Below are 58499 nucleotides of genomic sequence, written 5' to 3'. Positions count from 1 at the left end.
ACTGGTTAGGTGATCAAGTATTCTGGTAAATACTGATACAGATCTTTGTGTTAATGTGACTGATTGGGTGATCTAGCATTCCAGTAATTATTGATACAAAAATTTTTCTTAATGTGACTTGTTGGTGATAAAGTATTGTAGTAAGTACTGATACAGAGCTTTCTGTTAATGTCACTAGTTGAATGATCTAATATTTTTAGTAAAAACTGATGCAGATCTTTATGTTAATATCACTGGTGGGGTGATCTACTATTCTAGTATATACTAATACAGATCATTCTGTTAATGTCACTGGTTGGGTGATCTAGTATTCTAGGAAATATTGAGAGAGATCTTTTTGTTAATGTCACTGGTTGGGTTTATTTAGTATTCTAGTAAATACTGATACAGATTTTTCTGTTAATGCGAGTTGTTGGGTGATGTAGTATTCTAGAAAGTACTGATAGAGGTCTTTCTGTTAATGTGACTGGGTGGGCGATCTGGTATTCAAATAAATAATGTTACAGATATTTCTGTTAATATCACTGATTGGGTGTTTTAGTACTATAGTAAATACTGATATAGATATTTCTATCAACGTAACTGGTGGGTTTATCTAGAATTCTGCTAAGTACTGATAGAGATCTTTCTGTTAATATGATTGGTTGAGTGATCTTGTGTTCTACTAAGTACTGATACAGTTCTTTCTGTTATTGTCACTAGTTGGGTGATCTTGAATTGTGGTAAGTGCTGATAGAGACCTTTCTGTTAATGCAACTGGTTGGGTGATCTAGTATACTAGTAAATACTGATAGAGATCTTTCTATTAATGTCACTGATTGGTTGATACAGATCATTATATTAATGTTTCAGATTGGGTGATCTACTATTCTAGTAAGTACTGGTACAGATATTTCTCTTAATGTGACTTGTTGGATGATCCAGTATTCTAGTAAATGCTGATACAGATTTTTCTCTTAGTGTTACTGGTTGGGTGATCTGGTATTCTAGTAAGTACTAATATATATATTTCTTTTTAATATCAATGGTTGGGTGAGTCTAGTATTCTGGTAAATACGGATACAGATCTTTCTCTTAATAGGACTGGTTGCGTGATCTATTATTCTAGTAAGTACTGATAGAGATCTTTCTGTTAATATCACTGGTTGGGTGATGAAGTACTCTAGTAAGTACTGATGGAGATCTTTCTGTTAATATAACTTGTTGGGTGATCTAGTATTCTAATAAGTAACGATTCAGATTTTTCTGTTTATGTGACTTGTTCGGTCATCTATAATTTTAGTATATTTATAATTATAATTTTAAGTATTGATAGAGGTTTTATTCTTAATTTCACTTATTAGTTAAACTATTATATTAGTAAATACTGATTCAGTTCTTTCTGTTAATGTCACTGGTTTTGGTGATTTATCATTCTAATAAATACTGATATGCATCATTATGTTAATGTGAATAATTGGGTGATCTAGTATTTTAGTAAATAGTGATACAGATTTTCTGTTAATGTGGCTGGTTGGATGATCTAGTATTGTAGTAAGTACTGATAGATATCCTGATGTTAATACGACTTGTTAGGTGATATAGTATTCTAGTAAGTACTGATACAGATCTTTCTATTAATATGACTAGTTGGGTGATTTAGTATTCTAGTAAGTACTGATAGAGATCTTTCTGTTAATATCACTTTGTGGCGGATGTAGTATTCTCGTAACTACTAATAGATATCCTGATATTAATGCCACTTTTTGGGTGATCGAGTATTCTAGTAAATACTGATACAGATCTTTCTGTTAATGTGACTTATTGGGTGATTTAGTATTCTAGTAAGTACTGATAGAGATCTTTCTCTTAATGTGGCAGGTTGGGTGATCTAATATTCTAATAAGTGCTGACAGATATATTTCTGTTAATATCACTAGTTGGGTGATCTAGTGTTCTGGTAAATATGGGTACAGATATTTCTGTTAGTGTGACTCACTGGGTGATCTAGTATTCTAGTAACTACTAATACAGATCTTTCTGTTAATGTGACTGGTTGGGTGATCATGTCATTTAGTAAGTACTGATAGAGATCTTTCTCTTAATATCACTGGTTGGGTGATCCATTATTCTTGTAAGTACTGGAAGTGATCTTCCTGCTATTATTCCTGATTAGGTGATATATTATTGTAGTAAGTAGTAATAGTAATCTTTCTGTTAAATTCACTGGTTGGAGGATCTAGTGTTCTAGTAAATCCCGATACAGATCTTTCTGTTGATATGACTGGTTGGGTGATCTAGTATTTTAGTAAGTACTGATACAGACCTTTCTGTTAATGCAACTGGTTGGGTGATCTAGTATTCTAGTAACTACTGATACAGATATTTCTGTTAATGCGACTGGTTGTGTGATCTAGTATTCTAGTAAGTACTGATAGATATATTTCTGTTAATATTTCTGCTTGGGTGATCTGTTAATAGGACTGATTGGTTGATCACCTATTCTAGTAATTACTGAAAGAGATTTTTCTGCTCATGTGACTGGTTGGGTGATCTAGTGTTCTAGTAAGTACTGATACAGGTTTTTCTTTTAATGTCACTAGTTGAATGTTCTTATTGTTTAGTAAATAGTGATGCAGTTCTTTCTTTTAATGTGACTGGTTTTGTGATAAAGTATTTTAGTAAGTACTGATGGAGATCTTTATGTTAATGTCACTAGGTGGGTGATCTGGTATTCCAATAAATACTGACACAGATATTTCTGTTAATATCACTGGTTGGATGATCTAGTATTCTGGTAAATACTGATATAGATCTTTCTGTTAATGTTATTGGTTGGGTGATCAAGAATTCTAGTAAGTACTGATACAGTTCTTTCTGTTATTGTCACTAATTGGGTGATATAATATTCTAGTAAGTACTGATACAGATCTTTCTAGTAATGTCACATGTTGAGTGATCTAGTATTCTAGTAAATAACGATACAGATCATTATGTTAATGCGACTGAGTGATCTAGTATTCTAGTAAGTACTGATAGCTATATTTCTCTTAATATCACAGGTCTGGTGATGTAGTATTCCAGTAAATACGAATATAGATCTTTCTGTTAATAGGACCAGTTGGGTGATCGTGTCATCTAGTAAGTACTGATAGAGATCTTTCTCTTAATATCACTGGTTGGGTGATCCATTATTCTTTTAAGTACTGGAAGTGATCTTCCTGCTATTATACCTGATTAGGTGATCTGTTATTGTAGTAAGTAGTGATAGGGATCTTTCTGTTAAATTCACTGGTTGGAGGATCTAGTGTTCTAGTAAATCCTGATACATATCTTTCTGTTAATACAACTGGTTGGGTGATCTAGTATTCTAGTAAGTAGTGGTACAGATCTTTCTCTTACTGTGACTGGTTGAGTGGTCTAGTATTCTAGTAAGTACTGACATGTATATTTCTTTTAATATCACTTGTTGGGTGATTCATTATTCTAGTGAGTTCTGATAGAGATCTTCCTTTTATTATCACTAATTGGTTGATCTAGTATTCTAGTGAATTTCTTTTATGTGTGTTAGAAGTTACCCACCATGGTGACAGTGAACTCCGTTTTTGATCCAGCATGAATAACATACTTTTCTTGCCAGGTATTTGGTGAGGTTTCTGGTGGTTGGATCGTTAATATAGCATTTTTGCCATCAACGAACTCCGAGTCATCAAGGTAAAAGACGATGTTTAGTTCTGGATAATTACGAAGTGAGGAAAAACCTTCATTAAAAACAACAATGAAAATGCATTGAAAATGCACAAAGCTTTCATTAACTTTATAAAATATATTTTGTGTTGTTTTTTAGAATGTTTTAATTTTTGTTTTACAAACGTAAGAGAAAGGTATTGTTTCGTGAGAACTTTCTTGCAATCATACATTTATTACATACCAAAGCATTAGCGTGAGAGAATGGAAACATTTTGGTAAATAGATGCCTTAACTTTAATCGATAAGTTATATAAAATTGGTTACTATTCTTTCCTCTTTAATACCAACATTTTACCAATTTCAAAAGCATGGTAAAGAAGGGAGTTACGAGAGGGAAATTATGTAAATTATTAAATAATTATTTACAAAATCAAATGGAGAGAACCTCCCTTTTTGAATATAAATAGGACGTGAATAATTAAGCACTTATAATAGTCATCAACCAATAGAATTGCCCTGATAGGAAAGAGGTAAATTTACAGTTTTTCAACGCTAGCATAAGTGGGAATAGCAAACAGGTCAATATGGCTTTTTCTCTAAACCAAACCCTAGGAGCTGATTTCCTGTTACACTTTCGTATATTTTCCTATATTGTTTGCCATCAAGCTATGCATCAAGTAATATACTTTGGTACACATACAGTAATTAGTTTCACCTGCAGAATAATTGAATTATACTTTGGTATATAGACAGAAAGTAGCTTTACCTTCAGAATAATTTTGTATTACACTTTAGTATATATACAGCAATTAGTTTTACATATAAAATAATTTTGTATTACACTTTAGTATCCATACAATACTTAGTTCCCGTACAGAATAATTTTCTACTATACATTAGTATATATACAGTAATTAGTTTCCCTACAGAATAATTTTGTATTACACTTTAGTATATATGGAGTAATTACTTCCCTAGAAAACAATTTTGTATCATACTTTAGTATATATACAGTAATTAGTTTCCCTACACAATAATTGTATTATAATTTAATATATATATAGTAATTATTTTTACCTACAGAAAAAAATTTGTATTACACTTTAGTATATATACAGTCATTAGTTTCACTACAGAATAATTTTATACTATATGTTAGTAAATATAAAGTAATTAGTTTTTACCTACAGAATAACTTCGTATTATACTATAGTATATGTATACAGTAATTAGTTTTCCCACAAAATAATTTTGTATCATACTTTAGTATATATACAGTAATTAGTGTCCCTCCAAAATAATTGCGTTATACTTTAATATATATATATATATATACAGCAATTAGTTTTACCTACAGAATAATTTTGTATTACACTTTACTATATATACAGTAATTAGTTTCTCTACAGAATAATTTTGTATTACACTTTAGTATATATGGAGTAAATAGTTCCCTACACATAATTTTTGTATCATACTTTGGTATATATACAGTAATTAGATTTCCTACAGAATACTTGTGTCATATTTTAATATATATACAGTGATTAGTTTTACCTACAGAATAATTTTGTATCATACTTTAGTATACATACAGTAAATAGATTTCCTATAGAATAACTGTGTTATATTTATATATATATATGTAGTAATTAGTTTTACCTACAAAATAATTTTGTATTACACTTTAGTATACAGAGAGTAGTTAGTGTCCCTACAGAATACTTTTGCACTATATTTGAGTGAATATATATACATACAGTGATTAGTTTCACTACAGAATAATTTTGTATTACACTTTAGTATATATTGAGTAATTAGTTTCCCTACAGAAAAATTTTGTATTACACTTTAATATATATTGAGTAATTAGTTTCCCTATACAATTACTTTGTATCATACTTTAGTATATATACACTAATTAGTTTTACCTACAGAATAATTTTGTGTCATACTTTAGAATATATACAGTAATTAATTTAACCTGCAGAATAATTTTGTTTCGTACTTTAGTACATATAGAGTAATGACTTTTCCCTGCAGAATAATTTTGAGTTATACTGTTGTATTTATACAGTGATTAATTTCCATACAGAATAATTTGTATTATACTTTAGTTTATATACAGTGATAACTTTACCTACAGAATAATTTTGTATTATTCTTTAATACATATATACAGTAATTAGTTTCCCTACAGAATAATTTTGAATCACTCTTTAGTTTATATACTGTCATTAGATTTCCTACAGAATAATTGTGTTATATTTTAATATATATTTACAGTAATTAGTTTTACCTACAGAATGATATTGTATTACACTTGAGTTTATGTAGAGTAGTTACTTTCTGTACTAAATAATTTTGTACTATATTTTAGTATATATATATATATATATATATACAGTAATTAGTTTACCTACAGAATAATTTTGTATCACACTTTAATATATATACAGTAATTAGTTTCTCAAGGGAATTATTGTATTATACTTTATTATATACACTGCTGGCGAAAATCTTAAGGCCGTTGTACTTAGAAAAAACATATTCATTTTGCGTTATTAGACTCAACCACTTATTTGAGTAGAGCTTCGAAAGATGAAAATCAGTGAAGGGAAAATAAAAATAAAAACGTTTTTAGCATTTAATAGGGAAAATGTGAACACTATAAAATTAACCAGATACTAGCTGGTCAAAAATTTAAGACCACATCAAAAAGAAGTCCTAAACAGGGTAGGAAATGTCCAACAAGATGTCTAGTGAGTGAGTTAACGGCCGTCATTGCGAATAACTTCAAACATTCGCTTTGGCATGTTTCGTACAAGAGTTTGCAAATGACTGGCTGAAATGTTATTCGAAGTGGTTAAGCTGGCTTCACGAAGATCATGCACTGTTTTGAATTGACGTACATTTCTATAGACTTCTTTTGACATCCACTCCCAAATATTCTCAATGGGTTTCAGTTCGGGCGAACACGCTGGATGGTCCAAAAGAATCAAGTTATTCGCCATGAAAAAGTTCTTTGTCATGCGAGCATTGTGGATTGCAGCATTGTCCTGCTGAAAGATCCACTCATTTCCACCCAAGCGAGGGCCTTCAGTCAATAAGAATGCTCTCTCCAATATGCCAATGTAGCCAGCTGCTTTTTGACACCCCTGTATAACCTGAAACTCCATTGTTTTATTGAAGTGGAAAGCACTCCAGATTATAGTGGAACCTCCACCACTATGTCATGTGGACAATGTCTCTGGTGGGATATCCTTATCGTGCTTATTATCGTTGGAAGCCATCTGGACCATCCAGGTTTTTCTCATTAGAGCACAAAACCTTCGTCCACTTTTGTACGTCCCATGTTTGGTGCTTCTCAGCAAAGTTTAACCGAGCTGTTTCGTGGTGTGCAAGGAGGCGTGGCCTTTAAAGATGTTTACGGTTTTAAAGCCTTTCTCTCGTAGATGCCGTCTTATTGTTGATCTGAATTCTGCGTCCATTAGGGCCTTAGTCTAGTTTGACGATCGGCTTGTGACTTGCGGACAACCCGTCGAATCCTCTTGCTCAACGTCGGCGAAATTTTCTTGGGCCGACCACTTGAAATTCTCGTTACGTATCCCTCAGGGTCTTTTAAGAAATTTGCAACAGTAGTTTTCCTACTCCCAATCTCACCAGCGATGGCACGTTAAGAGAGACCTTGTTTTTGTAGCTCGACAATTCTGCTACATTGAAACTCTATCAAAGTTTTAGCCTTTGCCATGTTGTTTACCCAATGTGACCCAGGAGATGTCAGTTGGAGATGTTGACAACGCTAATGCTTGAAACACAAATGACTAAATTTCGTTACGTGTTTACCGATTAACGCTTTGTTTCAGTATGGTCTTAAACTTTTGACCAGCTGGTATTTAGGCTGATTTCATTGTGTTCACAATTTCCCCTTTTAAATGCTAAAAAAGTTGTTTATTTTTATTTTCCCTTTTCTTATTTTCATCTTTCGAAGCTCTACTCAAATAAGTGGTTGAGTCTAACAACACAAAATACATATTTTTTCTTTATGTTCATTGGACTTAAAATTTTGGCCAGCAGTGTATAGAGTAATTCAGTTTCCCTACTGAATTATTTTGTATTATACTTTAGTTTACACACAGTAATTTGTTTCTCTACAGAAAAATTTTGTCATACTTTTGTATATATACAGTAATTAGTTTTATCTACTGAATAATTTTATGCCACATTTTAGTATATATACAGTAATTAATTTCCCTACAGAATAATATTGTGTTATACTTTAGCATATTTACAGTAATTTGTTCTCCCTACAGAATAATTTTGTACTATACCTTAATATATAAATACAGTAATTAGTTTTTTCTACAGAATGATTTTGAATCAGACTTTAATTTTTACAAGTATTGGCTTTATCATCATAGTTGCCAAAATGATTCTGTGTTATTGTTTTGCATTTACAGTAATTTGTTTTGTCTACAAAATCCTATACAATGCTACACGATAAGTTATCTGTATTATTCTAAATCGGGCCTCGAAACCAGATTTTTTATTATTCTAAGCCCTCAGACTTATCGTTGAAGTGTGGTAGAGCTGCCTTAAAGAGAGTTATTGATGGAAGAAAAGCGTTTAACAGCTTCGTAGCTAACAACAACAAGAGAAGTTACGCACTCTTCTTATTACATGTAACATGAATTGTTTGATTTGATGAACACTTTGGGGTGACATGCTACCAAGCAAGAAGCAAAAGGCAATATAACAATGTGTGAAAATTAAAATTAATTATTTATAATTAAAATGTTTTGCTTATATCCTTACCTCTTTAACTTAGCATCTCTGGAATTATAGCTCGAGTTTGTTTTATTCCTGTAATTCGTAGATATTGGCACCTTTTAAAACCACTCTAAACACTGATGCATCAACAGTCATACGTACCCCTGAATGAAGCACTATACAATTACCTCTGAACAAAACTACCATAAAACTTCAGTATGTAATTACCTTTGAACAAAACTACCATAAAACATTAGTACGTAATTATCCCTAAAGGTAGCAATAAAATGAAACACATGTTTACGTGGAAATGTTCAGTTTCCAAATACAACAGACGTAGTTGCTTATGATTTGAGATAGAATATGTAGAAGTAAATAAAGCGAATTTATTAAACAACCAGTTTGCTTACGACGGCTTCGAATATCACTCATTCCTTCTGAGAAAGCTTTAAGAGGCTCAGTACGTTGGTTTCTCCACTTAGCATTTACCGTGTAGCAGTTGCCAAACATGTTGTCATAGAAATGGTTCCAAGGCCTAAAAAAAACCCTCAAAATTCATTGTATGTGCTGTAAAACACCCATTTCTCTTTTTTTAAATTCTGGACTTAATGACAAATTTACAAAGTATTTTATTGTTGTTATTATTAAAGTTTTTTACACAATAAAAAAAACACTTCACGCGACACTAAATTGCCCAGTTGTCTTTAATAACATAAACAACATCATCCAATACCAGATTTCCCTTTTTTTTTTTAACGTTTCGTTGATTCAAATTAATATTATGTATTCATTTTAATTTGTTTTCCCTACTTCATAATTATACTAATATGCTGTTTCGGAACCCAACACGTTTTGGATTGGATTTGTTTTGGGCTGTGCAGATTGTTGAAAGAAATTAAAACAAATTATTATGACTATAGTTTATCTGTTAGAAATTGTATAGGTTTTACAGGTTCCAGAATAACTATTCAACAGAAGATGTTATTATCTATTTAATTTACATAATTCGTGTATTCAACATATTTAGATCAGTTTACAACCTCCTCTTAAATTATCTAATAAATATCCCAACCTACCTGCAGTTATTGGTGCCCCATAAACTACAGTATGCGATAAGGTCTTGAAGTTGAAAGCCACTGTCCACCATTTCGGTATAGTTCCTCGAATTCTGCACTTGTTGTCGGAAGCTGTACAGACTTCTGTAGATTTCCTGTTAACACCAACAACGTGGACACTAAATAAAACTTTGCCCGGCATGGCCAAGCGCGTAAGGCGCGCGACACGTAATCCGAGGGTCGGAGGTTCGCGCCCGCGTCGCGCCAAACATGCTCGCCCTCCCAGCCGTGGGGGCGTTATAATGGTACGGTCAATCCCACTTTTCGTTGGTACAAGAGTAGCCCAAGAGTTGGCGGTGGGTGGTGATGACTAGCTGCCTTCCCTCTAGTCTTACACTGTTAAATTAGGGACAGCTAGCACAGATAGCCCTCGAGTAGCTTTGTGCGAAATTCCAAAAAACCAAAACCAACCAACCAACTAAATAAAACCCTTCGAGAAAAATACCCTGAATTTTTAGAAGGTCGTCTCACCAAACACTGCTAGTACAAGGGGTCATTTATTTAAAAATGTGATATATCTCTGTCCTTAATTCAAGCCCGACATGGCCAGGTGGTTAAGGCGCTCGACTCGTAATCAGTGGGTTCGAATCCCCGTCACACCAAACATGCTCGCCCTTTCAGCCGTGGGGGCATTATAATGTTAAGATTAATTTCACTATTCGTTGATAAAAGAGTAGCCCAACAGTTGGCGGTGGGTGGTGATGACTAGCTGCCTTACCTCTAGTCATACACTGCTAGCGCAGATAGCCCTCGTGTAGCTTTGCGCGAAATTTAAAATTAAACTGTCCTTAATTCAGTTAGAATGAAGTAACGCCCAGTATCTATTCCCTTTACTTTAATAAGAATTTTGTAATATTCATAGTTTCGTATATGACCTATAGAGTGTTAATATTTTTATGTTAATTTGATCCCAATTTTGCAACATATAATTCTCTATCATTAATTTAAATAATAGTTTGGTGAATAAACTACATTATAGCATTCCCAGAACGAGACACTGGGTTCATAATTATTGGAATTTAGCCAGCAAAAAATGCGCAATTTAGCGCCGTCTCCGTCATTATCCGCTTGGTAATCATGACGAACAGGAAACAACTGTCCAGCGATTTAAAAAAAACGAATTATTGTAAAATACAAGTCTCGTGTGTCTCTTTCCGGTATTGATATACAACTTAATGTGTCGAAATCTACTGTTCAAAGCATAATTGCCAAGTTTAAGCTTACAGGACCAACTGCTAACCTCCCTCGTTCCGGACGCCCCACCAAAATTCCAGAGAGAACCAAGAGGAAGGTTCTCAGAGACGTTAGTAGGAACTCTCGTTTAACACGTAATGACATACAGAAACTGGTAAGGGGAAACTGGGGTTGAAGTAAGCACCTCTACAGTTACGAACATGTTACATACAGTCTTCTGGGCTCAAAGCATGCCGTCCTCGTAGAACTCCATATTTAAAGTATTTCATTTAGAAGCACGATTGAGGTATGCAAGAAAGCATGCAGATAGACCCTTTACCTACTGGAAGAGTATTCTTTGGTCAGGCGAGACTAAAATCGAGCTTTTCGGCCACAATGATGTTTGCAATATTTTCCATAAGAAGGGGGAACGAAATCTTCCAAAGAACACCGTCCCAACAGTTAAACACGGAGGTGGCTCGATCATGCTATGGGGTTCCTTCAGCTCTTCTGGTGTAGGCAGCCTTCATCGTGTCAACGGAATCATGAAAAAAGAAGAGTACGTTGATATGTTAGGCACTTATATCAAGAATGATGCTCGGAATTTGCGGCTTGGACGTTGTTGGATCTTCCAGCACGACAAAGACCCTAAGCACACATCGAAATATGTGCAATCCTGGTTGCAGAGGAACCATATAAGCGTTCTGGAGTGGCCATCGCAATTACCCGATCTCAACCCAATTGAAAACGTTTGGCATGAGTTGAAGACCAGGGTTCATCAGCAAGAGTTGGAGGCCTTCTGTAAAGAAGAATGGAAGAAAATACCAGTCGAGTACTGTCAAACGATCATGGAGGGCTATGAGGAGAGATTGCGCCAAGTAATTCACCTGAAAGGCTACACAACTGACCATTAAAGTAGACGCGCGAACACTTTCTGCCCCTCCCATGTTTTGATATTTGTTTATAAACAGTTTATTTGTCATTCAATTTACATATAAATTTATGTAGATGTGTGATAGTATAATATTTATAATATACTGTACTTTCATTTTCCTAATCGTGATACTTTTTAAGTTATGAGGAAAAACTACTCATGACGCAGGGGTACGAACATTTTCTGTTGTAACTTCTCTTACGAAGTTAATTTGAGATGAGGTGTGCGAGCTTTTTTATAACAAAGCCACATTGGGCTATCTGCTGAGTCCACCGAGGGGAATCGAACCCCTGATTTTAACGTTATAAATCCGGAGAGGCAGAGTTGAGGTGGAGTTCAACCGTAGAAGTGTCTTGCTGGAGAAATGTTTCTATATATAAGTCATCGAGTCTGACATTAATTTCTTTTTTTTTTTTTTTACAAAATGTCTACATAACACAGCCTTTCACGTCTGTAAATTGTACATTACATTATCATCGAAGAAGCCTTAACAGCTAATTTTAATTTAGATGCTACATTAATACACTTCACAGGGTTAAAGAAGATTAGGTTAATTAACGTAAAAAGAGAACTTGCATAGTCCAAAGAATCCGTTCTCTGTCGACAAGTGTCTGGTTCCTTTTTACACCAAGCCGAGAGCTTCACGCTGAAAGAAACAAATAAATAATACCTTTACTACAAACAATTTTGTTAGTTAATAAACAAACAGTACTTAAGAAGAAGAGTTCCAGTTGCTTAAATCAACATTTAAATTTAATGTTTTAAGTTTGAGTAAAGAAGTTTTTCACTGAATTAGGTTTCTTAAGGGTCAAGTAAGGCTAGGAAAGCAACACATGGGGCAGCTAGCCAAAGACTCCATACAGATGTTAGGTGAAAGAAATGCTGAGATACACCAAAACAGTGTTTTCACGTTTGGGTATTTTAATAAAAAACATTAACAACAAAAAGAAGGCTTAACACTCTGTAGAACCAGCTAATTTTCTCAGCAGATGTTGAGTGTGTTTTTTCCTTATGTAGAAATAGACTTATCAAGTGCTTACGGTTGCTGGGGGCAAAAGGTAAGTGAAGGAAAAAAAAGGTCAAATGGACTCTTTACGTTGATCGCCACAGATGTTTGATATTCGAGATAAATGTCAACAAATGTGTAACCTTGGTAAATAAACCCAACAAGACAAGCGAAGAAGACAAGCGTCCAAAAAATGTTTCTAATAGTTATGATGAAACAGTTCGCCATAGTTGGAGTTATTCGTATTCAAGCTGCAACGTTTGGTTTAAGCAGTTTTCATAAATAATAAGGGCTCCTAAGTTCTATTGGTTTACATGAAGTACAAGCCTTTAAGTAACGAATAAATGTAAGGAAAATTGCGCATGTATACTTTATATTGTCGTGAACAAAGACGAGCGAATATTATACAGTTTTCGTTCGATACATTCTGTTGACTTAACAAAACCGTTGATGTATCTTATGATATGTCAAACATAACTCACAAGCTACTCTCCCGCATATTATTCGTAGTTTAATCAGTTTGTATTCTTATACTAGTATTGAAAGAACCAAACACCCATGAAAACTATATCTATATTGTCTGTGAATACTATAACCTTACAAGTAATTATTAATACTTCTCTGTTAATCGATAAGACGTCTTTATAATAACATTTATTTACGTACGAATGTGAACTGTATAGCATTATTCATTGATCGGTAAGCGTAAACTTCATTAAGGTAATTAATGTGTTTAAAAATATAATGGATAACTGTATAATATGTTGTGCTTAATGGTGTAGAATACTTCTATGAATACACCAGTTGCCGTGTGTTATTTACTACAGAAACCAACGCACGAGGTACCCTATAGTCATTACTGGGACCAACACACGAGGTACCCTATACTGTAGTTACAGAAACCAACGCACAAAGTACCATATACTGTTGTTAAAGGAACCAGCACACGGGATACCCTATACTGTTTTTAAAAGAACCAGCTTTACTGTTATTACTGAGATCAATACACGAGTAGAATCATATACTGTTGTTTAAGGGTTGTTGTTTTTTAATTAAGCACAAAGCTACTCAATGGGCTATCTGTGTTCTGCCCACCACGGGTATCGAAACCCGGTTTTTAGCGTTGTAAGTCCGCAGACATACCGCTGAGCCACTGGAGGGCATGTCGTCTAAGGATAAATAAACATAGTTTAATTTAAAGCACAGTCAAAGAGAACCAGTATTTTTAATACACCCGCTGTAAACATAACTTTAGAAAAGAAAACTAATAAAATGGTTAGTAATCATTAAGAAGATTTATGCAATATCTATATTTGTTATAAGTTAATAAACAGACAAAACTGTAGAGCGAATTAAATTCTTATAAAACATTTAATTCCAGGTAAGGTAATCAATCAACTGTTAGAAAACCTTTCGAGAATACAGTCCTACAAAGCAAGAAATAATGAAAACGAATTAGACTTGTGTTATTACAAAACTGATATTAGACTCATGTCTAATTCTCACGTTTTTATAGATTATTGATAGTTTGTGCCTTTCAGAAACTAGAACAAAGAACGCATTTTGTAAACGGGGCGGGAATGATAAAAGAAGAAAGTAAGAGCACAAGTGTAACAAACAAAAGCCTCTCTTGTATCCGTTATAGAAAATGAAAATAAAAACGTTCGTTAAAAGAAAAGTACTTGTTTTGTTAACATCTTGACAGCAATGGCTGTCGTTTTGTAGGGCACTATGTAAGTTGTTTAAGTGTAACTTTCTAAGTTATATGTACTTCAGGCTTGTCAATATTTAGTTACTTAAACCTTACACCAAATGAACAACTTTTGGGTACTATAGTCTGTACAAGTTTTTATCTTCTTTAACAAAATTTTATTGTCCATTAATCTCGCCAGACCCGTAACACTATTTTATGTACATATCAATCGTTAGAATTATAGACAAAGGTTTTATTGTTCACGTGTTATCAAATAGATGTTTTATATTTCATAAAGTTCAAACTAGTAGTCTTCAGAAGTTTCTATAAGTTGGAGTTTCTAAAAATTTGACAAAACTTAAAACATCAATATTGTTTCTCCTTTGCTTAATAAAGGTCAAGGTGTGTCGTTATTAACAGAAATCAAAGTGTGTCGTTATTAATAGATATCAAAGTGTATCGTTGTTAATAGAAATTAAAGTTTATCGTTATTAATAGATATCAAAGTGTATCGTTGTTAATAGAAATTAAAGTTTATTGTTATTAATAGATATCAAAGTGTATCGTTGTTAATAGAAATTAAAGTTTATTGTTATTAATAGATATCAAAGTGTATGGTTATTAATAAAGATCAAAGTGTGTCGTTATTAATAGATATGAAAGTGTATGATTATTAATAAGGGTCAAGGTGTGTCGTTATTAACAGAAATCAAAGTGTGTTGTTAGTAATAGATATCAAAGTGTATCGTTGTTAATAGAAATTAAAGTTTATCGTTATTAATAGAGATCAAAGTGTATCGTTGTTAATAGAAATTAAAGTTTATTGTTATTAATAGATATCAGTGTATGGTTATTAATAAAAAAAGTGTGTCGTTATTAATAGATATTAAAGTGTATCGTTATTAATAAAGATCAGAGTGTATCGTTATTAATAGAGATCAAAGTGTATCGTTGTTAATAGAAATTAAAGTTTATTGTTATTAATAGATATCAAAGTGTATGGTTATTAATAAAGATCAAAGTGTGTCGTTATTAATAGATATTAAAGTGTATCGTTATTAATAAAGATCAGAGTGTATCGTTATTATAACATGTATAAAATTTGAGTGTATGTTTGCCCATATAAACAAATTAATACTGAGTAGTGTAAATAGAGAAAACTCGAAATATAAACTTTATATGTTATTTAAGAATGATACACTTTGATCTCTATTAATAACGACACACTTTGATTTGCATTAACAACGATACATTTTTTTATCTTTACTAATGACGATGCACTTTTATATCTATTAATAACTACATGCTTTGATCTCCATTAAAACAACGCAGTTAATCTCTATTAACAACGACACACTTTGATCTCTATTAATAACGATACACTCTGATCTTTATTAATAACGATACACTTTAATATCTATTAATAACGACACACTTTGATTTTTATTAATAACCATACACTTTGATATCTATTAATAACAATAAACTTTCATTTCTATTAACAACGATACACTTTGATCTCTATTAATAACGATACACTCTGATCTTTATTAATAACGATACGCTTTAATATCTATTAATAACGACACACTTTAATCTTTATTAATAACCATACACTTTGATATCTATTAATAACAATAAACTTTAATTTCTATTAACAACGATACACTTTGATCTCTATTAATAACGATAAACTTTAATTTCTATTAACAACGATACACTTTGATATCTATTACTAACAACACACTTTGATTTATGTTAATAACGACACACCTTGACCCTTATTAATAATCATACACTTTCATATCTATTAATAACGATAAACGTTAATTTATATTAACAACGATACACTTTGACATCTATTAATAACGATAAACTTTAATTTCTATTAACAACGATACACTTTGATCTCTATTAATAACGATACACTCTGATCTTTATTAATAACGATACACTTTAATATCTATTAATAACGACACACTTTAATCTTTATTAATAACCATACACTTTGATATCTATTAATAACAATAAACTTTAATTTCTATTAACAACGATACACTTTGATCTCTATTAATAACGATAAACTTTAATTTCTATTAACAACGATACACTTTGATATCTATTACTAACAACACACTTTGATTTCTGTTAATAACGACACACCTTGACCCTTATTAATAACTATACACTTTCATATCTATTAATAACGATAAACTTTAATTTCTATTAACAACGATACACTTTGACATCTATTAATAACGATAAACTTTAATCTCTTAATAACGACACACTTTGACCTTTATTAATAACTATACACTTTCATATCTATTAATAACGATAAACTTTAATCTCTTAATAACGACACATTTTGATTTCTGTTAATAACGACACACCTTGACCTTTATTAATAATCATACACTTTCATATCTATTAACAACGATAAACTTTAATTTATATTAACAACGATACACTTTGATCTCTCTTAATAACGACACACTTTGATTTCTGTTAATAACGACACACTTTGATCTCTATCAAAAACAAAACACTTTGATCTCTTGATCTTTATTAATAATGTTGCACTTTGATCTCTTCTTAATAATGATACACTTGTGTATTTTCTCCATGTCTTGTCATATTAATTAGTTCAGTTTCCATAATTTACAATTTTGTTCGTTCTTAATCTACGTACGTGTTTTCTCTATATTATATTGTATTAAGAAGTCTAGTTTCCAAAATTTACAGTCTCTGTTCGTTATTCATCGGTGTCATAATGTATAAAGTCGAGTTTCCATAATTTACAGTTTCTATTCGTTCTTAATCTGAGTAATTATTTTCAAGCGTGTCCTGTTGAATTAAGTGTTCGACTTTTCATAATTTACACTTTTGTTCGTTCTTAATCAAAATGTGTATTTTTTCTGTCCTTTTGTATTAAGTTTTCGACTTTCCATAATTTACAGTTTCTGTTCGTTCTTAATCTAAGTGTGTATTTTCTCTGTGTACTACTGTATTAAATGTTAGAGTTTCAATAATTTACAGTTCCTATTCGTTCTTAATCTAAGTGTGTATTTTCTCTTTGTCGTGTTGTACTAAGTAGTAGAGTTTCCATAATTTACAGTTTCTATTCGTTCTTAATCTGAATGATTATTTTCAATGTGTAATGTTGTATTAAGTTTTCGACTTTCCATAATTTACAATTTCCCTTCGTTCTTAACCTAAGAGTGTATTTTCTCTGTGTCCTGTTGTATTAAGTGTTGGACTTTCTATAATTTACAGTTTCTATTCGTTCTTAATCTAAGTGTATATTTTATCTGTGTTCTGTTGTATTAAGTGGTCGAGTTTCAATACCTTATAATTTCTATTCGTTCTAAATTAAAGTGTGTACTTTCTCCGTATCCTGTTGTATTAAGTGGTCAAGTTTCATAATTTACATTTTCTGTTCGTTCGTAATCTAAGTGTGTATTTTATCGGTGTCCTGTTGTATTAATTGGTCGAATTTCCATAATTTATATTTTCTTTTCCTTCTTAATTTAAGTGTTTATTTTCTCTGTATCCTGTTATATTAAGTGCTCGACTTTCCTTAATTTACAGTTTCTGTTCGTTCCTAATCTAAGTGTGTATCTTATCGGTGTTCTGTTGTATTACATGGTGGAGTGTCCATAATTTACAGTTCCTGTTCGTTCCTAATCTAAGTGTGTATTTTCTCGGTGTGTTGTTGTATTAAGTGGTCGAGTTTCCATAATTTATAGTTTTATTCTTTCTTAATTTAAGTGTTTATTTTCTCTGTGTCCTATTGTATTAAGTGGTCGATTTTCCATAATTTGCTGTTTCTATTCGTTCTTAATCTATGTGTGTATTTTCTCTGTGTCCTGTGTTATTAATGGTCGAATTTCCATAATTTACAGTTCTTGTTAGTCCTTAATCTGAGTATGTTTTCTATTCGTTCTTAATCTGTCTCCGGATTTACAACGCTAAAATCAGGGGCTCGATTCCCCTCAGTGGGCTGAGCAGATAGCCCTATGTGGCTTTGCTATAAGAAAAACACACAAACACACACGTTCTTAATCTAAGTGCGTATTTTCTGTGGATCCTATTGTATTAAGTGGTCGAGTTTAGATAATTTACAAGTTTCTTTTCGTTCTTAATCTAAATTTGTATTTTTCCCTATCCTGTTGTATTAAGTTGTCGACTTTCACAATTTACACTTATTTTTCGTTCTTAATCTAAGTGTGGATTTTTTTCCCTGTGGTGTTATTTTAAGTGGTCGAGTTTCCATTATTTACTGTTTCTGTTCGTTCTTAATTTAAGTGTGTATTTTCTCCGTATCCTCTTGTATCAAATGGTCGACCATCATAATTTACAGTTTCTCTTCCTTCTTAATCTGTATATTTTGTCCGTATCCTGTTGTCTTAAGTGGGCGAGTTTCCGTAATTTACAGCTCCTGTTCGTTCTTAATCTAAGTATTTTCTCTGTGTCCTGTTGTATTAAGTGGTCCAGTTTCCATTATTTACTGTTCGTTCTTAATTTAAGTGTATATTTTCTCCGTATCCTCTTGTATCAAATGGTCGACCATCATAATTTACAGTTTCTCTTCCTTCCTAATCTGTATATTTTGTCCGTATCCTGTTTTATTAAGTGGTCGAGTTTCCATAATTTACATTTTCTGTTCGTTCTTGATTTAAGTGTGTATTTTCTCATTGTCCTGTTGTATTTAGAGGGCGAATTTCCATAACTTACGATTTCTTTTCGTTGTTAATCTAAGTGTGTATGTGCTCTGTGTCCTGTTGTATTAAGTGGTTGAGTTTCCACAATTTACATTTTGTGTTCGTTCTTAATCTAAGCGTGTATTTTATCTGTGTGCTTTTGTATTAAGTAGTCAACTTTCATAATGCACAGTTTCTGTTCGTTCTTAATATAAATGTGTATTTTATCCATGTAGCTTTGTATTAAGTGTAAGTTGTACAGTTTAATACTTTTTATTTGATTCGTCCGTGTGTGTAATTTATTTAGAGGTTCAGATGTAGCGTTCCATACGATCCTGGTACGAAACTCTCCTTGTTCATAAAGTAAACTAACTTCCAGAAATATCCTCGAACAACTCAAGGTGTCACATCTATTCTTTACATTATGTATATGTTCCAGTTCTTATCATTTATTTTAAGAGTTCGATGTATAAGATTCTTGGCGCATCCGGGTGTGATCAAAAGGTAGCGTCTGCAAGGTCAGCCTTAAGAAGATATCTTTCTGCACAACAAGCTTTATTCGGAATGAGTCATCTCACGGGATTATGAAAACTTTTTAAACATTTTTGTCATGCAACCTGTTTGCTTGCGTGGGTTCAAGGTCACAGTAATTAAGTAGCAACTTCCCGGGTGAACGAACTGCACTTGAAAACTAGCAAGGCAAACACCAGTATATTTGTAACTATACCTTTCTATTGATGCTCTTACATGTGTGAAAATAATTTAAAATATAGATTGCACGCAAGTGTTTCATTTGTTATATACAATTATATTTATATGTCTGATCCAAAATCCTTAAAACGTTTCATGTTATTATGTTACTTTCATTTTTGCTCCAAGCGTGTTATTTTAGTTTCATATTTTCAGTAGTAAGATTTTTATGTTATACTAAATTCAATACAAAGTACTCAAACTGCATAAAAACATAGAATTTATAAGACGTGACAAGGCAAAACCCAAGGTTTATTAATTTACTTATTTATGGATAAATTAGCTCTTGTCAAGCGATCTGAAATGCAAACGGTTCTTCATTTAGGCTGGTGTTTAAATGAGAATAGAAGAGGTTGTATATATATTTATAATTTACCACATTTTACTTAATTAATGCACATGGTTACCCTCACCACGAACAGCAAGGGTAGCCTGACATGATCATGGAATGACGGTACATACATCCCTAAACACTTATACAGTAGAGTTGTTTCCAGAGCATCTGGAGTTGCTGTTGGGATAAGATGACGCTCCTAAGAACACCTTGTCTTTCATGACGGAACTGACGTCTGGTCAGGCACACCACTTGATCAAAGAAATATGCTAAATGGTTCAACAGAGTATGAATATCGTGCTGAATCTGTCTTCATTTTTACTAAAAGTAAGGTTACGTCCAACACCTGCTACAGACTGAATTAAAACCACGTGTATAAAACTTAGTACCATAAGTAAAGTTACGTCTAATATCTACCGCAAACTGAATTAAAATCGTGTAAAAAAACGTAATATTGTTCCAACTACTGAATGTGCTCTCCACAGTGGACAAGCTATTTTGTTACATGCTGTAGGTTGATTGAGATTCATCTGTTAAAAGGAATATTTCTCCGACTGTTATTTGCTTTTGAACGTACTCGTCACCATAGTGAACTGTGTTGTGAGAATAACGCACACGTTGGGGTGTATGGTGCAAAATTGAGCCTCGCGAAGCTTGTTTCTAGTCACCTGTACATTTATGTGACTGCGTACATCTAATTCAGTCTCAGAGCAGCTACTTGTATTTGTAATAATGGTCTGCTGTGTCCAGATGTGTGAGCAGCTGTCTATATTATACTAAAATTACTATGAGTCACTTTGGTGAGTAACAAACAAGTTTCTAATCGGTCCTCACCTTTCCACATGACTAAAATATCCAAATGCTCTCTTTAATATAATGATTAGCAAACTCCTAACTAAATTACTACAATAACAAAACATTTTAAATTGTTTATGATATTTCATGTAAGGCCTTTGAATATAAATACACAAACTTAAGCTTATGAATGATAGAATTCATATAGAATCTGACGTGTTTTATGGAATGAAGTTTTGATTAATAAATCGAAAACGACAGCAACAGTTTTTATTTCAAAATACAAATGGACAAACTTTCAGTAAAAATCAGTTATTTACTTACACTAATAATAAATAAATAAGTAACGTAATCAGTAAAAATCAGTTATTTACTTACACTAATAATAAATAAATAAGTAACGTTAAACATTTTCAAAACTTTTTAGTCTCCAAAGAAAATTACCATAAATTGGTAGTTTTGAACCTTTGAAATGTATAAAAAGTATAGTATAAAAGTGAACAGGTAAAGAGATACGTGAGAAGCTCCATGAGTCAGTGAGTGTTCCTAAAGGATGAAAAACAACTGTTCCAGTCTGCGAGACAATCAGAAATTGATAGAGACATACTTTCTAAAGAATAAAAATACATCAACTGCATTTCTGTTGTATAGACAAGTTTTTTATTCTACTATAAGAGCTGATGTTATCTTTAGCACGCTGACAACATGTTAAATTTATTAGTTTAACGATTTTACCTATCCAGATATTAACGATAAACTCAAATTATCAACACTATTTTCATGTTTCTTTTTGGAAGACTGCACGTTTGTTGTTGTTTTTTTCACATCAGTTTTGGTGACAAAAAGATTTTTCACTTGGTTTTTCTAAATTTAATTGAAAAGGTAGTTTTGTCGTGAATAGAATAAGGTGAAATGTTTGTGTACCTATAGTTCAACACAGGGTCGCATTTGTATGTTTGTGTACCTATAGTTCAACACAGGGTCGCATTTGTATGTTTGTGTATTAATAGTTCAACACAAGGTTGTACAATTGGCTATTTGTGTTGTTCTAAATGCTGGGGTTTAACTTAGAGTTTTATCATCATAAGCTATCGAGCTTACTGCTGAGTTATTCCAAACCTCATATGTATTATCAATAAGTAGGAATGGTTATTCCAAACCACATGTGTTATAATTAGGTAGGAATGATTATTTCAACCACAGATGTGTTATAATTAGGTAGGAATGATTATTTCAACCACAGATGTGTTATAATTAGGTAGGAATGATTATTTCAACCACAGATGTGTTATAATTAGGTAGGAATGATAATTTCAACCACAGATGTGTTATAATTAGGTAGGAATGATTATTTCAACCACAGATGTGTTATCACAAGAGAGAAGCAATTTTTTGCCACAAAAACTCCAACAACAACAATTTTTACAGACAAACTAAAGATCTCAATTTGCAGCTAGTTTTAGTTTCTTTTGTTTGACAGATTTGTTATTAGATCGTACACAGAAGGCAGAAGGATTAAATCGACGGGAGAAGTAGTTTAAATCTTTTGGATAAAAATTAAAAGCTTATTCGAGCACTAAGTTTAGTTAGAATTTATGGAAATTTGAATTGCGTTGTTTAAATGGGAAGTTAATTACATGTGAAATAATCAAAAGTAAACATAAATGTTTGATCCACTGGTTCTGCTTATGAAAAATGTGATTCTAAAGTAACTTTTACGGCTACTTATTAAGTTTCTTCACTTGTGTTTACAAGAAACATGATTATAATTATTATGTTTGTTCAGCTAACGGTCTAGCTTTACTGTGTTCTAAAGAAATATAAATAAAATTATTAATTTTATAAATTAATCACAACAATAAACAAGTTAAAGGAAAACTTCCGGAAATGGAGTTTTAAAAGGCAACTTTATTATTTCGTTGTGAAAAATTAAATAGCTTCAAGAAATCTTTCACTGATGAGTGAATATAAAAAAAAATATTCGTTTCTTAATTTCGAGGGCTATCTGCGCTAACTTCCCTAATTTAGCAGGGTAAGACTAGAGGGAAGGCAGCTAGTCATCACCACCCACTGCCAACTCTTAGGACTACTCTTTTACCAACGAATGGCGGGATTGATCGTCACAATATAACGCCCCCACGGCTGAAATCCTCGTTTGATGTAACGAGGATTCGAACCCGCGACACTCAGATTACGAGTCGAGTGCCTTAATCACCAAGCCATGCCAGGCCTGAATATAAAAGAAACAACAATAACAAACATTTAGTTAACTTCTCTTAGTTCCTATCCTACTTTGAGATAAATAAGGTTCCATAATAATCACTGGGAACATTTATAAACTGTACAAATAGGAATTTGTTTCGATAGACAAAAATAAACGAAAACCTACCTGTATCTCAGACAATAAAGATGAAAGATTGTGTCGTCAAAACATGCACGGAAGTTGTGTATAACGTAAGGAAAATCCGGTTTGAGAGTTCCTAGAATTCAGTGTTGCGTTTCCATTGCTTTTTATTCGTAGGATGAATGGTTTAACTGGAGCTAAAATTAATCAATGAGAAAACAATAATAATGTATAAGTGTATGACCATAAACCATAAAATAATAATGTACGAGTGTATGAGCACAAACCATAAAATAATAATGTACGAGTGTATGAGCATAAACCATAAAATAATGAGTGCATGACTACAAACCATAAAATAATGTGTATGACCGCAAACCATAAAATATTAATGTACGAGTGTATGACCGCAAACCATAAAATAATGAGTGTATGACTACAAACCATAAAATAATAATTTATGAGTGTATGAACAGAAACCATAATAATGTACGAGTGTATGAACACAAACCATAAAATAATAATGTACGAGTGTATGAGCACAAACCATAAAATAATAATGTACAAGTGTATGAGCATAAACCATAAAATAATGTGTATGACCACAAACCATAAAATAATAATGTACGAGTGTATGAGCACAAACCATAAAATAATAATGTACGAGTGTATGACCACAAACCATAAAATAATGATGTACGAGTGTATGACCACAAACCATAAAATAATAATGTACAAGTGTATGAGCATAAACCATAAAATAATAATGTACGAGTGTATGAGCACAAACCATAAAATAATAATGTACAAGTGTATGAGCATAAACCATAAAATAATGTGTATGACCACAAACCATAAAATAATAATGTACGAGTGTATGAGCACAAACCATAAAATAATAATGTACGAGTGTATGACCACAAACCATAAAATAATGATGTACGAGTGTATGACCACAAACCATAAAATAATAATGTACGAGTGTATGAGCACAAACCATAAAATAATAATTTATGAGTGTATGAACAGAAACCATAATAATGTACGAGTGTATGAGCACAAACCATAAAATAATAATTTATGAGTGTATGAACAGAAACCATAATAATGTACGAGTGTATGACCACAAACCATAAAATAATAATGTACAAGTGTATGAGCATAAACCATAAAATAATAATGTACGAGTGTATGACCACAAACCATAAAATAATGATGTACGAGTGTATGACCACAAACCATAAAATAATAATGTACAAGTGTATGAGCATAAACCATAAAATAATGTGTATGACCACAAACCATAAAATAATAATGTACGAGTGTATGAGCACAAACCATAAAATAATAATGTACGAGTGTATGAGCACAAACCATAAAATAATAATGTACGAGTGTATGACCACAAACCATAAAATAATGATGTACGAGTGTATGACCACAAACCATAAAATAATAATGTACAAGTGTATGAGCATAAACCATAAAATAATGTGTATGACCACAAACCATAAAATAATAATGTACGAGTGTATGAGCACAAACCATAAAATAATAATGTACGAGTGTATGACCACAAACCATAAAATAATGATGTACGAGTGTATGACCACAAACCATAAAATAATAATGTACAAGTGTATGAGCATAAACCATAAAATAATGTGTATGACCACAAATCATAAAATAATAATGTACGAGTGTATGAGCACAAACCATAAAATAATAATTTATGAGTGTATGAACAGAAACCATAATAATGTACGAGTGTATGAGCACAAACCATAAAATAATAATGTACGAGTGTATGACCACAAACCATAAAATAATAATGTACGTGTATGAGCACAAACCATAAAATAATAATGTACGAGTGTATGAGCACAAACCATAAAATAATAATGTACGAGTGTATGAGCACAAACCATAAAATAATAATGTACTAGTGTATGAACACAAACCATAAAATAATAATGTACGAGTGTATGAGCATAAACCATAAAATAATAATGTACGAGTGTATGACCACGACCATAAAATAATAATGTACGAGTGTATGAGCACAAACCATAAAATAATAATGTACGAGTGTATGAGCACAAACCATAAAATAATAATGTACGAGTGTATGAGCACAAACCATAAAATAATAATGTACTAGTGTATGAACACAAACCATAAAATAATAATGTACGAGTGTATGAGCATAAACCATAAAATAATAATGTACGAGTGTATGACCACGACCATAAAATAATAATGTACGAGTGTATGAGCACAAACCATAAAATAATAATGTACTAGTGTATGAACACAAACCATAAAATAATAATGTACGAGTGTATGACCACAAACCATAAAATAATAATGTACGAGTGTATGACCACAAACCATAAAATAATAATGTACGAGTGTATGACCACAAACCATAAAATAATAATGTACGAGTGTATGACCACAAACCATAAATTAATAATGTACGAGTGTATGAGCATAAACCATAAAATAATAATGTACAAGTGTATGAGCATAAACCATAAAATAATGTGTATGACCACAAACCATAAAATAATAATATACAAGTGTATGAGCACAAACCATAAAATAATAATGTACGAGTGTATGAGCATAAACCATAAAATAATAATGTACGAGTGTATGACCACGACCATAAAATAATAATGTACGAGTGTATGACCACAAACCATAAAATAATAATGTACGAGTGTATGACCACAAACCATAAATTAATAATGTACGAGTGTATGAGCATAAACCATAAAATAATAATGTACAAGTGTATGAGCATAAACCATAAAATAATGTGTATGACCACAAACCATAAAATAATGTGTATGAGCACAAACCATAAAATAATAATGTACAAGTGTATGAGCACAAACCATAAAATAATAATTTATGAGTGTATGAACAGAAACCATAATAATGTACGAGTGTATGAACACAAACCATAAAACAATAATGTACGAGTGTATGAGCACAAACCATAAAATAATAATTTATGAGTGTATGAACAGAAACCATAATAATGTACGAGTGTATGAACACAAACCATAAAATAATAATGTACGAGTGTATGAGCACAAATCATAAAATAATAATGTACGAGTGTATGAGCACAAACCATAAAATAATGAGACCTATTTATCGATCAACTGGACATATTTCATTTTTAAAATAATAACTGTTTGCGTAATAATTTGTTAATTTCGCAAATTAATGGACAGAAATACAAGCACAAACAATGTAAACTATATATCTATTGATAAACTGGCTAGATCTCAACAACTCGTTATTTAAGTTTTTAATAGTGAACTGTTAGTTGTTGGATTATTTAAGAATGACAATATCTAAGGAATTATAATTTAAACAAAATTAATGAACATATTTAGGCAATGAGAACATTCACACTTAATAAACTGTTTTGTTTATTGTTAAGCCAAAGTTAATTGTGCACTGGCCACCAGGGGTATCTGAACTTGCTATAAGCCACTATGCCTCCTAGAGGCAAATGTAATAACACTCTGAAAGCATAAAACTTCAAGTACTAATACTTTAAACCCCCAGTGGCACAGCGGCATGCCCGCAGACTCCCGACGATAGAAACCAGGTTTCGGTACCCGTGATGGGCAGAGCACAGAGAGCCCATTTTGTAGCTTTGTGCTCGACTTCAAACAACTTTTATATATATAACATTTCCTTTTCAAAAGTGAATAACCACCTGGGAAATGAGAATTTTTCCGAAGTGAAAAGGGTTGATTATTTCGTTACGTCTTTAGACTTCTGTTTAAGGGTTGATTATTTTGTTACGTGTTTTGATTTTTATTTAAGGGTTGATTCTTCAGGTACGTTTCTATATTTCTATTTACGGGTTGATTATTTTGTTACGTGTTTCTGTTTATAGATTCATTCTTCAGCTACTTTTCTATATTTCTGTTTAAGGGTTGGTTATTTTGTTACGTGTTTATATTTATGTTTAAGGGTTAATTCTTCAGCTAGGTTTCTTTGTTTTTATTTAATGGTTAATTAATATGTTAGATGGATTTAACTCCGTGATTCTGCTTAATGGCGGATTATTCAGAACTCTATTCTCACCTGCTTTCAACTTACACTTCCCCAAAACTTTCAAGTTTACAAGGTGTGGCATTAACGCAAACATTTCGAAACTGACACCACTTAAATAAATGCGCAGGAAATTCACCTTATGTAAATTTCATAACTGAAAAGTGCAGCAATGGAGGGGGATAGTTTGTTAGACAAGGAACGGTGTAGTCCAGAATCCCCAATTTTGACTTCTGAAAATCATTCCATAAATGATTTATAATGTATCCTTACAGATAATAGTGTTCTTGCTTAATAGTCTTGTGCCACAAAAGCGGTCTTCTCCAACTACGAGACCAGTGGTCGAGCCTTGAAGATCTCAATAAAATCGTCGTCATTACACTGTTGTCCTTCTGCACCTCCATTAAACGGGCTGCCCCATGAGAAGCTGTCTGGCGGGTATGTCTCCCACTTGATAGAGCAAAAGTTTTCTTCTACACGAATACAGACGGAATATCGCAGGTTGCTCAAGTATCGCACGTTCCCTTTAGTTGGCGACCCCCAGTTGAAACTCCGTACTAGTTCACTAGGGCTGCGGTAGTACTGTAAACAGCCGGTAGGTGCTGTGGGAAGTAAACCAACCATAATCTCCTCTTATATCTAGCAATGTACTGTTATATTCATTTTGAGATGGGAATAACAGATTGCACTACAAGTAATTACTTATCCTAATTACTTTAATTTAGAAGTACATACATTTCTAATTAGGTTTACAAAAATTAACATAGTTTTTAAATCGTGTTTTTTGTATATTTATATTAACTGTAAGTAGAACAAAACACGTTAAACTTATTTAATATATCTATGTGCAAATATGGGATATTTTTTTCCGTGGTGCCCTTCAATATATTGGCCGTAGTACTAATGTTTTCAGGTATTTGTTGTTCGAAATATTTATGCTCATTAAATTTTTCCCCTTTGTGGTTTTGAATAAATGTATAGTACTGAAGTTTCTACAAACATTGGTTTGAGTGTATTAATCATACGTTTAAGTGACTGTATCAGGGTTAAACTTAACTGTTTTATCATAGTTAATTTACACATATAAGTTTAATCGTCTGTAGCCTCATAAGTAAATATAACAGATTTTATTTGATTCATGTTTTACATGAAGGTTTAGGTTTCTACATAGAGATAATGAAATTCGTATTAATCACACTTGCTTGTCTCTGTATTTTAAGATATGTTTCAGGTGAACCATATTTATACTCGCTATAATTATTTGCTTCCAATTTTTTAGTCATTAACACAAATACATTTCATGTATCGATATGAACCATATATGTTAATCATGTTTATTTACTATAGATTTTCATTTATGAATACTAATATTTTTATACCTAGAACGAACCATATTCCTATCAGTGTAGAGAAACTAAATTTATTTTCTTGTTTCTAGGCTTAAATATATCTAAATACATGCTATGTACCTATATGCAGGTTCGAGCCTTAGTTCAACTAAGAATTTTAATTTTAACCCAATGATATTTCTTCCAGTTTTGTAAACGAAGTGTTAAATACAGGACGTTTAACTTTCCAACACTGGATATTGTTTGGGGAGACAAGAGATCCCAACAAGATCCGGGTAAGTTTACAGATAGCAAATCAAAAACCCTTGCCTGGGTCCAAGAGGCTCTTCCTAGGTTGATTGTTTTTACACCTGTTAACATCATGCCAGCTTTATATACACCTATACCAAGGTTGTTTTATATATACACTGCAGGAGCGTTGGAGAGAGAGGGCACAACGAAGACTTACATTGCATAGCCCTTCCTAATTCATCTGGGGGCTTACACTAGGGCATAAGTTGAGTCCATCTGACTAGAAATATCTTGAAGAAACTGTCATACCCCCTTTCCCCAGTGTCGCCCCTACATCAGTAATACTAGTCTCTTTAAAACCTAATAATCCATTATACACAGTTTATTATATTGATTGAATATCACAGAATATAAAACTACTTATTGTTTTTACCCATATCCAAACTTTGGCATTTTATCTTGCTAATCTTTATCTTCCATCTTCTTGTCATTTTATTACCGTTGCTAACAACACTCAGAACCACTGGATTTCCCGATTCTCTTCCCATGTCAATGTACACTGTTTAGAAAATCCACATTAGTCTGAATACAATTACTTCATGTATCAATACTTACATTAGTTCGTTTTTTCTCTCGCTATTCAATGAAATCGTTTGGTTAAGGGCTAGCGATATTTTGTTACACGAAACTGTTCTGCACCAAAGAAATCTGAGGTAAAGTTAGGATAAAATACACATGAGAAACAAGTTTATTAATGGATTAGTTATGAATAAAAAGATTTTAATTTGGCAAGTTTGGAGTACATTGCATTAACCGTTATAAGACTTGTATATGTTGATTTTGATGAGAAAATTTAATTTCATAAGTACTGAAAAAGTTATAAAAAAATAAAAATACGTTAAATTATTTGCTGCACAACAACAGTCACATATGTAATTAAATCTTCCTCTTACCAAAATATACTCTTGAAGCCTGACTGCAAAACCGTAGTTACACAGCATGCCCACGTTGGTAATCCAGATGTTATAATTAGAGTTGTACTGAGAAATGAACAGATGTACTCTCTATCAAGATATAACATGAATGTCCCAGTATAACAAGTGAGATGAATAAAATAGTAAACGTTTATCTGAGAGAGGCTAAGAAATGTAGGATAAGGTAGACATTTGTCTGTCGAAAGCTGATGAGTGTAGGATATATTATAAATCTGTCTGGAAGAATATTGGATAGAGAATAGTTCTGTGTGTGAAAAGCCAAGAAACTTAGAATAGAGCAGAAATATATCTATAGACCAGAAAAATTGGGCTAGAATAGTTTAATTTGTAGAGGCTAATGGATTTAGCCTGCAGTGAATTTGGTTTAGTGGAATACAGTTTGACACGTAATAAGAATGAAAACTTTCACTTGAAATGACATCATCCACAACAAATATATGGAAACGTCTAAGAACAAAACAGGATTGGGATTCCACTGTACTTACTGTGTTGTCCACTATTATCTCCACATAATATCATAGTTCTTTCTCCAACTGTGGATCTAACCATGAACGAGTCTGTTGTACACTGACCATTTTTGTCTGGCTGGGCGAGGTGGAAATCAATCAAATCTAATCGTAGTTGACAAATGTCTTTATTTTTTTCAACGGTCACTTGACAGGTGTTGGTTCCGTTTTCACCATGAAACGGGTAGTTTGGGTTCACAAATATAGTCTCGTTCTTAGACGTAGACCCACCACACGTAAATTTCTCTATAAAAGTTGAAACCATGACGTAAAGAACACAGAAACAAACAAACAGTTGGATTAGTTGAAACCATGACGTAACTTACATGACAACAACAACAAAAAAAAACAGTTGGATGAGTTGAAACCATGATACAGAGATGAAAACAAAGAAACATTTAAATTACTTGAAACCATGACGTATATAAAAATGTAAAAACAAAGAAACAGTTGTCTCTTTCTAACTATAAAACATCACGTGTTTCAAATCTCGGTTAAAATCTGTTGTTGCTCTTGCTTTAAACTTTGGTAAAAGGTTCGTACAATAAAGAAAACTGAACTTTATTTATTTTAAGTTATTTGATGAAGGAAGAATAAAACAATCTAATACAATCTCCAATATGGTTGTTCATCTTTGATCCTATAGCATTTAGCATGAATTAATGATGGAACACTATTTGTTTGTTTCTTTAGAATTTCGCGCAAAACTACTCGAGGGCTATCTGCGCTAGCCGTTCCTAATTTAGTAGTGTAATACATGAGGGAAGGCAGCTAGTCATCACCACCCACCGCCAATTCTTGGGCTACTCTTTTACCAACGAATAGTAGATTGACCGCGACATAATAACGCCCCCACAGCTGCAAGGGCGAGCATGTTTGGTGCGATCGGGATGCGAACCCGTGGCCCTCAGATTACGAGTCGCACGCCTTAACCCACCTGGCCATGTCGGGCCGATTCCAGAGAAAGCAAGAAAGCGCTACTGTTAACTTTATAACAACTTGATCTTAAAAGAACCATTTCGCAATACTTTACGATATTTCTCACTTCACTCTCTTGGCCCGGTATGGCCAGGTAGGTTAAGGCGTTCGACTAGTAATCTGAAGGCCGCGGGGTCGAATCCCCGTCGCACCAAACATGCTCGCCCTTTTAGCCGTGGGAGTGTCATAATGTGACGGTCAATCCCACTATTTGTTGGTAAAAGAGTAGCCCAAGGTTTGGCGGTGGGTGGTGACGACTAGTTGCCTTCCCTCTAGTCTTACACTGCTAAATTAGGGACGGCTAAAAACTGACAAGTATCGTGATAAAGATGTGATAAAAATATTTCCTTCAGTTGTTTTTCAATATTTACTTGGAAGGTTTAAACTGAAAATACACTCACCTAGACAACAGACACCATATCCATTAGCACAGCCTCCAATATTCGCGCCTCGTTTACTGTTGCAGTCTTTTGAAAAGAGGCACACGCCCTCCAAATTGTTGGTTCCTATACACTCTGTGTTCTGATAGCGAACTATGTTTATATATTCCGCTGAAAGTCATAAACATAAATACAAATTATTCACATATATACACTTCAAGTTGTAATGTTCCTTAAATAAGTTGTTTAGCTGTAAACTGAAGGGTTTCTTTGGAGACTTAAATTTCATTTCTAGAATGAATGACGGAAAAAAACACAAAATACCAATAACCGTTAACTGCAGAAATATAAAACAGATTCGGGCAACTACGTTCTTTTTCAGGTCTGACAAAAACGTCCTTCAGGTGATAAAATGGTTTGCGTCTGGAGGTCTAACAGAAACGTTCTTCTAGTGATGAAATTGTTCACTTCTAGATGTCTAACAGGAACGTCTTTCAGGTGATAAAATGGTTTTCGCCTGGTGGTCTGACAGAAAAGTCCTTCCGGTGATAAAATGTTTTACTTCTGGAAGTCTAACAAAAACGTCCTTTCGGTAATAAAATGTTTTACTTCTGGAAGTCTAACAGAAACGTCCTTCCGGTAATAAAATATTGTACTTCTAGAGATCTGACAGAAACGTCCTTCAGGTGATAAAATAGTTTGCGTCTGGAGGTCTAACAGAAACGTCCTTCAGGTGATAAAATGGTTTACTTCTAGATGTCTGACAGAAACGTCCTTCAGGTGACAAAATGGTTTTCGCCTGGTGGTCTGACAGAAAAGTCCTTCCGGTGATAAAATGTTTTACTTCTGAAAGTCTAACAAAAACGTCCTTTCGGTAATAAAATGTTTTACTTCTGGAAGTCTAACAGAAACGTCCTTCCGGTAATAAAATATTGTACTTCTAGAGATCTGACAGAAACGTCCTTCAGGTGATAAAGTAGTTTGCGTCTGGAGGTCTAACAGAAACGTCCTTCAGGTGATAAAATGGTTTACTTCTAGATGTCTGACAGAAACGTCCTTCAGGTGACAAAATGGTTTTCGCCTGGTGGTCTGACAGAAAAGTCCTTCCGGTGATAAAATGTTTTACTTCTGAAAGTCTAACAAAAACGTCCTTTCGGTAATAAAATGTTTTACTTCTGGAAGTCTAACAGAAACGTCCTTCCGGTAATAAAATATTGTACTTCTAGAGATCTGACAGAAACGTCCTTCAGGTGATAAAGTAGTTTGCGTCTGGAGGTCTAACAGAAACGTCCTTCAGGTGATAAAATGGTTTACTTCTAGATGTCTGACAGAAACGTCCTTCAGGTGACAAAATGGTTTGTTTCTAGATGTCTTACAGGAACGTCATTCAGGTGATAAAATGGTTTACTTCTGGAGGTATGTATGCTGTTTGTAAATGAGGTAGTTCAAACTTACCTTCATGCTTATAAACAAAGTCGTTCATAGGAAAGGTTGGCATATGATTAGCAACTTTAGTTAAAGAATGTTTCAGAACTACAATTCAGGTAGATAAGAAGGCTAAAGAAAGGTTGCACATTTAGAAAACAGTAAAGAAAAATTCCAGATAAAATAACAACTGAAAACAGTTTATTGATTTCTCAACTTTTGAGTAGTCGCTTCAGTGACGAGTTACAGCTTATCTGAAAGTGTCTTGTAACGTAAATGTTTTGTGTGTGTTTTCTTAGAGCAAAGCCACATCTTGATACCTGCTGAGTCAACCAAGAGGAATTGAACCCCTGATTTTAGCGTTGTAAATCCGTAGAGTTACCGCTGTATTAGCGGGGGACTTTATAACGTAAGACAGGCCTACTTAATTAGTTACTAGAATTTCTGGCAAATTTAGCTGTTCCTAAGTTAGAAGAGATGGACGATGAACATCATCCAACACCTACTCTTACACTACTCTTTACCCACCGAAATATTACATAAAACTTTATTTAAATGTATAGAACATTCAAGATTAAAACACATCACACTTTATTTTAAACCAGCGAAATGTTTCCACCTGTATCTCAGAACGGCTGGTAGGGGTATTAACACTTTTATTGATAGGCGGAGAACAACGTTTTGACCTTTCTAGGTTCTTTTTAGGTTAACAAAGAGAGTTTGCAACTGACATTTGCCGGACACGTCTTAGGGACGAGAGTATGAACGGGTACGGGATTATAGGGGACGTTGCAGTTGCATGTTAGGTTATTAATTAGTACAGGTAAAAAGGTGTTCCTTTACATTGGTTTAAGTTTGGTTTAAGTTGCTCTATAAGAAGAGCTTCTTTGATTTTGCGTTTGTTTGTATTTGTTTCAAGCTGTACCTTCTTTGAGTCACCCGCTGGTACAGCCGTAAGTCTTCAGATCTACAATGCTAAAAGCAGGGGTTTGATTCTTCTCAGTGAACTCAGCAGATATCCCACTATAGCTTTGCTGTAATAGAATACACCCACACGCCTTCTTCAAAGATTCATGTCCAATTCTAGATACTTCTCAAAAATTATTTAATCATCAATGTTTTGAATAAACAAGAGAAGCTTTCAGCTCGTCAAATCTAATAACTTGAAAAATAATATTTACTGACATTAACATTTAATAAATAATTAGAAGCAGAAATAGCACACATTATATTAATGCCAATTACTTCAGTTTTATTTAACAAGTTTACGCTACCTCAATTTGAAGTTCATCCATTTTACAAAATTAAACCATTTAAATAATATCTTTGAAAAGGGGTTAGTTTTCTAAGCTAAACAGGTTTATTATGAGCTTCGAAACAGAATTGTTATAAAAATTATTATAACAATAAACTGATACACCACAATTTATATGCATAAACAAAGTTTATTATGTTTACAAATCGTCGTTTGTCTATCTGCTATTACCGAAGCATAATGTCTTCCATACAAAAGCATAGATAAAACACCTTACAGGTTTTTAAAAAAAAAGACTTGTTATATAATGTTAAAAATATATTATAACTATTATAATATATGGCTTACATATTAAACCATTTCATGGCTACGCTTAAGGTTACTGGTGTACAACGTTGCACATTTCATGACTAATTTTAAAAGTCGTAGTCACAAATCATGTCTACAGAGGCACATTGTGTAAGATTTTAAAGCTTTGTTATAAATTAACAGTAACTATTCAATAATAAAGATATTTAATATCAAGGTGAAATACTCTGACTGAATTTATAATAAATGTAGAAGGCTAAACATTTCAAGAGTCCATACATTTTTAGTTTAAAATAAACCAAGAACTTTAGTTGAAAGTTTGTTTTATAGAATATAATCATAAAATACATAACACCTGATTCATACATATTTACTGATTTTCATGTAATATATGGGGCTAAACTACTTTCTGTTCGAGTACACTTAGGCTTAAGATTAGAAAAGTATCTGTGACAATAGCGATACAGTTTTAACATATAAGAACATTATATTATGGTTAAGATATCTTCATAATATTGAAGTTACCTAAACTGGAGGGGCCTTCCTGTGCTTGGGCTTGGATCAGTGCTACGGTAAGAAATACAAGACTTCCGTACTTCATCATCAAGCTTGGAAAAGTTTACAAAAGTAAACCAGTTGTCGTTGTTGATCTGAAAGAAAGACAGTCTGAAGTGGCTTTGCTATAAGAAAACACGCAAAAATGAATGAAAGATAATCGTTTTCGAAGTGAAATCTCTGAAAATTATAAGTTTTACACAAAACATGACACGATTTTTCAGTTTATAAAGCAAGTCTTTAACTAACGAAACTACGTGTTTGAATGTTTTTAGGATAAAATATATCCCTTAGCGGTAAATTCATTGATATTTGAACTCCGTGGCTTTTATAACTAGCTATGACAAACAAAACAATATAAAATATTGTACATATTTTTGTCATTTAATAATGAAGTTAAATATCATGAATTTCAGGAAAACTTTTTAGATATTTAGAACATTAATAACAGGCGCTACTAATATACTTATAACATAAAAACTTCTCAATTATGAGTTTTCTAATTTAATGCTAACGTACCAGGCCTCAGTTGTCTAAAGGTAGTGTAGACAATAAGGAGAAGCTTATTTCTCACTAGTAATTTTGTAAATGGGAGAATCTGTGTATTCCGGAAATTACTGTTCGCTAAGCTCTTTTATAGGATATCTGTAACCTTTAACTCTCCCCCCTCTCAATGAACTTGAAGCTAGCGAGCACCGCCTTCCAGGTAGTTGCTAAAGGCGCGGTCAACGTTCGGTGTTTACAAAAAAATTCTAGCCTCGCGGTCACGTATTGACCTAGCCGTCTTGTTTTCTACATGTGGTTTCCTCTACATCACTATACTAAGTTAATAAATGGCCGATAACACACAGAGTCGAATGTCCCAAGTATTGAAAATCAAATACAAATATATCTTGAGGTAAAAATCGAAAAAAGTCTTAGTTAGATAGGTGGACTCCAACAATTTTCAGTGAACGCATCGTATGAAAAGGTATAACTAAACAACACGGTCTGTCAATGAGATTTCTTCTAAAATATAAAGATAAGTAATTTCAGTTATACAAAATACCTTGTAATTGTTTGTTTGTTTTTAATTTGGCGCAAAGCTACACGAGGGTTATCTGCGCTAGCCGTCCCTAATTTAGCAGTGTAAGACTAGAGGGAAGGCAGCTAGTTATCACCACCTACCGCCAACTCTTGGGCTAATCTTTTACTAACAAATAGTGGGATTGACTGCACATTATAACGCTCCAAGGCTAAAAGGGCGAGCATGTTTGATGTGATGGAGATTCGAACCCGCGAGTCGAGCGCCCTAATCACCTGGCCATACGAAGCATCTGTTTTAGTAGAAGTTATATCTATTGATCCACTACTATTGCGATTTTAGAACAAAAAAAAAAAGTGGTATGTTTAATGTTTAATGCACAAAGCAAGTTAACTGAGATGTAATTATATTAATGGTAATACAGAATTTTCAGAAATAAAATAGTGTGACGTTTTCTGCAAGAAATGCATTTTCTCTTTTATTGTGAAAAATTTCAAACTTAAAGGTTGATTTAGATACGAAAAACATTGATTTAAATGTTGTATAGATGTATTCTGATCGTTTGTATATATTGCCATCTAGTGGTGTAATATGTATTAATCTTTTCGTTTTTATATCATATAAGAGAAATACTTAATGTGACGTAGATGGACTTCATTTATGGCCCGGCATGGCCAAGCGTATTAAGGGGTTCGACTCGTAATCCGAGGGGCGCGGGTTCGAATCCTGGTCACACCAAACATGCTCGCACTTTTAGCGGTGGGGTCTTATAATGTGATAGTCAATCCCACTATTCGTTGATAAAAAGAGTAGCCCACAAGTTAGTGGTGAGTGATGATGATTAGCTGCCTTCCCTCTAATCTTACACTGTTAAATTAGGGATGGCTAGCGTAGATAGTCCTCGAGTAGTTTTGCGAGAAATTCAAAACAAACACCCTTCTTTTGTAGTTTTTTTTTCTTGCAGTTTTTAATAAGCTGATAGCTTTTTCATCAATACTAACAGCTGCATTAAAACCAAAAATAAAATAATATTTTCTCAATAAAATGTTTCATTAATAGATATTTTAAAAATGTATTCTAACGATGGCTAGTATGGGTATTAAAGATTGAATTAAAATTAAGTTCAAAACAACGTTTCGTCCTTCTTAGGTCATCTTCGGATTAGCCTGTACTTTATTTTAATTAAACCATTAATACCCATACCAGCCCTCTTTAGAATCAATTTTTAATTCAAGGACGTTTCTCGTCATTATAATAAATATTTTGAAAAATAACATTCATCAAAGCGATTAGACTACTTCTATTACACTGGGGAACACTCATTTTGTTGCATTTAAAAAAAGACCTTTCTATAGTCAATTTGAGTGTGTTGATTTCAAATCTGAAGGCGGTTTTTGTCTGCAAGCTACAGATTTTATGCAATTTGACATTTTTTATTTATTTTTTAATTTTTCGTTATTATAGGAAATTATAGGAATAGCTTATCAATTTGTTTGTGTATTTTATTCAGGTAGGAATTTGCGTTTGTAACTTTTGCGTTTGTACACTTCATCTGGACAATCTCGTTTAATGCTCCAGCAGTAGTCAGCCATCATACTTTTGTCCCAGCGCCCTTGGTAGCGTTCTTCCATGACCTTTAGGTCTTGGTGGAATCGTTCTCCTTGTTCGTTACTCACAGCCCCCAGGTTGTCAGGGAACTTATCAAGGTGGCTGTTCAAAAATGAAGCTTGATGCTCATGTTGCACCGAGATCACGAAAAGCAAGGAGCATTCTGTTCACAAGTTCACTGTAGTTCTCCGCCTTATTGTTTCCAAGGAAGTTCTGAACGACTGCCACAAAGGATAACCATGCTGCCTTTTCTAAAGCGGTCATCTTAGCAACAAACTGATCATCATGAATTAGGGTTCGAATCTGTGGGCCATCAAACACGCCTGCTTTGATCTTCTCAAATGATAACCCTGGTAAAGCTGTGATGATGTGTTGGAAACATTCACCTTCGGTTTCCAGTGCCTTGACAAATTGCTTCATCAAACCTAATTTGATGGGAAGAGGAGGAAAGATGATCTTATCTCTGCTTACAATTGGGTCTTGTATGATATTTGGCATGCCTGCTTCAAGGGTGTCACGAATAGGCCAGTCCTTCTGGACCCAATGTCTGTCTCGTGCTCTGCTGTCCCACATACAGAGGAAACATGGAAACTTGGTGAAACCTTTCTGTTGTCCAAGAAGAAAGTTGACCATCTTTAAGTCTACACAAATGATTCAAATGTGCTCATGATATTTTAATAAGTCCATGACCATTCTCATATCATCATAGTCTTCCCGCAAATGCACTGAGTGACCGACAGGTACTGCTCCATAAACATTCCCATTATGTAAAAGAACACACTTTAGACTGCGTTTTGAACTGTCTAAAAAGAGTCTCCATTCAGCAGGACTATAGTAAGGTACACCCAGTTCTTTGAGAAGCCCTTGGATGTCATGGCAGTAAACAAACTGTCTGTCTTCTGAAAAAAAGGTCACTAAAAGCTGGTCACGCTTTCTGAAATATGATACTTTAACAGTGATCAACAAGATTTCTGCCTTGTAATCTTGATGCCAAAAGCTCTGCTGCTTTCTTTGAAAGACCTAAATCCCGCACTAAATCATTCAGTTCAGCCTGGGGAAGTTATCCGATTGTGTACACTTTTCTGACAATTCACTGTCACAACTGTTTGCTTGTATCATGTCCAATGTCTTTATCGTCCAATGAAGGCAAGCCTTTGAAAACTGGAACAGGAACTTCTTCAGAGTGCGGAGCAGGCCGAATAGCTGAGGGAATGTTCGGATACGTAATCTTATGTTGGTTTTTCTTCCCAACACCCGTTGTGTTTACCATGCAGAAATAACAGTCAGTTACATGGTTGGTGGGTTCGCGCCAAATCATTGGAACACCAAAAGGCAGACCATTGCGTTTTCCTTTGGTCCAGTCTCAAAGCATTTCCTCACAATTGTGGCACACAACATGAGGAGCCCATTGCTTGTCTTGATCACCAAGATGAACTTCAAAATATGCCTTCTAGGCACGCTTGACGAACGAGGATATGTTACGTCTCTGACGATTGAGTGTGTAGCATCCACATATGTAGCAGAAGGCATCAGGCTTGTTTCTGCAATGATATCTATTTTTGGAAGCCATGTTTGGTCTGAAACAAAAGAAGAATGATCAAAATATTAGAAGCTATCTATATATATGGACGTGAAAATGCTTATACATGGTTTACGCAAGTTCACATTTGTACAATTTCATTAACCTCAAATTGCATACAAACTAGAGCTTGTAGAGAAAAACTAATTTCAGATTTGAAATCAGTGCCTAAAACTCCTTCAGAATCAGTTAAAATATCCAATGCAACTCAAAGTTACTGAAAAAAGTGTTCCCCAGTGTTATTGTTACTAGGGGACGATTGTTTTTTTGAATTTCGCACAAAGTTACTGAAGGGTTATCTGTGCTAGCCGTCTCTAATTTAGTAGTGTAAGACTAGAGGGAAGGCAGCTAGTCATCACCACCCACCGCCAACTCTTGGGCTACTCTTTTACCAACGAATAGTGGGATTGACCGTCACATTATAACGACCCCACGGCTGAAAGGGCGAGTATGTTTAATGCGACGGGGATGCGAACCCGCGCCCCTCAGATTACGAGGCGCACGCCTTAACACGCTTGGCCATGTCGGGCCTCCTAGGGCCGAGAGAATTCATACTTTTGAAACGAGGTAATACTGAATGTTTTGATTACTGTAAATTTTTGTTTGATTTTATGTCGCGCAAAGCTACACAAGGGCTATCTTCACTGGCCACCCCTAATTTAGCAGCGTAAGACTAGAAGGAAGGCGACTAGTCATCACCACTTACCGCTAACTCTTGGGCTGCTTTTTTACTAACGAATAATTGGATTAACCGTCACATTAACGCCCCCACGGCTGAAAGGGCGAGCCACGGGGATTCGAATCCGCGACCCTCATATTAGGAGTCGAGCGCTTTAACCATCTGGCCTACTGTAAATTCACAACCACCTCTGTTTGTAGTGCTGAAAAAAAAATAAGTAGTGAATTGTCCTTCTTGTATTTTCGTTTATAGTACACAAGAAAATAAATTGTTCAAAATATTTTATTCCTAGGAGGTCATATTCTTTGTTGATAAGCGACCTCTGGTACACATATTAGTTCGTCGTATCCCAATGTTATTTCTTACTAAAAGCGTTCTATATACTCACTACAACCTGACCCAAGACAATAAAAACATATAATCGTACTTTCTGAAAAGAATATTGATATAAGAACTCTGTTGTGTCAAGAGAACAAATAGTCTGAACAGATTAGCGTTACGTATAGTCAAATAGAGTGTATTGTAATAGGACATGAAGGTCAGAGGATCGACGGATCATAGATTTTCGGAAGCAGCAGCCGTCTTTACTGCTACAATAACAGCTCTTACAAGCTCCAGGTTTTCTATCTTTATAAAACTCTTCAGTGTGTTACTAGCACTGACGTTTCTGAAAGCAATTTGGGCGTTTTTCTCAATAACTTAGTCATATATTTCGTTATGAATAAAACGTATTTCAGTATGTTTATATACATCATAAAATATAATGCACTGCAACATTTCCATCAATTATAGATAAAAAATAATAACAACATCGTAATAGGTTTCAGCGCTGATTCTTTTCTTTATTTTCTACACCTTAAACACAAGTCTCTCCAGAGTGAAATATATTCTGTTTCACTACTAAGGTCATATTCCGATATTTAATATAATCGCACGCGTATAAGATAAAACACAGGAAGATACTTGCTTTCATTACTTAGTTAAAACCAAAAATGGCTGTAATTTTAAAACAAACAAATAATGCCATTTAAAATAAGCCTGAAGCATTTAAGGCAAAAATATATTTTTCTATTTTTAATTCCAAGAACATTTTTTTTACAAAATTTTGAGCATGTTTCCGTAACTATGACTATAAAATAAATTAAAACAGGGGCGTTATGTTAATCATTTATAAAATAATGAAGTGGATTACTTGGTAACAAAACTATGATAAAAAATGGATACAGAAAAACAACTCGCACAATTTCTATTAAAATGCCTCATTCGCTGTAAATGGTTAACAAAATATTGCTTCCTTTCTTACTAAAGGACATTAACAATTTCAATCTACTAGGATTTTTTTTTTCTGTAAAAACTTATCTGAGCCTTTCCGTCGACTTCGTAAGAATGTTATTCTCCTTCAGTCCAGGACACCCGAAGACCTCCAATACCTTTGCCCTCTTTAGTCTTCAAACCCACCCATCACCTACCAAACCATTAAAAGTAATGTCAGTTTACACAGTGTTTCTTAAAAAACTTTTACCTGTCCTTTCAGAAATCCAGCAAGCTTTCGAAATTTACAGCAACTCAATCATCCACTGAATAACATTAAAAAAATATGTTTACCTTCTCACTTCATTAAAGTTCTCATGACATTTCAACCATTAGCAGAATTTACCCTTATTCATGGCTGCTCTCTCGAATACCCAGTATATTCTCAAACCCCTGCCACACCACTTCCGACCAACACCTGTCATTTACAAGAAATCCACAACCTACACTACAAACCAACCATGAAACTCTGACTACATCGGAAATAGAAAAACAAGACAAGACTATAACGAGAAGGAGAAAAAGTTCACATATCCAGTCGCCAGTATGACCCGAAATTATTAAAGCATCACAAGAAACCAATAACCTTAAACCCTTTTTTACTCTTAGCACAGATCTATCTTTACACCACCTCGCCAAAGTCGCCTAATGCCCTAGTTATCTGACACCTCCGCCGACTAGACCTATAAGATGAGCACTTCCTCATCTTTCGCCACCTGCAAGCAACATTTGAACTCCAGCAAGTTCCTGACTAACATCTGAAGATTCGATTCAGAGACTCTGCGAAGCATTAATTAATCCACAACACTCTGCTGCTAACTTACTTCTTTTCGGTGATGTCGAGAAAACCCACTTGTAGAGAAAAAATTATATATGTAAAAACGGCTCGTTTGGGCTGAGAAAATTTTTTACGTAGAGGAGCGAACCTTTGTGAACCTAACGATAACGGAAGAAGGTCGAAACGTTGTTCACTCCTCTGCGTAAAAAATTTTCTCAACCCAAACGAGCCGTTTTTACATATATATTTTACTTCTTTTCGCTAACCGTGATTTAATGTTATCAAACTTTTAGCACTTTAAAATTATTTATAATTCAGTTCCATTTTATACAAACCTTTACCAATAAGTCTCATATCACCTCTTATTCACGATTGGTGTATTTTCGAACACTCTTGATTATTAATTTTACATCAAAGCAACTGCTAGAGAGAAAGGCCACAGGAGACATGCTCTACCATAAGCTGACAAACAGGCTGTTAGGGTGTTCTATTTCTAATTAATTTTTCAGTAAAAATGACAATGTAAAGTACATTGCAATTAATGCACCCTCTTCAGTGGCTCAGCGACAAGTCTGAAGGCTTCTCACGCTAAAAAAATAAAAAATAAAAATATTCGACAATAAATTAAAAAAGATGTCGCTCTTGGCTCTTTATCATGAGCAGCATGGATGGTCAAGAAGTATGGAAATAAACAAAGTTGGGATGTCGTGTAATAATAGTGGTAAATCAATTAATAACGTATGTGAAGAAGAAAAAAATACCAAAGAGAAGATCAGTACTGAAAATATTAAAAATGACACATACAATGAAGATTCCTTTAAACTTTACCCCGAGAGAAGAGGGAATAAGTATGTTCATACTTGGTTTGAAACTGCTGTTCTTGGAGAATCTAGGCGAGAAATCGATAAGGCAAGATGTGAACGGAATGTATACTCATGCTTAGAAAAAAGTAAGCATATTTATATATATATAAATATATATTCGTTGTTACAAATAATGAAAAAAGTAGTAAATTTTTTATGTTTCTGTTTTGTTTCTTTTCAGATGCTATTCACGCAAATCATGGTAACTGGAGTAGTGAAAACATTACCCGCCTTATACTAAATAAGGCTAAAACCAGTAATCGCCGAGTAAGATATGTACTTGCATGTTAAACTTAATGTATTAAAAAAACAAAACAGAAATTCAACGCTACAGTAAGGTGAATTCCTATTATAATAAACAGTAGTAATACTTCCCCATGGTGGGCTCAGCAAATAGTCTGATGTGGCTTTGCTATAAGAAAAACACACAAACACAGTAGTAATACTAGTACTAACACTAGTTCATTACTATTAGCTTATGATCAGAGCAAGCTTCCTATTAAGGTAAATAAAAATAAGCATAGCTGATTGAATTTTTCTTATTTATAAAAATTACAATGTACACTAGTAGTAATAGGAGTGGTAGTGCCCCTAGTTGTACTAACACTAACACATAAGAACTAAATTATAAGATTAATGGTCATAATCCTACACTCTTATTTAACAATTTTTATATGTCTATTACTAGAACTATACTATTAACACAGTATCATATATTATTTTGACTTTAGATAATTATTTCATGCATTGAAACGTATTTCTCCACTCATGTATTTTTTGTATACTAGACAAAAAAAATCATGTTTTCATTTACACAAAACCAAATGTTATGTAACTGTCTATTAAAATAGAGACTTATTTAATAATGGCAACATGAGAGGTTGAAAAGTTGTAAAATAAGATAAATGAAAAACAGTCCATTTAAAAGCTGTTTCTGTGGGCATTTATTTATAATTTTTGAATTTCTTCCTATGTGAAGTCTTAAATCATGAAATTACAAAAACTTCAAACCAAAGTTGCACCAAACATGCTTGTTCTTTCAGCCATGGTCAATCCCACTATTTGTTGGTAAAAGAGTAGCCCAAGAGTTGGTGGTGGGTAGCGATGACTAGCTGCCTTCTCTCTACTCTTACACTGCTAAATTAAGGATGGCTAGTGCAGATAGCCCTATTGTAGTTTTGCGTGAAATTCAAAAACAAATAAACCAAAGTCACTGTTAGGGTGCTTAAATTTCATCACTACGTGGTCATATAAAATTGAGGTATAAATAAATTATCTTAAGTAAAAGATTAAGCTAATGAATCAGAAATTATTGATCATTTGATTGTTGATAAGGTACAATACGTACATTAAAATATGTTTGTTAAGATATATCATTTAAGTCAATTATTTACTGTGAAAGTTGGAATTTGAATTTCTTGTTTCTGTTGTGAATCTTTACATCATGTTTAATAATTTTGACATGGTTTGTATTTGTGTGTGTTTGTACGTTGCACAAAATATTACTTTAGATGAAATAAAATATTCTTAGTGCACAGATTTTTCACTGTATAAATTGACCTGATGGGAGTTTTTGCTTTATACCTGCTAAGGAGAATTTGTTAAGTAACTGATGTAGAATTTTGTAACTCAAAAGAAAGTGTTTAAAGAAATTATCACATCCAGTCACACTCTTGATGTAAATACATGAGTAAAGGGTATCTATAAACTGTGACTTCACTCTTTCACAGATTTGCTAATTTGAAAACTATAACATTTTTAAACTACTTGTAATACTTTTCTGAAGGTCATACATTAGTTCTGGGATTGGAGTAACTTTTGATGCAGTGACTTTATTTTATTGTTGTAACATTTTTATTTTTTACAGGTCCTTTAATTAAACTGATGATGGGTGCTTTAAAAAGTTCAGGGTGGTAAGTAATCCAAAAGTTACCATTCAACTCATGTTGTTTTCAAATGTACTGAATTAATACTTTGTTTTGAAACCAAATTATTTTAAAACCTGTTAGAGTTATATATGTGGTTGCCCATATGATAGTTATCTAATTAATGGAAACTTAAAAATGTGGCTCAGCATCACCAGTTCTGAAGTAATTAAACTTACAAAAATTGTTTACTTCTCTTGTTCTATATCTGAGATTCATTTGAAAAAAACAAAACCTCTTAATTTTGGATTAGCAGTTCTTTAATATTTTACTTTTTGCAAAGAACTTTTTACTTTGACTTTTGGTACTGTAACAGCTAAAGGACTTTAACATTTTGCTCTTTTTTGTTTGTTTGATGTAGCAAACTGTCGCATTTACTAATTTGAGAAATGGAAGAAGCTTTTGGCTTAATAAAGCAGGTCTATTCAAAATTTTAGACCTTAACTCATGATGAGAGGGGGGTGGGTTGGAAATATTTGTAATAAGTTATTCTCCTGTAGAATAGGCTGAAGGTTTGGAACATATAGAAAATGTACAGTCTAGATTGTTTTATCACATTTAAATCTGAGAATCTTATGAAAAGACTAGGTTTTATCTCTAACCTGGAAGTTTCTGTATTTGTTGTATTTAGATAGAAAAGAGTGTTTGTAGAGGTGAGCCCCATTGTGGCTATACAGAGTTGGTGATAACTGGTTTAAAACCCTAATGTAAGAAATCTTTATTTGTTTGTGCTTTTAGGAAGAATCTAGCTATGTACATGAATAGTTGTAATTAATTTTGAGGATTTTTTATTGTATGTAAAATGTAAATTTTTACATGTACTTGTGTGTATATGTTAACAGTTGTTGTGATTTTACAGTGAAGTGGACATTGGCCGTCATATATCATGTGAAGTTTGTGACAAAAAAGTTAGTGGGGGATATGATCCAGAATTAAACCAGGTGGTGGTTTGTCAAAATGGCTCGATCAGACTGGATGGTTCAGGGAGTGTTGGCTCATGAATTTGTTCACATGTTTGACTATTGCAGAGCAAAGCTGGACTTTAGAAATATTGATCATTTGGCTTGTACAGAGGTAAGTCAGAGTATAAATGTTGGTCGTTTTGTTTAAATAGAGGTAACTGGACTTTAGAAATATTGATCATTTGAATTGTACAGAGGTATGCTAGACTATAAATGTTGATTGTTTGGCTTGCACAAAGTAGGCTGGACTTTATAAATGACGGTTTACAGTCCTGTTGTATCTGTTTCTTTATCTAGGTACGAGCTGCCAACCTAATGCACTGTTCATTCTTGAGTGCTATGGTTGAGGGTACTGCTTCACCATTTCATATTGCAAAAGCACATTCAGTAAGTTAGTTCTTAAACTGATTTTTTGTTCTTTGAGAAGAGGAAGTTTATTGAATTTTTCTGTAAAACTGTATTTCAGTTTTGATTTTCTGTTATTGTAAATAAAAAAAAAAAGAAATTACATTTTAAAAGTTATCAATGATTTTATTCAACACCATTTTAGAGTAGTATTACCTAACAGAAAGGAGAAAAAGTTTTGGAAAAAAACAAATTTATGTTCATTGTTTTTTATCAAATTGTTTCTAGTTTAGCATGGTGGAATCTTCATATAACACTGATTCTTCTATGAGAGTGCCAAGATGGGTCTGCATTATTAGATACTGAAATTTTTTTTATTGTGATATAATTCTGAGCTGTCTAACTACTGATTTTGAAAGGAAAATGTCTGAACAAAAAGTGATAATTGGTACGCTTTTTTAAAGCACAAACAAAGTTCATGTGTGTTTTGCATATCACCATGAACTTTAAGTCCTTTACTGTAGAGTTAGGTTTGAAATCATTTTATGATGCTATAGATCAATTAATTCTGTTGTGATTGTGTTCCAAGTTGAATAAATTTTGCTTTGCTGAACTCGTAACTATGAGATTTATGCAGAGCAATTAATGCAAACCACATGACTGGTCATTCCCAATGTAACATAAGAAAGGTCATAATCTCAAGAGATGGGTTGACAGTTAGTAGAAAAGACAACTGTCTAATTTTACATGCTGCAGGTGACCTTGTAGTTACCTTTACCCTGGAAAGAGAAAAGGTACTATTCTAGGTGAATGTACAGAATAGTAGGTTGCCATAGCAACAATATTTAATGATGTTATTGATCAACATGTTAAGTGGAAAGTGTGCACACCTACTGAAATAATAAATTTAGAAATATTTTTATATTAACACAAACTGTATGCTTATATGCCACAGTGGCTGTTCAAATGATACTGTGATGTTTCTGACTTCACCTGTAATAGAGTAATCAGACATCCTAATTTTGCTGAGATGGTTCTTATTTTTTGGTTAATTTGTTCCACTGTCCCAAAATATGTTCTATACTTTCACCTACTAGTCAATTCAATGTTAGGGACTGCTCTCTAAGATATTTTTTACTATGAACAATGTTTAATGTATCATAAAATTAAAATGCTGAATAGGATTTTTTTTTTCTAAAAGCAGACATTTATTTTTGAAAGGCAAGTGAAATGTATGAAATGTTGAACATACTATTTCCAAAACTGTGATTTCAATAGGACATGGTGGCAGGAAAAAGCACAAGGACCATTTTGAAATTAGGGGCAAGGATTGAGCTGTTCCAGGTTTTACATTGTAAATTTGGTCACCTTGAACCAGACAGATATTTAACATGAATCTGCAAATTCTTATAAGTGTGATTATAGCATTTCCTATCCTTCCATTCAAACATAAAGTCCACATGAAACAATTATATTTATTTTTTCAGTGATTACTACTTCTAAAGTTTGGGAGATTTTTTATCAGTTTGCAACTGTAAAGACATTGCTGCCAGTCAAGTTGTATTAGTACACATACATACACTGCTGGCCAAAATCTTAAGGCCAATGAACATAAAGAAGAAATATTCATTTTGCGTTGTTAGACTCAACCACTTATTTGAGTAGAGCTTTGAAAGATGACAATAAGAAAAGGGAAAATAAAAATAAACAACTTTTTAGCATTTAATGGGGAAAATGTGAACACTATGAAATTAGCCTAAATACTAGCTGGTAAAAAGTTTAAGGCCATACCAAAAAGAAGTCCTAAACAGGGTAGGAAATGCCCAACAAGAGGTCTCAGTAGTGAGTTGCACAGCCGTCATTGCAAATAACTGCAAGCATTTGCTTTGGCATGGTTGATATAAGGGTTTGCAGAAGGCTGGCTGGAATGTTATTCCAAATGGTGAAGATGGCTTCACGAAGATCATGCACTGTTTAGAATTGATGTCCATTTCTATAGACTTCCCTTGCCATCCACCCCCAAACATTTTCAATGGGGTTCAGTTCGAGCAAACACGCTGGGTGGTCCAAAAGAATTACGTTATTTGCCATGAAAAAGTCCTTTGTCCTGCGGGCATTGTAGATTGCAGCATTGTCCTGCTGAAAGATCCAGTCATTTCTAAACAAGCAAGGGCCTTCAGTCAACAAGGATGCTCTCTCCAACATGCCAATGTAGCCAGCTACTATTTGACGCCCCTGTATAACCTGAAGCTCTATTGTTCCATGGAACGAGAAAGCACCCCAGATCATGATGGAACCTCCTCCACTGTGTCGTGTAGAAAATGTCTTCGGTGGGATATCCTTATCGTGCCAGTAATGTTGGAAGCCATCTGGACCATCCAGGTTGATTTTTTTCTCATCAGAGAACAAAACCTTCTTCCACTTTTCTATGTCCCATGTTTGGTCGTGTAAGCAAAGTTTAACCAAGCTGTTTCATGAAGTGGAAGGAGGTGTGGCCTTTGAAGACGTTTACAGTCTTTAAAGCCTTTCTCTAGTAGATGCCGTTTTATTGTTCTTGAGCTGCATTCAGCGTCCATAAGGGCCTTAATCTGGTTCAACGATCGACTGGTGTCTTGCTGGACAACCAGTCGAATCCTTTTGCTCAACACTTGCAAAATTTTCTTGGTATGACCACTTGAAACTCTCGTTCCGTATCCCTCAGGGTCTGTTAAGAAATTTGCAACAGCAGTTTTACTACGCCCAATCTCACCAGCGATGGCACGTTGAGAGACACCTTGCTTTTGCAGCTCGACAATTCTGCCACGTTCAAACTCTGTCAACTTTTTAGCCTTTGCCATGTTTTTACCCAATGTAACACAGGTGATGTCAGTGGGAGATGTTGATAATGCTAATGCTTGAACACAAATGACTAAATTTCGTTACCTGTTTACCGATTAATGCTTTGTTTACGTATGGTCTTAAACTTTTGATCAGCTTGTATTTAGGCTATTTTCATAATGTTCACATTTTCCCTATTAAATGCTAAAAACATGTTTTTTTTATTTTCTCTTTTCTTATTTTCATCTTTCAAAGCTCTACTCAATTAGTCTCACAACGTTGAGTTTAACAATGCAAAATACAAATGTTTTTTTTATGTTCATTGGCCTTAAGATTTTGGCCAGCAGTGTATGTTGACCTTTGCTTTTGTTTTCTTCATCTACTAACCATAACCATCAAAGTAACCAGTGTTCTTTAACTAATTATTTTCTATAAAGTGGTACTACTTTTTTAAATATAAATATTTTAAATTCCCAAATAAATTAGAAATTTCACCCTTTTCTACTCATGGTAATAAGGTTTTACTATTAAATTTTGGTATTCATTTTGAAGTGCTCTGCTATTTTTATAACAACTTTATAAAGAAGTAAAAATAAAAAATATTGTATTTTTAATGAATTTTTTTGTTATGGATAAAACATTGGCAATTGTCTACTTTTTTGTCAAAATATTGCCACTAACAGTAATAATTTCATGATTTTAGATTAATTAATTTATATCATCAATATGTTTTGGACAAGTTGTCAACAGTTAACATGACTGTAATTGTTTTTAAACATACATAATTTGTTGTTTCCTTTTAATGAATAAAGCAGTTAAACTTTTGGATGTAAATCACCATGAAAAAACTCTGGTTCTCTTCTGTTTCCTTGGTAATGTTTCAACCAAATATCTTTTTCCTATCTGTTAACAACAAACTACTTGATTTGGCATGCTTTTCATTCTATTCTTGTGTATTGTTTCTTTCAAAATACCTAAAATATTTTGCTCTAAATGTCACCAAGAAAGTAAAAAATCAACCTTAGTTTTTAAGATGGTCTGTTTTTATTTTATCAACTTCATAATTCTGTAGTTATTCATTCTGTTAATGAATGTATTTATTTAAATTTACTTTTGACATAGAACTGTGTAAAGAACAAAGCAGTCGCTTCAGTGTTGGCTGTAAGAAACGTGTCCAAACAAGAAGCAAAGTCAGCAGTTGAACGTGTATTTAATCGATGTTACAATGATCTTGAACCTGTGGGTCGACGACTTAGAAGAAATTCATTGGATATGGAAAAAGCATATAGACAGCGTTTTCACTATGGATACATTGATTAATGTATGAAATAATTAGGAACACTGTTTTTACCTTGTAACTAGTAATATTACTATATTGTTACACTTATATATGATGTAAAAAGTAGTACTCTAAAAGTGTTGGAAAACTCTTGAACTGAAGGGAAATCTTTGTTATCCTACAATTTTGTGCAGAACAAGAAACATCATATATATTTCTTGTTTGATAACATACAGCTTTACTATACCAAGTTTACATGAATTACATAGAAACCTGTAACTTTCTATAAGAGAACCAGGTCCTTATTTGTTGTAAACAAATCATTATAGATGACAATACGATCATTTGTCATTGTGTGTGTCAGATTCTAGGAAAGAATGTTACAGTTCATAAAGTTCGTAAGTAAACCTGTAGAATAAATTCTATATATTTTAAACATTCATGGATAACTGTACATTTCATATCATCCTTGAACACTTACAGAATTGACATCATTGAAGAATTAAAATGGCCTGTCCCATATAAAATAGTATAATTGGATGGAAATATATTCAATTAATTGCCTTAACTACCTGTGGTCCAAATTCATATGTAAACATTTCTCATATACTAGTAGTTATATTCTGTTTTCACACAGCATGTCAGTAACTTGCTATGGACCAAACTCATGTAAACATTTCTCAGATACTAGTAGTTATATCCTGTTTTAACACAGTGTGTCAGTAACTTGCTATGGGCCCAATAATTCTTGATGGCGAGAAATCCACTTGAAATTAAAATATATGTCAGTAACTTACTATGGAAGCAAACACACACTAAAAATCGATTTAAAAAAGGCCAAGTAAGCAAATGAAACTTGATATAAGTCAGTTTTAGACCCCCATTGACATAGCACTATGTCTGTAGACTAGCATCTCTAGAAACTGGGTGTTGGTGTCTCTGGTTGGTGGAGCACAGGTAGTTTTGTACTTAATTCAAACAAGTTAGTTTTAAAATTTGAACTTGGCATGCATATATATATCATGAACCACTACAGTGGTCCATGATAAGGTTCGCTCATTTGTTCTTTATTTATTATCGTTCTATTATTCTACAGCAAAGAAATGGCTTTGAGTATTGTAACAAATCCTTGGCAGTATTACTAAATGTATCATCGCACATTGTATAAAGTAGTTATAAATTTATTTGGCTATCTAGCAAATAACAGCAGCTGTACAGCCGTTGACACTCAATCATTTTAATGTAGTCTGTGGTTTACATGGAGCCTTATATTTTAATAAATGCATATATATATATATATATATATAGCTATGTGTAGGCTCTGAATGTAATTTAATATAATATTTATATAGCAGACACGATACGTATACCACAGTGAAAACATGGACTGTGAATTTAACGTACATAAAAGTTTTATTGGTTTTAACAGCGGGTTTTCCATAATTCAGTTGTGCAAATTTCAAAAATAATATTTTTTCTAACATGTTTTTTGCGCATATAGAAAAAAAAATTGTTAGTTAGATAAAATTATTTTATTTACCACAATGAGTATTTTGTAAATTATTATGTATGTTTCTCGTGGGTTCTAGAACGATCGATAAGACTCACGTCGCAATTGGTCTAGAGCAGGGGTGTGCAACATTTTTCGTCGGTGGGCCATATAACCAACTTTATCAATCAAGCGGGGCCACTTAAAAAACAAGCTTATTCGTGTACATGCACAATAAATTAAAAAAAATTCTCAAAATGCAAGCAATAATATTTTATATTTTTGCATGAGTGATCATTTTAGTGCGACACTTGAAATTTAGAGTCCTTGCAGAGCTTGTCAATATCAGCTTTGACAGAAGTGGTTGCCACTCTTAACTGACTGGTCAAATGTTCATCAGTCAGCTGACTTCTACATTTGGTTTTGATGAGCTTCATTTTGGAGAAAAATTGCTCACAGCAGTAGGTGCTACCAAAAAGGGAGGCAATTCTTTGTGCATGACGGGACAAATTGGGAAACTTTTCACGTACACAGAGTTTGTAAAAGTCTAGCAAACTGTTTTCAGAGAATTTCCTTTAGTGTCCATGTCAGCCTGCAGTTCAATGAGTTCCATTTGGCAATCATCAGGACTGTCTTCCACTGCCAAATCAAAAGGTTGAGCGAACAATTTCAATCTAATTTCAGTTTGTCTGAAATCTGGAAATCTGTTTGCAAACTCATCACGCAGCTTTTGTACACTGGTTCCATATTTGGTGCAATCCAGATTAGGAAATTCCAGTTTCCTGGTTGCAAGACATGTAAAATGGGTCAATATGGCTCTTCTCAACTGAACCTGGAAAAGTTCCAATTTCTTCTCAAAAGCACAAATATGCTCAAACAACTTATTCACAAGTTGACTTTTCCTTGTAGTTTTAAGTTTAAATCAGACAGATGCTGTGTAATGTCTGTGAGGAATGCTAAGTCATTCAGCCAGTTCTCATTGCTCAAGAAGTCCACATTCTGACGTTTGCTCTCCATGAAGAACTTAATCTCCTCTCGCAGATTCCAGAATCTCTTCAAAGTAGCAGCTCTACTAAGCCAACGTACAGCAGAGAAGTACAAAACATCTGAATACTCACTGTCCAGCTCATCTAAAAAGTTTTAAATTGTCGATGATTTAATCCTCGTGTTCGAATATAATTTACGCATTGGACGACATTTTTCATGACTTCTGCAAAATCCAGAACTTTGGTGCACAAGCTCTCTTGGTGAATAATGCAATGGCTTACAACTACGTCTTGTGCTCCAATTGCAGTTAGAAATTTCTTGGTGAATCCATTTGTCCTACCTGTCATGGAAGGAGCACCATCTGTTGTAACACCACATAATTTATAAGGATTCAGTTCAAACTTTTCTACAACCTTAAGCACTTGTTCACAAATATCCTGTCCTGTGGTTGTGGAGGAAAGGCTTGCCATATCTAAAACTCTTCAAAAACATCAAAGCCTGCAGTAACAGCTCTGATGAAAATGACAAGTTGGGATGTGTCATTGATATCAGTGCTTTCATCCAAAGCCAGACTGAAAGCTTCACACGAATTCAATCTCTCTTCAAAGTTTCTTTGATGTCCTCTGAAAGATCTTTTGTCCTGCGTGAGACAGTAAAGCGGGAAAGGCTAGTTTGCTCCACCAAATATTTTTCTCTGGACATGCATATTCTGTGAATATTGTTAAACAATTTTTACTAAATTCTCCATCACTGAAAGGCTTTTCCTTTTCTGCCATACATTCACAAAGCTTAAAACTCAGTTTTGTCACCAGTTCTGAATTTTTCTTGAAAGTGGTAAAACACCTTGTTGCTTTTCAATGGATGTTTTAAATGTTCAATTTTGTCCTTTCGTGCCTGACCAACAATTTCATCAAACTGGGAGGAGTGCTTAGTTGCGTAATGTCGCTTAATATTGTACTCTTTCATGACTGCAATTGTAGTTTGACAGACGAGGCAGACAACACCTTGATTATGTGGGACAACAAGATATTTTGTGCACCATTCACTGTTGAATAACTTTCCCTCATCATCAATTTTTCGTTTCTTAACTGCTGACATTTTACTAGCCCTGAAATCAAAACAAAAATTATTCTCACGAAAATAGCAAAGTAGAAAAAAACATAGAATTTATTTACACATGGAACCTCTTATGGACAGAAACACATGTTTCTAAATTGGCGTCCCGATCATAGCCTTCCGGTACTTAAATTAATTGAGAATAGCAAAATACAGTGTGACCTCGCCTATTCGCGGTTCGCCATTCGCGGCCCCGCATATTCGCGGGTTATGCGCGAACTGCGTTTTGTAGGTCACAGAGACTGAAAGGGCTTTTCGAGGAGATTTCTGTTGTATTTACTCAATCAAGCCGTTTTATCAATTGTCGTCTTCACCAAACAAGATTGACTGCTATTGGCTGACTGCCTCAGCTTCCCCAACAACGCAAACGGCAAAGCACAGCCCGGTAACGCACGGTACAATTTAGTGAAATACATAACACTATGCAATATTGCTACATTATTACTGCATCAATGAGTATAAGTATCATTAGTGTTTGGGAAGCATTTCATATAGTATATAATCGCATACATATACGTTTTAAAACTGCGTCCAATATTCGCGGTTTTCGCTATTCGCGGAGGGTAAAGAACGTAACCCCGCGAATAACGAGGTCACACTGTACATAGAATCAGATGCATCTGAAAGCAAAAATTTTAATAAATTCAGTAAAGTCACAACAACATGCTAAATAATAATCAATTTACCTTCAATCTCTTGTAGTAACTGCAAAAGGTAATAAAATTTTCACCAATAATGAATGACGGACAGCAGAAGTTAGGGAAAATTGTCGCCAGCGGGCGAAGGCGAGGTTCAGGACATGACGTTGAGTCGTAGACAATAGTGCTAGTGCACGTCACCTATTCATGCCCTAAGGAGGCCGACCAATCGAATTCGGCCTGCTCCTATCTAGCAAAGATAATTTTAGAAGTTTGTCGAGTCGAAGCCTGGGAATCCCGTAGGATCGATGCTTTTAAAAATATTCCATTTGCGTTGGATTACAGATCAGGCCACATGGTTAGATTACAACAACTAGGGCCACACTAAATGGCTTGGCGGGCCGGGTTGTGGCCCGCGGACCGCCTGTTGCACACCCCTGGTCTAGAGAAATCTATAGCCAGTAGTTGTAAATATTTTAAGCATAACGAAATGCTATCCCATTTCGATGAAAATGATTCACTTATGTTAAAGTACTTATGACATTTTGTGAAAATATGTACATAATAGAGGAAAATTAATGTGATTTACAGATTCAGCATACAGAAATTACTGTAGAACATATAACAATTTCAAGATAAAACTATCGAGGGCTTGTGTTATTAACTAATTATTATAACTGTACTGGTGTTGCTTATCTGTTTATGTAAAAGAGTCTTTTCCTTTTCGGACACAACACTGCTAATAGGATAACCGTTTTTACCACAGGGTGATCGATATTGTCCATGTTACACAGACTTTTAGGCTGTCTTCTACCATAGACATCTTTAAGTCATAGTTTAAAAGATAACACCAAGCTCAATTTCGAGCACTGGATAAGTGAGCACGACGATGACTGATAATAAATGTGGAATTATACCCAACACTGTGTGATCGCAATTTTAATGTAATCATTCGACAATTGTTAATAAACACGTTTTTGACATTGTAGATGGGTAATGTTACTGTAAAAGGAAGTCTGGCCAGCTGCAGCACAAGATATGAACATTAGCCAACATGCTTCGCATGTGTGTACACGTATAAAACTTGGCTGAACATCATTCTAGTCTAGTGCATTGATCCCACCAGGTCAGTGTTTTCGGACCCTCCATATAACTATAGGGTTATTCATGATGTTGGAAAAACACGTAGGTTCAAGAAGTCTTGATAGAAATGAAATAGAAACTTAGCGCTTTCCAAAGGTGGACCTTTAGGGACAAACTGGGAGGAACATGAACCCAATTCATATACATATATTATTATTTCCTAATATAAGTATTTTAGGTTATTCAACGCCTAAGTACCTACAAAAACACTTAACCTTTATTAATGGACACCCCATCTTGTCAAAATCCATCACTGAAGCTAAAATAAACGATGTCATTGCTATGACCAGTTGTCTTCCTAAATTTGTCAGATTCCTGATAATTCACTTTCATACCAAAGACCTGAAACAATCTGATAAGACTCTTTCTCAAAATGTTATAATACATTAGCACATATCTTCAGTCTTAGACCACACATTAAACTGGTTATTTCTAGTGTAATGTATATACGTGTGAACAGACACACTTTCACTGATTACAACATAGTAATTAACTGGAAAACAAAATTCAACATTTTAATGAATTAACCAAACACCTATGTAGACTTAACCCCAACTTGCCTTCATTAACCACATAGACTTAATACAACTCACTAATTTTCTTGCACAAGATGGACTTCACCTCAACTTTTCTGGTATTTTTATCCTGGTCTTAAACTTCAAGTACTTTATTTACTGTAACAGCCTTCCACTCATTTTTTCTTCTAAATCATCTCCTATTCCTACTTCTAATAGTTCTTCTACTGTTCCCTGTCCAATTTGTATATTTCTCCCTATCTCAGAAGCGACCAATGTCTCTCACAATAATACCTCTATCACTAAATCTACCCAATCAAAAACACATTCATTATCTCACAATAATCCTTCAAGTTCTACTAGAGGGCTAAACACAAATCACACTTCCTTCAAAACATCACATTCACAAATAGCATCATTCGGCTTTCTTATGCTTCTGTTGTTCATTCTTGTTTACCCACAAACACTTCCTCTCCCTTTTCTCCAAAACCACACCAAATTACTACCACTGTAAACGCCACATGCTACCTACTACAAAATTCACCAGTCGATCAGTCTTTGTAGAATTACCTTCATCAGAACACAGAAGTCTTTTATCTGTTAGCATACTATCAGAATAACCAGCAATGCACTCCACCCTCTGAAGAAGATAATTACTTCTTTCTTCCTTCCTTTAAACTTAACCATCTTCTATTCTCACGTTTGCAATGACTTCTCACAGCAGTGTCTGTCAACATTTAGCATGAGCCAAACAGCAAATTACTCAATTATAGTAGAAAACAACTATTTGAAAAATTTAGAAAACTCACTGAGAAACACATAAAACATTATTAACATGCTAAGTCGCTAGTGCATAACATAAAAAACAAAACATACCTCAATCTCTCACATTAAAAGCACCGATAACAATAAGAGCACAGAATCAAAACTTCTGCAAAAAATAGCAACAGATCCTTGAAAATATATGTTTAAAACTCATGAATATCACTGAAATCTTCTGTCGATATTCTATATAAAGAAATTTTCCATTATTATCATTTGCACAACAATTCGCTGAAAGAAAAAAAGAACAATAAAAATTTACAAAAAAAAATTACAAATGAAACTAATATATTCTTTTTTAAAAAGAATAGCAAAAATCAGATTTCTAGCAGTAACACCAATTTAAGTTTTTGTTTGTTTTATTTTTGCACAAAGCTACTAGAGGGCTAGCTGTCCCTAATTTAGTAGTGTAAGACTAGAGGGAAGGCAACTAGTCATCACCACCCACCGCCACCTCTTGGGCTACTCTTTTACCAACGAATAGTGGAATTGATCGTATTATTATAACGCCCCCACGGCTGAAAGGGCGAGCATGTTTGGCGCGACGGGGATGCGAACCCGCGACCCGCAGATTACGAGTCGCACGCCTTAACACGCTTGGCCATGCCGGGCCCAACAACACTTCAAAAAAAGCAAACACACTTCGAACAGCATAATATTAAGCAGTCTACCAGAAACTATTAAAATCTCCATATCTCACAAGGAACAGCCTAAAAAGTCGTTTAAAAAGACTTTGTACTCTAATACGCATAAGCCTTCTCAAACTAATAAATTTGTTGAAAATAACAGCGACCTTATAAAATGTACAAATGACAATTAACACTTTTGACATATCTCTAACATTGTTAATCTTTTAGACATAACTTTTTCTGAAGCAGAACTCGGTCTCCTTAGTAAAGGTCTAAAGGTCTCAACTTATGAACCGGATAACAACTATATTAATGAGCCCGAACTTCTTTCTGACTTTCATGAATTCTCTAGAAAGTTAAGACTTCGCGAATTTTTTTTTCATAACAAACTCCAACCAACGAAAAATCAACATATACCGAACTTTAAAAAAATGTTTTTATGAAAACCCCCACTAAACAGAAAATCACATTTAAAGAGCTATATTAAAGCTGTAGAAAATGACATAATATAGTATTACAATGTAGTAGCTATATATACGTATATATTCTACACGTATTTATATAACATGTGATATGTTGATCAACGTGTATCATACATTCTCTATTACTGTTTGTTTGTTTCTTTTAAATTTTCGTGC

General features: G+C 33.6%; 2 protein-coding genes and 1 pseudogene across 3 annotated transcripts; 1 reads left to right on the top strand and 2 right to left on the bottom strand.

Moving 5' to 3' along the window:
* Nucleotides 1-3546: 3546 nt before the first annotated feature.
* On the bottom strand, nt 3547-12951 carry LOC143245521 (uncharacterized). The gene is made up of 5 exons (XM_076491884.1): nt 12702-12951; nt 12238-12307; nt 9516-9649; nt 8850-8974; nt 3547-3713 (listed from the first exon to the last, which is right to left on the bottom strand). Exons 1-5 carry the CDS (start codon nt 12893-12895, stop codon nt 3547-3549), a joined length of 690 nt encoding a protein of 229 aa, XP_076347999.1. The 5' UTR covers nt 12896-12951.
* Nucleotides 12952-21198: 8247 nt separating this feature from the next.
* Nucleotides 21199-36057, bottom strand: LOC143235861 (uncharacterized; annotated as a pseudogene). The gene is made up of 8 exons (XR_013019406.1): nt 35872-36057; nt 35323-35477; nt 31830-31979; nt 30430-30696; nt 29383-29508; nt 27643-27971; nt 23332-23483; nt 21199-21552 (listed from the first exon to the last, which is right to left on the bottom strand). The product of XR_013019406.1 is annotated as an uncharacterized LOC143235861 (transcript).
* Nucleotides 36058-42949: 6892 nt separating this feature from the next.
* Nucleotides 42950-50678, top strand: LOC143244100 (mitochondrial inner membrane protease ATP23 homolog). The gene is given in 6 exon segments (XM_076488170.1): nt 42950-43280; nt 45062-45107; nt 45979-46077; nt 46079-46193; nt 46379-46468; nt 50366-50678. Coding segments are annotated over 6 exon segments (864 nt in total). The 5' UTR covers nt 42950-42964; the 3' UTR covers nt 50564-50678.
* The last annotated feature ends 7821 nt before the right edge of the window (nt 50679-58499 follow it).

The sequence above is a fragment of the Tachypleus tridentatus genome, chromosome 2 (genome assembly GCF_004210375.1).
Source record: "Tachypleus tridentatus isolate NWPU-2018 chromosome 2, ASM421037v1, whole genome shotgun sequence".
NCBI classification, from domain to species: domain Eukaryota; kingdom Metazoa; phylum Arthropoda; class Merostomata; order Xiphosura; family Limulidae; genus Tachypleus; species Tachypleus tridentatus.
Note: the sequence above shows the minus strand (reverse complement) of the source record. Positions and strands in the feature narration are given on the sequence as shown.

Bases quoted from the DNA above. Each gene is read 5' to 3' on its own strand.
- LOC143245521 (XM_076491884.1), bottom strand. From the start codon at position 12,895: ATGGCGAACTGTTTCATCATAACTATTAGAAACATTTTTTGGACGCTT. The intron at 12,308-12,701 runs GTAAGCACTTGA...TGTTTCTTTCAG, and splicing joins ACCTTTTGCCCCCAGCAACC to CGTGAAGCTCTCGGCTTGGT. The intron at 8,975-9,515 runs GTAGGTTGGGAT...GGTTTTTTTTAG, and splicing joins TGGGGCACCAATAACTGCAG to GCCTTGGAACCATTTCTATG.